This window comes from Bufo bufo, chromosome 2, assembly GCF_905171765.1.
Source record: "Bufo bufo chromosome 2, aBufBuf1.1, whole genome shotgun sequence".
Classification (NCBI taxonomy): Eukaryota; Metazoa; Chordata; class Amphibia; order Anura; family Bufonidae; genus Bufo; species Bufo bufo.
In genome coordinates, this window is record NC_053390.1 from 449,070,675 (window position 1) to 449,142,763 (window position 72,089).

The window sequence follows — 72,089 nt, forward strand, 5'->3', positions numbered from 1 at the left end:
ACAATCTATTAGGCCTGGTTCACATCGCTGTTTTGTTTCGGATTCTTTTAATCAATCAGAAGAACAGATTTTTTTTTTTAAACGGTTCCCTTATTTTGAGCATCCATTGTGCTTATGTTGCATAGTCAGTTCTGTCTGAGATCCGTTATTTTTGATGGAGGTCCTTTGTCGAAATGACAAAATTAGATACAAAATAAGCACAATGAATGCTGAAAATAAAGGATTGATTCTTTGTTTGTTTTTTATCTGTTTTTTGTATTTTTTTTTTAAATATGTGCATGCATAGCTGATCTTGCATCAACAAATCTGTTTACTTCAACACCTATAGAAAATGTTTCTGAATTCCATCCAAAGCCATGTTGTTCATACTGTAAAATCATTACCAGTTTGGATTTTATTTGTTAGACAAGTCATCTGGTTGTCTCATTGTATGCCACATCTGCACTCAGTGTGTGCTTCTGCCTTACAGGGCCTTGTAAGGGACCCTCTGATTTATTTTGCTCGCCTCCATCCTCAGCATCTAAAATATTACACATTTTTCGATCTTCTTTGTTTTGCATATCTTCGGGTTTATCAGAATGACTATGATTATTCCCCAAACGGCTTGATGCTACTACAGCTTTCATTGCTGCCTATGGAAAAAAGACAAAGGAAAGAAAAACTTACTGGTCGAATTCCGTTTATAATATTTTTTTTTTAAATGTATACTTTTTTTTTTTAAAGGCCCTAGAATTAAATGCACCTTTTCACTTGTATATATTTTATGAAGTCCTCTGCCCCATTTCCTCCAATTAGGTATCTTCTTCGCGGATGAAGGAAAGTCTGAAATTCTATTAAGCTTTTTCTAAATTTGTTTTATATTATTGACTCAAAGTGTGCCTTTACATTAGTTTTGTCACTGATGGATGTTTTTGACAAAAAAAAGGTTTAAAAAATGTATGATTTGATCATAGTTTTTGAGGTGTTTGTACCTATATAGTGTGTTTTGCATGAGTAGTGTTTTTTTGGATTTGTATGTGTCCCCTGTGATGTTCCTTGCTCTGCAGGAATAAAAAACATTGTTAAAAAAAAAGCCATGCAAACATGCTTTTGAAACTGCAAAAAACAAACAAAAAGCAATCAAATATAATGTATAGAAGAAAAAGTCCAAAACAGGCTGTGATGTAAAAAAAAAATGGCATTAACACAAAAATACACCTAAGAGTAAAAAACACCACTACCAAAAAAACACCTGTAAAATTAATATTTCCCATAGACTTCCATTCAAAGCACCAATAAAACCAAAACACCATAAAACGCCCACAAAAAAACTATGTGTAAGCCCACGCTAAAGGCGGTTTACCTTTTTTTTGTTTAAAGGAAATCTGTCACATGTGTAATCTTGTGCAATACCCCAGACCTGGGGTTACTACAATATTGTACATAGTTATTGTGTATTGTTGTATTTTGTATTGTTGTATCATGTTATGGCTGTTTGTTCCAGTAAGGAATGGTTGGCAAGGAACAGGGCTAACCACCCTGCTCCTCCCCTCTTAGAAGGGGTGGGCTGGGGCTGCTTTCTGCCAGGAAACCACAGAGGAGAGGAATCACACTGCTGAGCTCCTGGACTCCTTATCTGCAGTACTACTCCTATATCACTGCAGATAATAGTCCACAATCATGGTGACAGATTCCTTTTAAAATAATGTTTTTTGTTAGCAAAAAACACTACAGCCCAATGTTACAGGTTGGCCAATAGGAAATTATAGCAAACTAACGCCTTAAAATCACTGCATTTTGTGGTCGGTGTTTTAACATAGGGAAGGGTGATATTTGAATATATATATATATATATATATATATATATATATATATATATATTTAAAAAAATAGGCCCTGTATAGCCAGTGGACATATATGGGTCCCCTGTATGTGGGCCCAGTATGTAGATCTGTCCAGGTTGTGTGTATGTCTATGCATGTATACCTAAGTGCCCCCAGGTTGTGTGGATATATATATATATATATATTTTGATATGATCCTCAGGTTGAGTAATGTGTGTGTGTATATATATATATATATATATATATATATATATATATATATATATATAATCAGCCTAGTTCTGTTTAGGGATTTTTATTACGTAGGCGTGTGTGATGTTATGGTGTGGCATCTGGGGGAATGCTCTCATTTACACCTTGGGCAGGAAGTCCTTTGATTCCTTTGTCTGTATAGATCCTGAGCTAGTCTCAGGTGGCCAAATGGCAGTTCAAGCATTCCGTCACATGCCCACGATGATGTCATCACCCTCCTGCTGCTTTTGGGCTTATATTAGCCCTAGCCAGGACAAAGGCGCTCTGTCTCTTGGAACTGGACTACAAACAGAGACACATGGGAACAGCTCCCTGAAGGAAGAGAGGCAGAGTCCCACATGCCCCTGGAGATGGCTGAGTAACCCTTTCACTCCAGCATTGCAGTACCCCTAATACCCCTGCCCTGATTTACCCCTATTCACCCCTGGCCTGCATTGGGTTAACCCTAACCCCTGCATTTCCCTATACCACCGATAACCCCTGTTGCATAATCCCTGCATTAACCCCTGGTCCACCAACCATCCCCTAAGCCTGGCTGCTGAACTCCTGCAGTCAGTATACCCCTGCTGCTGACCTCCTGCAGCATTAACCTCAGCCCTGTCTGCCCATTGACCCTTGAGGCAACCCCTGTTACCCCTGCAGGGTATTAACCCCTCTGAACCCCTCCATACAGGAAGTGTTAACCCTTTCCTGGGTTACCCCCTGCACAGTTAACCCCTGCTCTCCCCTGCTGACCCCTGTAATACCTCCACTGGTATCCCCTGCTATATCAACCCATCATCTACCCCTGATCCCCTGGTACCCCTTGATACCCCTTCACGGCTGCCCTGCATACCCCAGCAGGGGCTGAGTGTGTATTTACCCCTCGTTACTCCCTTAGGGACAGCTTAGAGCCAGGTTGGGTGGGCTGTTAACCTGCTTTTGTATGTGTGTATGTTAGTTAAAGTTTGTGGGTGGAATTTGGGATTGTGTAGTGTAGTTAGTACTGTATTTTTAGTGCTATACGGTTAGTGTATTGTATGCGTCATTATTTAGTGTACCGTAGATATCAATAAATATTGTGCGTTATTTGTACCTACTGTGTAGCGTGTTTTATTAGCGGTAGCTAGTTCAGTAAGGCGCATGCAGCTAGTTTGGCGATTAGTGTAAGGCAAAGTAATAGTGATATCTTTATTTAAGGTATAAATAGGTGGAGTCATCAGTAGACGATTTCTCCTATTTATGAATATTAATATTTGCATAAATATTGGTAATTAATATTCCCCCTTAACACATAGCTTCCTGGCATTTTTTTATTTTATTGCAGCATACTTTTGGTGTGATTTGTTTTAGATTTTTTCCATAGATTTCTCTATAAGAAAAAAGTTTGAAAACAGCTGCAAGCAAAAAGTTATGTGACTAAAAAAATGTCATGTGTATCATGAGTCTCTGTTTGAAATACATTCTCCATGAGGTTTGTCACATTTCCATTTACTAGAGATGGGAACAAAGGTAACTCTTGACTGCTATTAAAGGGGTTCTCCGGAATTTTAATATTGATGACATATCCTCAGGAGAACCCCTCTAACTTATGATGGTTATTTAAAAAAAAAAAATGTATTGTTATTTTTCACATTAAAATCCTTGAGGATAAATGGAGTAAATTGTAGATACCTGCAGACATAATTCAACATCACATAAGAGCTGACAGACATCTTTTATGGCAGAACTTATTACTAAGGTCGCGATTGTGCATTTGGTAGCGTGTGTGTAGTACAGTATGTATACACTGTGTATTTCTACAGTGCCATCAATAGGAGTGAAAATGTGACTGAAAAACCATACCTTAAGTTTGCGCTTGGCATTAAATTCTTGAAGTTTCCTTTGTGTGCGATCCATATGGAAAAGCTTAGCAGCCCTTCCTGTTACCCATGGGTGCTGTAGAGCTTGTGAAGTTGTTAACCTTTTCCTTGGATCTAACACTATCAACTTCTGGACCTGCAAAAAAATTTTTGTTAAATTTATTGTTTGGGTACACTATTTGCAAACGTGTATATTCAGATCAAAATCTTGAAAATCCTGACTGCATGGTGGCTAGGTTTTGGGGGCGAGTCTAAAGGTGTATTTACATGTACCAAGCTTCAAATGATTGTTGGGAAAGAAGTGTTCCTTCCAGACAGTTGGTTGCTCGTTAAGTGGAGGTGAAGCTCTACATTTACATGCAGCACCTCCACAGTATGAGAACAAGGGATCGCTATTGTAAATCCACCTTTACCAAAGAAACATCTGTATGAGGTTTGTATTGTTTTTCTGTTTATGTATTGGGTTCCTCCAAAAGTACATTTGTTTATTGGCCCTTATGAGATAGAGAATATAAAATTGAGAGCCATAGTGGGGACAGGGAATGGGAATAATGACAATACAGTACGGTGCCATCTAATTTGTTGCCGCTATATAAAAAGCAAATAATTTTGCAGCCGCTAATTGATTACCATTAGTAATGGTATTTTTTGGGCCTTAGGATTTTTAGCCTATGTAGTGTGTTTTACCATCCGGTGTTTTTTAACCCCTTTCTGACATCTTCCATATATGTAGAAGTCTTTTAGAGATGGCACTCACTCAGAAGCTGAGGGGCTCCATAGCTGCTGGTTGCCTGCTGTCACACACAGCAGATACCCGGTGACAGAGTCTGTGATTGGAGACAACTTTGATCAAAGACTTTTAACTTTTAAGAACTGCCAGAATGGCTTCCCGACAACAAGATCATGGGAGCTGTCTGGTTGCTGTAGCAGCCTGTGGCTTTCTGAGGCCTGCTATAGTAAAGTTTTAAGCCCGTGGCAGGGCTTGATAGGAACGGTTGAATATGGTGGCTGTGTCCTGTCACTAAATTTGCCAATAACTTTCTGGCCTTCTAACCAAATTAAAAGAATTTAGATGTTTTATGATCTCTATGAAATCTCTGAAAAAGCTGCAAATCAAAGTTATGTTTCAATGTAACCCACTTAGATTGAGACTATTCTGTTGGAGTAGTAACAAAGGCCATATATTTTTGTCAAAGTTTTACTGTAGCCCACTGATACTTATGCCTGGCTTCTTTCTTTTTTTTTTGCTACCGTGTAAGAAATAATTTTGCCCCGTAAGACTGTCTTTGCAGTATCCCAAAATAAAGGAGGATTATCTGCATAAGGCTCATTATTATCAGAATTATCCTACCCTTTAGATGGTTAATGAACTCATCTAAAAACCCAAAGAGACACCAGAGAGAGCCACTCCCATTTGGGATGATGTCTTCAATGCACACACTCACAGGACATTGGTCAGAGACCACCTTGTCTCCCACATAAAAATCACTATATCTTTGCAAAAGAAGTCTAGTAAGAAGTAGTCTATTCGTGACCACTATTGCTGAGCATGCAAATAATCGGGGTCATTTATTATGACTCCCTACACCAGTTTTTGGCATAAAAAAGTAACAAAGCCCTGTCATGCAGTTTTTTAAACACCTGTGTGCCTAAAAATTTTTACGCTACACCTCCCTTAAAACTGGGCAGTGGTAGGGGTGTTGTGGGGAATGGGGGGATAGGACCACCAGCCCCCACAAATTCACTAACCCACTCCCACATGAGTATGTTTCTTATTCTTTAAAGAATTATGTTCTGTGGGGATATTTATCATTGTAGGTGTATCTGAGGTTTTAGATTGGAGTTGCTATGGGCACCTGCGCCAGATGCGCAAAAAACGGATGACATACGGATGTGTTCTGTATGCATTCCGTATTTTTTGCGGACCCATTGACTTGAATGGAGCCACAGAGCGTTATTTGTGGGCAATAATAGGACAAGTTCTATCTTTCAGCAGAACGCATATGGACCGCAAACGGAATCCGCAAAAACGAAACAGAAACAAAAAAAAAAAAAAATGTGCAAGAGTCCTACGACTGTCAATTTACTCCTCCTCCTGCCTCCCCTCTCCATGGACTTCAATGGGTAGCATGTAATCTGATCTGTTAGTGAGTTAACAGTCCATTAGTATCGTAGAACGTTAATCTAAAAGGGATGGGGGTGTAAAAGCTGAGAAAATCTACATATTACAAAGTTTCTTATATTGACCTGTACTATTGATTTATTTAGTTAAGTCAAAAGTTATTGACCATTTAAGTCTAACTTATTGCCATTTTAGCATCACTCACCAAGTCCTTGGCATTCAATGAAATTTCATCCCACCAGGGCGACAAGAATTTAAAGTCACAAGTCAGGATTCTGCTGTACATGTACTGATCTCCTCGTGCATCAAAGAATGGTTCAAACCCACATAGTCTGGTAAAAATAAAAGATTTTTAAGATTCATCTGTTCGTATAACTGTTACACTAACAAAATGAGATGTTGTTTAGGTGTTTTATTATAACATTTGAATGTGCACTGAAAATCTGCACTGTTCTTGGTGCATTAAAATGGGAACTTTGATAGAAAGAACTACTCGGTTGGTACTTTCAGATTTTATTCGGTTTTATTGTAACTGCTATGTGGGTTTGGTATATGTTAAATGTTGTGGTATATGGTATATGTTGTGGGTTAAAACAGAGATCTAACAATATAGGATATTGTATGAATTACTCAACATAGAATCATAAAGCTCCTGTATTTACAGAAACCACCCCCCCATGTATACTTATAAAACAAAGAGATACAGTTTCAAGACAGTCCCCTGTACAGCTATTCCCTTACAATTGCATGTTAAATTTACATGCATAGACATTAAAATAACAGTGAAAAAAGGTTCAACGTTTAAAGGCTTCCAGTGGGGCATAAAAGTGTAAAAATACAGCGGAGAGCGTCACAGCCAGGGATGTACTGATGCTATTCATTAGCATGCCAGGCAGGAAACGTGAACGGGGGCACTGCGGGCGAATGGAGCGTCGCCCAGACAAACTAGTAAGCAATATTGCACAGTGCCCTACATAACCTGCTAGTTGTTTCATAATGTCTAGACCCATGAAAGGTCCTCTTTAACCTGGCAAGGACACTTCTGAAGTTGCAGCTTAGGCTACTTTCACACTTGCGCTTCATCGGATCCGTTCTGAACGGATCCGATCATATTAATGCAGACGGAGGCTCCGTTCAGTACGGATCCGTCTGCATTAATAACTTAGAAAAATTTCTAAGTGCGAAAGTAGCCTGAGCGGATCCGTTCAGACTTTCAATGTAAAGTCAATGGGGGACGGATCCGCTTGAAGATTGAGCCATATGGTGTCATCTTCAAGCGGATCCGTTCCCATTGACTTACATTGTAAGTCTGGACGGATCCGCACGCCTCCGCACGGCCAGGCGGACACCCGAACGCTGCAAGCAGCGTTCAGCTGTCCGCCTGGCCGTGCGGAGGCGAGCGGAGCGGAGGCTGAACGCCGCCAGACTGATGCAGTCTGAGCGGATCCGCATTCATTCAGACTGCATCAGGGCTGGACGGAAGCGTTCTGCTCCGCTCGTGAGCCCCTTCAAACGGAGCTCACGAGCGGACAGCAGAACGCTAGTGTGAAAGTAGCCTTACAGAGATCATTTGGAGCTGGAAGTGACAACCTGCCATAGAGAAGGCAGATACATTTTTACCATCCCTGCATTGGTCCTAGTGATCATGGGGACAGGCAACTGCACAAGCTGCTGGTTCATTGCAGACCCAGACCAGCTCTGTATTAAGGCTCAACAGCCTTTCAGAAGCCCTGGGGACTGTTTTCCTCCTTTAACTGGGGCTAATATGTCAGCCCCAGTTACAAGAGAAATTTACGGGTAGGTTTTTGGTGCAATTTTTCTGGCAGTGTTTGCTTCTGTTTTTTGAGCCAAAGCAAGAAGTAAGTTGAAAGGGAATGAAAACTATCAAGGAAAGACACAGTTTCTTTACAGTGAATGGTGTAAAGAAACTGTCATAACCTTTTATTTAATTGCATGAGCCATGGTAATATATATATATATATATATATATATATATATATATATTTTATCACATACACACTACACCAACACATTACTGGCACCAACACATTACACCGACTTACCTTTTATTTCATCCCATACTAACTTCATAGGCATTAATATGGAGTTGCTAAAACAGCTTCTAATCTTTTGGAAAGGCTTTTTTTTCAAGATTATGGAGTGTGTCTGTGGAATTTTTGCCTATTTATCTAGAAGGGCATTTATGAGGTCAAGCACTGATGTTGGACAAATGGGCCTGGCCTGCAGTCTTCCTGCATGTCGGTGAATCAAACAATCCTCTCTACTGTTGGCCTGTCTGTATGGAGCCTGTTCTCACTCTGTGCATACTCTCGCATAACCACTGCACTTAACACCTAACAGCTAGGTCAAAACAGCTTAGATAGCGGGCAATTAGTCAAAACAACCATCCTGTTTTTCTCAGTCCAATGATGCACCCCCTCTCAAAGTCTGTTAACTGGGCATAAATGTCTTCAACTTGCATCATAGAGGCATGTCTAGCAGTCAACAATCTCTCACCAAGATGTACATTACCCAAAAGTAGCCTCTTAACGCCACTTTTCAGATGCAAGGGAGATGATAAATCTCCCCCAGTGTCTGATTAGACCACGTCTGTAATTATTCACATATCTGCCTGAGAAATAACTGCATGCCAAGTTTAGCAGCAATCTGACATTTCTATCTGGTGTGTTATTTTCTTCTTTATTTCCAGTGAGTGTGTATATGTAAACTAACCCCTGACTTAAATGTATGCTTTCTTTGTGGATCGGCATCCACACTACTTCAGAGAAGACTTGGTGGTCTTCACATATTCTGAGAGTATGGGAGAGGTTTGACCCCCCCTAGCTATCTGATGTTTAGGGATAGATGATAAATACGGTACTTTTTGTGGAATAACTGTTTTAATACTTTGTTGGACTATTTTTTGATCATACATTGGAAATTTTGGAATAGTTATGTTGAGAAGCTAGGAAACAACTCTTATATGATGTTTCCTGTACATACCTAGTAACCCTCTGCTCTGGCATTTAATAGTGGTTTATCACCACAGAATATGTTCTGAGAACACCAGTGCTTTACCCACATCCCACAGTCAAAGTTTATGTATCCTTTATGTAGTTTCTGATACCGACATACTGCACCTCAGCTCCCATTTACTTGAATGGACAGAACCTTGTGCTTCCAGCTCTGTCCACTGTATAGTTCCCTATGCCTGTGGTTGCTGGGTGTTGACCCTCGCTGATCTCATAATAATGATCTCTCCCGAGGATAGGCTATTAATATCTAAATATTGGAAAGCCCCTGTAACATACTATACCCTACTGGTTAGAATAAACTGCCCACCATCTAGTGTACGTAAAACTTTGTTTATGCTGAAGTTGCTATTAAATACTACAACTTCCTGTCGCTTCAGGCATGCTCAACCTGCGGCCCTCCAGCTGTTGCAAAACTACAACTCCCAGCATGCCTGAACAGCCCACAGCTATCAGCCTACAGCAGGGCATTGTGGGAGTTGTAGTTTTACAACAGCTGGAGGGCCGCAGGTTAAGCATGCCTGGCATTAATTGAATCTGTCCCCTCTTATTGGTTCCAGTATCTTAACTGATTATTAGAAATTGGACCTATGTCCTTTTATAGGTAGATGTAAGCAGAAACTGGGTGCCTGATACAAACTATCACTATCTGTGGAAAGGGGGCCCAGTCTTATCAAAATGACCCGGATCCCCCTCCTGCCTTATTAGATTCATATCTCTCCACTGTAGATGCCGCTCCAGTGCTTTTATCAAGTTACTATAAAGTTCTCAAAGCATTTATATGGTGTAATGGTTTTGCACAGAAATGCTCCAGCATAGTAAAGTAGATGACACTCTGGCAGTTCGCAAACTCTTGGATACACTTTCTAGCTGATCAGCTTCAGCATCTTCGGGTTTTGGGATGTTAGGGACCTTCAGTTTACTCTGTTGCAAAAATGTCTTAATACTTGTATGAGGCTTTGGTAGTAAGTAAATTTAAAGGGGTTGTCTCACTTCAACAAATGGTATTTATCATTTAGAGAAAGTTATTACAAGGCAATTACTAATGTATTGTGATTGTCCATATTGCTTCCTTTGCTGGCTTGATTATTTTTTCCATCGTATTATACACTGGTCGTTTCCATGGTTACGATCACCCTGTACTCCAGCAGCGGCGTCGGTGCTTGCACACTAAAGGAAAAAGCACTAGCCTATGCGCCCTCCCGCGATCCCAGCCAGCAGAGATGCCAGCCCCTTTTCATATAGTGCAAGCACGACCACCACTGCTTGATTTCATGGTGGTCATAACCCCTGTATACAAGTAGTGTATAATGTGACGAAAAAATGAATCAAGCCAGCAAAGGAAGCAATATAAACAATCACATGACAGGGTACTGGTTACTTACACTCGACCCCTTCTTCAGGCTGCTTTCCACCCCATCCCTCCTCTACTTCACCTCCAACCTTCCCCCAAATAACACACCGACACCTGGATGGATAAATTGGCCACAGCAGCCTTTTATTAAACAAAACATACATATATAGTTGTCACATTAACCTAACCCAGGGGGAGGTCCTTGAAGCCCGGAAACCTTGGAAACCATGCCGGGGTGGCCAACCTTACCTCCAGCCGTTGCACCTTAGCTCGGAAGCACCACGGTTGACACACCCCAACAATCCCGCCACAGCCGCCAAGCAACCATGGGAGTCCAGCCCCCACCGTGGGGCCCTCCCATCCTCGTCCTCTGATAAACCCACCGACTCCAAGGACCTCCCACCGCCAAACTAAGCCGCCGCGACAATAACCTTCCTTCTTCTTCCTTCTTCATTCTTCGCCTTTTCTTCTTCCCTTCTTTATTCTTCCCCCTTTTCCATTTTTTTTTTTTTTTTATTTAATTCTTTTTTTTTTTTTTTTTAAAGAACCCTCAATATGCAGACAGCACGCAACCCCAACCCATACCAACAGCTATTTCCAAAGGGGGGCCCAGCCCCCTCTCTCCCCCCCCCAAAACAAGGGTGGGTGGGCGGGGGTCAGTACGCACAAAATGGCCCCTGTCTCCTACCACGCGTCCCCTCTTAACCCCTTTGTTCCCCTCCCACCAACTCAAACCTACCAATCCCTAACCATGACCAGGGAGGGGTCTCCTTAAACCACCCCCTGTCATGTTCGCCTCCCCCTATGCTACGCCTTCAGTCCGGCTTCTTCTTGACAGGGTACTGGTTACTTACACTCGACCCCTTCTTCAGGCTGCTTTCCACCCCATCCCTCCTCTACTTCACCTCCAACCTTCCCCCAAATAACACACCGACACCTGGATGGATAAATTGGCCACAGCAGCCTTTTATTAAACAAAACATACATATATAGTTGTCACATTAACCTAACCCAGGGGGAGGTCCTTGAAGCCCGGAAACCTTGGAAACCATGCCGGGGTGGCCAACCTTACCTCCAGCCGTTGCACCTTAGCTCGGAAGCACCACGGTTGACACACCCCAACAATCCCGCCACAGCCGCCAAGCAACCATGGGAGTCCAGCCCCCACCGTGGGGCCCTCCCATCCTCGTCCTCTGATAAACCCACCGACTCCAAGGACCTCCCACCGCCACAGAAGCCAAGGCTTGACCTCTTAAGCCTTGGCGTCCCTCCACACCCGCACTGCAACCTCAATGCCTTCCTGCAAAGCTAAACACCACATGTCTATACCCAGCGCATTCAAATGAACCCCGTCACTGCGCCAATAGCCACCAACACCCTTCTCCAACTCATGATGCCTGACCGCCAAAGCCCCATTCCGAACCATAAACCTCCCTATTGCCCTGTTTGCCTTCACCCTCGCCCTATTCACACCCTCAACTGAGCGAGCCCCCCTCCAAACCGTACGAGGCACCATGTCTGACCAGACCGTCACCATGCCCGGGTAAAGGGACCACAATCTAAGCAGGTCAAATTTAACATCCCTCACCAACTCCCGTGAAGGACGCGCACACAAATCATTGCCCCCCACATGCAATACGAGCACATCTGGAGCCCTATCCTGCTTCACGAACTGGTGGAATTCCGGCAGCATACCCTTCCACATCATGCCCCGCCTGCCTATCCACCTTACCACTGCCACGTCCCGCGCCAAACCGAGCTGCTGGCCATCAGGCCGAACTGCCGCCCGGAGAGCTCCCCAGAAAACGTAGGAGTGCCCTAGCACCCACACCAACGCCGGACCGGAACCTGCAAAGAAACGAAAAAACATAACAGAACCAAAATCTATTGGCCGACTCCACACCTCCTAAACAACTCCCTTCACGACAAGTCACCACCCCCCAAGCCCTTCCAGGCGCACATAAGACCTGAACCGCACTGACTCCCATCTCCCGATCTTCTTGATGACCTCCTCCCCCAAACCCCACCTGGCGGCCTCTGTCGCCGCCCCTATCCGAAAAGAATGACTAGCATAACCCGCATCCCCCAGACCCAACTGAACCAAGCACCGTCTGAAAACTGCCGTGAACTGAAACCTAGACAAAAAGGCCCCATCCGCATGCACCAACAGGGGGGTGGCCACCCTACCCCTTTCACAACCGTAATCATGCCAACAGCGAACAGGACACATTTCACACTCCGGGACACTAAACAACACCAGCCGCCTGCCTCTTCCCTCCACATCAGTCTTGGACCGCCGCAAAACTATCTCCATCCGGTCCGGAAAAACATCCACATCATCACACAACAGGCCCCCCACCCTATCCGTTGCCGGGCAGACCAGCTCCCCCACTCTCAAAGCCCCGAAAAATGCCAATGAAAACGCTAAGCGAAACAAACGCACCTCCCATGGCGATGTGCACACATCCGCCAATGTCCTACCCAACTGCAACAACATCACAAACGACACTGGGCGGCGAGAATCCTTCCCCGTACCATCCCTGCGCCACCCCTTTAATGCCCTCCTCACCAAAAAAGCCTTAGTAATGTCGACCATACCCCGCAAGCGACACCCAAAAGCCACGCCCGCGATCCAACCATTCATCCTGGTGACAGACCATCCTTCCTCCCTACAATGACCAATAAACAACAACAGGGGGATCTCAAGATCCTCCCGCTCCCCCACCCCCAACTTCACCTTCCACTCTTCCCACCCCCGCCAAGCTCCAGCATACTTATCCCATGTCACAGGCGCCAAGGATGACCGAATCAAACCCATCACCGCGGTTCCAGGATTTCCCAAATCCCCGCCGGACACTCCAAGCCGACCTCCGCTGCTCCAGGAGCCAGCTGCCGAAAACGGTCCCACTGCGAACGAGAGAGGGCATCAGCAATACAGTTATCCACACCGGGCACGTGAACCGCCACGACCCACGCATTGAGTAGCAGGCATTCTAACACCAATTTTTGTAGCAGCCGCACAACCAATGGTGAAGAAGCCGACAAACTATTAATTGCTTGCACTACCCCCAAATTGTCGCAGTGGAACCGAACCGTCCTATTACGAAACAGGTCCCCCCACAACAACACCGCAACGACAATCGGAAACAGCTCTAATAACGCTAGGTTACGCACCCATCCCTTACTAACCCAACTGTCCGGCCACCTGCCCGCGCACCACTGGCCCCCCAGATAGACCCCAAAACCGCAACCCCCCGCCGCATCAGAAAACAAATCAAAATCAAACGAACTAACCTCCTCCATGAACAAAGAACGCCCATTATATTGTTCCAAAAACATACCCCAAACTCGCAAATCAGCCTTCAACTCCCGACCCAACCGTACAAAATGATGAGGGGCCTGAACCCCCCCCGTGGCCCCCGCCAACCTCCTACAGAAAATCCTCCCCATCGGCATAACCCGGCATGCAAAGTTGAGCTTCCCCAGAAGAGACTGCAAATCCCTCAATTTGATTTTTTCCAATCTCCCCGCCCTCGCCACTGCTTGCCTAAGGTCCTCCACCTTATCCAATGGCAACCTGCACTCCATCCTCCCAGAGTCTATTACTATCCCTAAGAAGCTCAATTCCGTAACCGGACCCACCGTCTTTTCCCCCGCCAACGGAACCCCAAACGCCTCAAACAACGCAAACAACGTGTTCAACAAGACTGAACACACCCGGGACTGAGCCGGACCCACACAAAGGAAATCATCCAGATAATGGATGACCGACTCGCACCCTGACGCATCCCGAACTGCCCACTCTAAAAAAGAACTAAACGCCTCAAAGTAAGCACACGATAAGGAGCACCCCATTGGTAAACAACGGTCCACGAAAAAACCCCCATTCCAAAAACACCCCAACAGATGCAAGCTATCTGGATGCACTGGCAACAGCCTAAAAGCCGCCTCAATGTCGGTCTTTGCCATTAAGGCTCCCTGCCCATACCCCCTCACCAATGCCACTGCCGCATCAAATGAAGTATAGACCACGGAACACATCGCCGGGTCAATACCATCATTGACCGACGTTCCCTTAGGGAAGGACAGATGGTGAATCAGCCTGAATTTATTAGCCTCCTTCTTTGGAACCACCCCCAATGGCGACAAACGCAGTGCCGCTAAAGGAGGCTCCAAAAAGGGTCCCGCCATCCTACCCAACCTAACCTCCTTTGCCAGTTTTTCCGTGACTACCTCCGGGTGCTCCCTAGCCGACCGCAAGTTCTTCCTAACCAAAACCGCTTCAGACGAAACAAACGGAATCCGAAAACCAAACGCAAACCCATTTTTTAACAACTCCGCCGCTCCCCTATCCGGGTACCTATCGAGGTACGGGACCATCCTTGCTAGCCGCACCGGCGTCGCCCCCTTTTCCAGAATTATCCCCTCCCCTATGCTTCCCCCCTTTAAAGCACCTCGCCGCTCCATGTGCCCCCCCGCAAGTTGAGCACTCGTGCTTGAACTTGCACTTTGCCCCGAACTTGCATCCCCCTTCATTAAACAGGAAGCACAGCCCTTTCGCGGATGCTGACGCAAAACCCGACTGGCCTCCTCCCCCCACCTCCCCTCGAAAGGACTGACCCCCCCTTACCGGCGCCGTAACCTTTAACCACAGCGCGATATCCTTGTGGTCCCACCGAATACCCTGCCGCACCGCCTTCCGCTGCCGAAACTGCTCATCGTAGCGCAGCCAGGCCAGCCCCCCATACACCCGATAGGCCTCCCCTATCGCGTCCAGATAACAAAAAAGAGCGGAACAACATTCCGGCTCCTTCTCCCCTATAACACTAGCCAATATCGCGAAAGCCTGCAACCAGTTCGCAAACGTCCGCGGTATCAACCTATGCCTCCTCTTCTCCTCCTCCTCCCTTTTCCCCTCATCCTTCCTCACCCTATCCAGGTTAAACTTCTCAAGAGGGAGCAGCGAAAAAATATCCACATACTCCCCCTTCCAGATCCGATCCCTCACCTCCTGCTTCAAATGGGCCCCCAGCGGCCCCTCAAAGCAAACATAAACTTCACCTTTTGCCCGGTCATCTAACCGAGACTCACCCCCCTCCACCACTCCACCGGCCTGCGTCTGCACTGACACGCTAGCCGCCCGCACCTCCGCAACCGTACCCCCACAACTCTGTACCCCACAGGGACCCCCCGACGCCCCCCAAACAGGCAACGGTGACAGGCCCCCAGCCCCCCAGCTAGCCGCCAGCCCCGCCAAACCCCCCAGTAACTGACCTAAACCTCTGCTCAAATCAAGGTGGGCTCCCCCACCCCCAGCCCCAGCCAAACTAGCCCCCAGCTGCACTAACGGTCCCCAAGGTGTCTCACCTGGCTGCGTGGGTGCTGTGACCCCACCAGCCGCAGGTCCTGCATCCAGAAGAGCCGGTCTCTGCGCAGATCCTCCAGGGGCATCTTCTTCCAGGCGTCGCACCCCTCCACCGGACGAAGATCCACTGCTAGAGGCAAATTCTTCAAGGAGGGCCGGCCCCTCCCCCTCTCTACTGCCGGACATCACCGCCGGGAGCCTGCTGCCTCCTGCCTCCTGGCCTGCAGCAGCTCCGCCATTCTGTCCACCTCTCCCACGCTGAGAGGCCCCAGTCACCGCTCCATGGACTGGGCCTGCCGCACCGGGTCCCGCCTCCAACCGCCGTCCATCACGCCGGGCAGGCCTGGCACAGCCTGCAGCCGAGCTCCGCCGCTTGCCAGGATTCCTCCCACGCCTGGGCGTCCGTGGAGGCACAGGCACAGACTGCCCCAGGCGTGAAGGGTCCCTTGAGGGGCTCCTTTTTCGGCGCTGAGCCCTAGGGGGCGCCATCTCTTGACTAAGGCGCGCCGGCGGTACGGACCGCCGCGGCCGGGACGTCTGAGGCAGAGGCAAAGCGGGCGCCTCTGCCACCCCCTGCAGCAACTCCTGGATCCGACCCTGCAGCCAGTCCTCGCCTTTCTCCGCTGCCGCTGCCCTAAGCTGCGATATCAGCACCTCCATTGCGCGTCTGGATGGCGGTCAGTACGCACAAAATGGCCCCTGTCTCCTACCACGCGTCCCCTCTTAACCCCTTTGTTCCCCTCCCACCAACTCAAACCTACCAATCCCTAACCATGACCAGGGAGGGGTCTCCTTAAACCACCCCCTGTCATGTTCGCCTCCCCCTATGCTACGCCTTCAGTCCGGCTTCTTCTATACGTTAGTAAATACCTTTGCCATTTGCTGAAGTGAGACAACCTTTTTAAGGTGTCTGAGCATCAGTTCCCTACACTGGTGCTCAAGCACAAGTTGTGGTGGAAAGTATGCAAGCTATAAAAGAAGCAACGCAATATACTTCATTATGAGACACCCTATGGTTGTCTAACTTGTTTCAATTGCATGAGTAGATGGAGGCAAAAGGTCTTACTAGGCTATCACATGTATTGGAAAATAATACAATGATCCCTCATGCTACAATGACCACACAATACAATATTTTCAACATACAATGGGCCATCATAACTTAAAACCAGACTCGACATACACTGCCATCAGACACTGTTGATCTGTGGTCCATGTGATTGACTGGAAGATCCAACCAATCAACATGGCCATTTCGCTGGTAAAACACCTGTACTGGCTGTCTAGTAGCTGCTCTGTACAGTACAGTGGTGGTATTACATGTTCTGTACTGCCCTTTTCTGGTGCCTTCATTTTATTTTTTCGGTACTCTGTGTGTACTGCACAGGAAACTGAAGAAGCTCCCGTCCTCTAAATTGAAAATTAATTCCAGAAGCTCTTTTTTTTACTGCTACTGTATATGTCAGGACTTTATCTGTAATAGTTTTGTCATTTTCTTTCATCTCAATTCTATATTATTTTCAGATGACATTTTGGAGCTTTGGAAACAATAACTTCTATAGAGTTATGGTCTCAAGTTACAATGGTCCACTGTATGTTGAAATCTTTTATGCTGGCAGCCTGTTTCCGTCACCTCACTCACCATGTGTCTGTCTGTCCTGTGCGTATGTGTGCATAGGAGCTCAGTTCTTGCATCTCTATTCTGTTTCACACTGCAGGGTTTACACCCTTTCTCCTTGCCCTGTGCTACTGTCCATTTGCTGACTAATGAACTCATTAACTCATTAACTCCCCTATGTATACGGGGCTCCTTGTCCTGAGCTACGGGTTTTCTCTGGTTCTGCTAGCTCTTGCAAAAAGAGCTATAATTTGTTTGTTCCTGGCTACCTACCAACTGCTGCTGGATTCTTGGACTTTAACTCTTGCTGCTTGCCCTGACCTTGGCCTGTTTCTTGACCACAAGTATCGCCGGACCCCCTGGTGCCTCACATTGGTGTCTCTGAACCCTGTAGGTCAGCAGCCGACCACTCCTCGTGGTTGGCACAGTGGATCTACAGACCGTAACAATATGCAACTCAAAAGTACTTACAGTATGATTTGCCTTTCTCTGATATTTAAAGGTATCTGCAGTTGTGCCATGCTTTTCAGGCTGATCACAACAGTAAGGCTACTTTCACATCTACGTTTTCCTTTCCGGTATTGAGATCCGTCATAGGATCTCAATACCGGAGGAAAAAGCTTCAGCACTGAACGGGATGCACCAGAATGCATTCTGTTCTGTTTGGTTGTAAGCAGTGGGATGCGGAGCAAGATGGATCTGTAATGAAAGTCAATGGTGTGGGATCCGTTTTCTCGGACACAAAAGAAAACGGCTATTTTAGAAATAATTCAACCTATCTGTTTATAATGGATGCAGCCAGTTGTATTATCATAAAGGAAGTGTTTTTGCTGATCCATGACAGATCATGCAAAAATGCAGATGTGAAAGTAGCCTAATAAGTTTATAATTAATCTGAATAAAATCATTTTCTCTATTGAGTGTTTGGAGTGTTATTTCCCTGTTAAATGTAGGATTTAGGTCTTCTGGATGAAAACCAATGGCAGCAGATATTAGAGAGGATTCCACAATTATTACTCAGTGCAGCACATGGGCTTTTGAATGTATACTTATTTAATATTATAAAACTCTTAAATTTCCATTTGATAATGGGTACAATTGTAAATGTCCCTATTGTAGGGCTGATATGGATGATATGCTTCATATGATGTGATCGTATCTGACTGCTTGATTGACAGGGGTGGACATCTTCATATAAATCAATTTGCTCATCTCTAATTGGGATATGTGGAGGACCTAATGACCCCTGAGCTGGGTAAATAGTAATTTCCAGGATGTTAGACATAGCCCAGAAATTAATTGACTAGCAATGGCTGGATAAGTGCAGCTCTACTAGGAGGAAGATGAATTGGCTGGTAAATTTAGAAAAGGGGGTATGTAGAAAAAGAGGAACAATAAATACATTTGAAAAGATAAGTGGACTGATGTTTCTGGGTTAGAATCAAGAGAACTGAGAGATACCATTTTGGTTTAAGGTATAGATTAGGCTTTTTATTTTTGCAAATGGCCATGGGCTTGATGGTCAGAGGGTTGCATCTGTCTGAAATGCCGATATGATAGGTGGCTGGGGGTCTGGGTTCGCCATGGACTCGAAGATATTGCATATATTGGACTTTTTAAGACTGGTGCAGATTTCCTGCTGATATTGAGGGGGGGGGGGGGTTACATTTTTGTGTCTTTCTTTAAGAAAATTCTATAATCTTTAACATTTTTTTACAACTAAATCTGAGATGCATTACTATCCTTTCACAATAATACAAGTAGGATAATCTTACAGAATGTATGTAATTACACCAATAGACCACAAGTCAACTTCTGGACCATATGGAGAGCCACGAAGAATTTCCGGTGCTGAAAAAATAATAAAGATAATGATTATTAATTAAAGATGTCTAAACATAGGAGATGTACCAAAACTGGTGAAAAAAAAGTGGTTGGTGGTCATTTTCCAAGGGCCTCTGAAAAATGACTGTTGGAATCTGATTGGTTGATATAGGCAATTTTTCTTTTCATCAGTTCAGATACGTCTAGCTATTGTACTTTTATTGAACATTAAAAACCATGTATAAGAGAAGTTATTTATTCCTGTATCAGTAATAAATTTGGCACATCTAGCTGTAGAAATATCTCATAAAAAAGTGCTTATCCTTGCACCACATCATCCAGCCTGAGGCACTGTGATAAATCTGGTGCAGGTATAGACAGCAATATCTATATTTATACCATTTATAGGATTTGTAAATCTGCCCCAATGAATCTAATTGTCAGAACTCAACCAAAACTAAGTAAGTTTTCATGTACTCAATTATATTTGGGATCTATCTCACATGGATCCTGAATAGGGCTGGAAAGTAGCTTAGTGGGACAATGCACACTACCAAATAAAGGCATTGAAAACACGATTGTCCATATGTTGCACAATACTGTACCATTTCTGCACCGCACTGCGTCTCAAAACACTCACAAAATTTTTTAATAAAAGGCAGCATTCGTGTTGCAGAAAAAAAAATTGAGTCTTTACTTAACATGTAGCAGTATCTAGTAGATGCATCGTGAGTGTTATCTTTTCTCAAAATTTTTGGCCTATACTAAGGAATCTTTTGAACACGACTCCTAAAAGGGCGTGCACCGAACCTCTTTATTTTTCTAATAAGGGTGCTGTATTTTTTCTATTTTTTCAAAATGCTTACTCACAGTCATGTGCATGGGACCTAACAAAGAACATACCTTGCTATACTATGAGAGCTTGATAATATAATAGTTAGAAATGACTATGCTTCATTTTTATAAAATCAACGTTAGGAATACCTCAATGCTGTTCATTATGTACTTACCACAGTAGCCTGGTGTTCCACATGCAGTCTTCATAGCTGTCTGGTCATCAATAATTTTAGACAAGCCAAAGTCAGCTTCAACAATTAAAAAAACAATTATTGCTGATTAATTAAATGGAACCTGTCACACTGAACATGGTATCTGAGCTGAAGACATCATGTTATAGAGCAGGAAGATTAATTATAGCTGTGCTCATTCTGGGCTTTGAAGTCAAGCAGGCGGTCCTATCAGTCATTGACAGCCTTCCCTCTATGACTGTGTATACAGAGATAGCTGGCAGTCACTGACTGAAGACAAGGAGACAGTCCTATCAGTGACTGACAGCCTTCCCTCTATGACTGTGTATACAGAGATAGCTGGCAGTCACTGACTGAAGACAAGGAGACAGTCCTATCAGTGACTGACAGCCTTCCCTCTATGACTGTGTATATAGAGATAGCGGTCAGTCACTGACTGAAGACAAGGAGACAGTCCTATCAGTGACTGACAGCCTTCCCTCTATGACTGTATACAGAGATAGCGGTCAGTCACTGACTGAAGACAAGGAGACGGTCCCATCAGTGACTGACAGCCTTCCCTCTATGACTGTGTATACAGAGATAGCTGGCAGTCACTGACTGAAGACAAGGAGACAGTCCTATCAGTGACTGACAGCCTTCCCTCTATGACTGTGTATACAGAGATAGCGGTCAGTCACTGACTGAAGACAAGGATGCGGTCCTATCAGTCATTCACAGCCTTCCCTCTAAGACTGTGTATATAGAGATAGCTGTCAGTCACTGACTGAAGACAAGGAGACGGTCCTATCAGTGACTGACAGCCTTCCCTCTAAGACTGTGTATATAGAGATAGCGGTCAGTCACTGACTGAAGACAAGGAGACAGTCCTATCAGTGACTGACAGCCTTCCCTCTATGACTGTATACAGAGATAGCGGTCAGTCACTGACTGAAGACAAGGAGGAGGTCCTATCAGTGACTGACAGCCTTCCCTCTATGACTGTGTATACAGAGATAGCGGTCAGTCACTGACTGAAGACAAGGAGGTGGTCCTATCAGTGACTGACAGCCTTCCCTCTATGACTGTGTATACAGAGATAGCGGTCAGTCACTGACTGAAGACAAGGATGCGGTCCTATCAGTCATTCACAGCCTTCCCTCTAAGACTGTGTATATAGAGATAGCTGTCAGTCACTGACTGAAGACAAGGAGACGGTCCTATCAGTGACTGACAGCCTTCCCTCTAAGACTGTGTATATAGAGATAGCGGTCAGTCACTGATAGGACCGCCTCCTGGACTTCAAAGCTCAGAATGAGGATATAAATTAATGAAATATACTGAATCTTTTCCCAGGGGTGCATCTCTAATTGGGCAATGTGATGCGGTGGCCTCAGGTGGAGTTGTGCTTGGACATCAAGGGGGGCGGCAATTTAGCCTCCAGTCATGCATTCTTGCACAGCCCTGCAGACATCTTTGTAGATTATTATATATTGCGGTTTTATTGCGATTTGCGGCAAAAACCACAACAAGACCGCAATGTACAATGACCCCTAGGCATAGATGTACTTATCAGACTATTAAGGACCTTTAGGATAAAGTAATGGTAGGCTAAAGGACCTTTGATGATGTCATGGTATCTCAGTATTAGTGTCCTAAATATATGGATATGAGTAATAATGCTTTTATTCTTTATATATACACACTACTAATCATATCCGAGATTTAGGACGCTGCTACTATCTCCTATATACAAAATAGGCAGATGTTGACACTGATACAAATGCACACTAACAAACACTATTATTTACTTACAGGCTGCAGGTGCTGTAAATATATATATATATATATATACACACACACACAGTACAGACCAAAAGTTTGGACACCTTCTCATTCAAAGAGTTTTCTTTATTTTCATGACTATGAAGGCATCAAAACTATGAATTAACACATGTGGAATTATATACATAACAAACAAGTTTGAAACAACTGAAAATATGTCATATTCTAGGTTCTTCAAAGTAGCCACCTTTTGCTTTGATTACTGCTTTGCACACTCTTGGCATTCTCTTGATGAGCTTCAAGAGGTAGTCCCATGAAATGGTCTTCCAACAGTCTTGAAGGAGTTCCCAGAGATGCTTAGCACTTGTTGGCCCTTTTGCCTTCACTCTGCTGTCCAGCTCACCCCAAACCATCTCGATTGGGTTCAGGTCCGGTGACTGTGGAGGCCAGGTCATCTGGCGCAGCAACACATCACTCTCCTTCATGGTCAAATAGCCCTTACTTTTAACGTTTTCCCAATTTTTCGGCTGACTGACCTTCATTTCTTAAAGTAATGATGGCCACTCGTTTTTCTTTACTTAGCTGCTTTTTTCTTGCCATAATACAAATTCTAACAGTCTATTCAGTAGGACTATCAGCTGTGTATCCACCTGACTTCTCCTCAACGCAACTGATGGTCCCAACCCCATTTATAAGGCAAGAAATCCCACTTATTAAACCTGACAGGGCACACCTGTGAAGTGAAAACCATTTCAGGGGACTACCTCTTGAAGCTCATCAAGAGAATGCCAAGAGTGTGCAAAGCAGTAATCAAAGCAAAAGGTGGCTACTTTGAAGAACCTAGAATATGACATATTTTCAGTTGTTTCACACTTGTTTGTTATGTATATAATTCCACATGTGTTAATTCATAGTTTTGATGCCTTCATAGTCATGAAAATAAAGAAAACTCTTTGAATGAGAAGGTGTGTTCAAACTTTTGGTCTGTACTGTATATAATGGGGGACATTTATCAAGACCGTTTAAGCATGGGTGGGGGGGGGGGGGGGCTGGCATGCTGGTGTCTGCAGTGTCATAAATAAATCTGATTAATTTTTGTTATATGCAGGTATACTGTATATATATCTTAGCACAATATAGAGACACACATGTTAGCACCACCTAGATAGGCAGCAAATATCATAATGGGATAAGATGACAATCTTCTGGGGTACATGGGCCCATGGTAGCAGACACATATGAAACTTAGTGCAGGGCATAGCCTTATGGGTCCCGTTTTTTTGGCGTTCCCTATGCAGTAAAACGGAAGAGCTGAACCTGGACATACCCAGAATTTCACCCAGACAGCCCCCTGTTATGAGCATCTGAGCATTTTATGTTCTAATGCTCTCCCTTGCCCTGTGCTGCACGATTCAGCGCAGGGCAAAGGAGAGCATTGGAGCATGAAATGCTCCGATGCTCATAACAAGGGGGTTGCCTGGGTGAAATTCTGGGTATGTCCAGGTTCAGCCCTGAACCCGGACAACCCCTTTAAAGAGTAACTAAACGTTTGATTACATTTTTGTTAAAATGTCCCTAATGCCATAATGCACTTTATTAAGGCTTTTTGTACTTTTAACAGACTTTACCCCCCCCCCCCCCAAAGCGCACCTTTCCCTGTGCGCTTAAAATTGACTTTTCTATACACCGCTGACTTCTCAGCAGTGTACGGAGTATGGGCTCTACAGTTTATGAATGGGGCCGCAGCGCACATTGCTGCTCCTGCCTGTGACCCCCGGAGGTTTACTAAATGCTGGTATAGCACATGGGTACCCTGTAACCATGTGCTATGCCAGGATTAGCGTAACGGGCTCCTGCCTGTGCCAGCTTCGCTAAGCTAAAAGCTGACATGCAGGACTTTTAGCTTAGCGAAGCAGGCACAGGCAGGGGCCCGCTCCGCTCAGCATTTAGTAAACCTCCGGGGGGCACAGGAATGTGCTCTTGCCCATACTCCGTGCACTGCTGCCCCATTCATAAACTGTAGAGCCCGTACTCCGAAGTCAGCAGTCTACAGAAAAGTCAATTTTAAGCGCAAAGGGAAAGTATATTACAAAAAGTGTTATTATGACATTAGGGACATTTTAACAACAATTTAATCAAAAGTTTAGTTACTTTTTAAGCAATTTGCTTGAAATAAATAGGACATGTGAAACTCCAGCAATGAACATTACCAATTTTAAGAAGGGAATTTGGAGACATATCTGCATAGAGGAGATTCTCTGGCTTGAGGTCACGGTGAACAACTCCATTTGCATGCAAATACTGGGGGGGAAAAAAAAATATAGCAGACTTTAATCATTCATCCTAAATTCATCCTAAGTCCCCCCATGGCCTTTTCTCTCCCCTTTATTCTATCCTTCAGTCCAGTGTGGATGCAGGACTTCCCCTTAGTTCTTGAAGAGTCAGCAATATTCCTTATCCATTCTTATCCAGAGGCCTTGCCCTTTAACCTCAAATTCTGACGTCAATACCTTCCTAAAAGAGGTCACGCACACAATCGCTTCTTATGGGCCACTTTTACCCTCTTAGTACCTCAATCTAGTGTTGTATGCCCCCCAATGCCCCCCTTTTAAACCTCTTTGTTAGTTTCCCTACATTATTTGCATCAGAAGAGTGTCCAAATTGGGGGCCCTTTCCTTTCACTTCCTCTTTACAGGGAAATGGTTCTACAGCCGGTGTCTTCCTTCCGATGGTTGTCTCTGCTTGCCATCTTTCTGCACTTCTCCCATCCCAGGGAGAGGTCTTGCCATGAGGACTTTTGTCTTTTACCTCTTCCTTCAAGCACTCAAATTTTCTACATCATTCCTGTTGGATGGCACAAGGGGTATCTATGTTCCGAGGCAACCATTTCTCCTGGATCTTCTCGGCAATCAATGAGGCCTACAGTGTAAAAGGACGAGATCCTATCTTCAAAATCAGTGCATACTCTTCTTGGGTTCCACACCGTCAGGCTTCTATTCCAAGTTTTCAAAGCTACTACTTAGTCTTCCATCCACACGTTCTCTAAATTTTACAGGGTGCACACTTTTGCATCAGTGTATGCAGGTCTTGGTCGTAGGGTGGTACAGTCAGTGGTAGGTCAGTCTGCCACCCGATTGTCTTCATTTTTCTTCCCACCCCAGGGACTGCTTTTGAGCGCCCCATGGCTTCTGTGCCCCCCAATGAAATAAATGAGAAAAGAGTATTACATTTACATTTATCAGTTTTGAGATTTTAGTTGTCACTTACAGTGACTGCTTCCAGGATCTGTTGCACAACACAGGCTGCATCTCTTTCACTGTAATACCCCCGCTCAACTATCCTAGGCAGAGAGAAAAAAACTAATAAAGCATTATCATAAATACGGAGCCTTATTGTAAATCCATGTGCACTATGACCCCAACAGAAAAAAAAAGCTAGAGCTCTTCTTCCTTTGAACTGAAGCACTTTTTCTAGGGGAGAAAAATTCTGTGCATACAACATAACAAACAGAGCATGAGGCCTGGTAAAGATCTGTCATAACCATGTTTCCCTCTAAATTGCAGTTCATGCTCTGGAAAAGATGATAGATTTAAAAAATCCAAGCCTTGTTAACCAATACAGCTACTGTCTTCTTTGCCTCTTTAGATACTTGTTTTAACTATTTCTTTCACACCAGAAAATTAGTCGTACAGTATATGTTTGGCTGGTATGCATTGGGATTTCACAGGAATAATTAAGATGTTGAATACAGTAGGGCATATTTACTAATCCTAAAGATGGTTTCTAGACAAGCACCTATTTATCATAGTGCTTCATGCTGGATGATAAATGTGGTGCATGGCCAGACACTTTTGTTAACTTTATACCAACTACTGGTTGCCTTAGTATGAGACAGAATTTTACACCAGAACTGTCAACCGATTTGGGCACAAAATGTTGCATATTAAGCCACACTCCTTTCTCTAAACCTAGATAGCTTAATTGTACATATTTTGGTGCAATTTAAGCCAAAAACTGGTATAAGTGTTAAGATAACGTTTTCTTTATCTGTATTTTGAAAGTACATTCAAGTGCACAATTTAGTACAAATATATATATATATAAAAATAAAATAAAAAAATGCATACATCGTTATTATGTTGGTGCTGCCATATGCCTAAGGATCAACGGGCAGGGGCCTCCTGACCTTTGCCTGAGTACCATTTGCTTTTGTTGGACACTGACTCTAGCCTACTACATTTTCTAGCCAACCTCTTTCACCCATCTTGTCTCCTGCCTCCTGCGTTATCTATTCATTCATTTTCTTCAGTATTGTCTCTCTGGTTTTGACCCATGGTCTGGACTCTTCCTCCATTGTACCCTCTACATTTGTCTTCCTGGTTGTTCTTCTGGTTTTCACCCATGACTCCTTCAATTTATTTCATGTGTAATTTTCTATGATATCCTAGCTGTATAGCCCTCTAGATAAAAGACCTATAATGTATAATATTAACCCCATGCATTCTTTTTAAAAGCATTAAATATTTACCTGTCAAACAACTCTCCTCCCGTTACCAGTTCTAAAATCAGGATAATCTGAGATGGGGTCTCAAAGATCTCTTTCAGTTTAATCTAAAGCAAAAAACAGTCACTTATTTCGATAACATTATTCTAGTTAATTTACCTTTAATGGACAAATGCAAATTTAGGATTATTTAGATAGCAGCGTCATTTTCCACAGGTCTGTACAGTGTGAAACACATGCAAAAAGAATGTAGCATAATGATCATAGGCTAATGTAATGTAGACTAACTAGGAGAGCTCATCTGATCTGGAACTACATTACCATTGAGCCAGGCAAGTTATTAAGGAGGTTCTCCATTGATACATGTGATCAATGTTTGATTGTTAGGGGTACATCCTCTGGGACAACCAACAGTACCAGGCACAGCTTGAATTGAAAACCTGTTGTGACAGTGTAAACCATGAAGGGATGAACTTACTCAATAGAAGGCACCCACTGATTAACAGTGGTGGCCTGTACTGAAAATGGTAAAATATAGTAATTATAAATATTTGAAATATTTTTATTAGTACTTTTGCATAAGAATAACAGGAAAAGGCATGACAAGATTCCATACAGCCAAACACAAGTTATCAGCCAGGGAACGTTGGGCTGATTGGTTAGTTGGTTAAGGGCCCTATACACAGACCGAGAACACTTTGCACTCGTGGGGAAAAATCGTGCATTTTCCGCAACGCACCCGCATCTTTTCCCGCACGTCACCCGCATCTTTTCCCGCACGTCACCCGCAACGCCCGTGTGAAAGAGGCCTTACCGAACACTGATGTGTGACTGAGGCATAATTACAAGAAAAGTCACTGAAGACATTCATGGTTTCACTTTATAACAGAATCATGGCAGCTATGCTGGATCTGTATTTTCACAAAAACAGGTGAATTATAACCATTTTTATAATAGAGTCAGTCAAGTTCGGTTTCTCACACTCTTCTTGTACAAAAATTTGAGAAATTTTGCCTCACTTTCAGTAACATCAGTTTGAACACAGCCTAAGGGCTTATGCACACAAACGTATTTTCTTTCCGCTTCTTATGCGGAACCATTCACTTCAATGGGTCAGCAAAAACAATAGAAGGTACTCAGTGTGCATTCCGTTTCCGTATTTCCATTCTGCAAAAAAGTAGTGCATGTCCTATTATTGTTTGCAAATCACGATGTGAGGCCCCATTTAAGTCAATGGGTCCGCAAAAAATACAGAACGCACACGAACACATCCGTATGTCATCCGTATTTTGCGGATCCATACTGTAGAAATGCTATGCCCAGCCCATATTGCTCATGTGTTTGGTGATTAATAAGTAACTGTTTCCGATCCACAAAAAACGGATCGCATAAGGAAACCATACGGATATGTTTTGTGGAATGACAGAACGGAAGAGGACTTAAATCAGAGAGAAAAAAAACCTTCAGATACGGAACAAAGGATCCGTGAAAAACGGACCGCAAAACAACAACGGTCTTGTGCATGAGCCGTAAGTGTCCGTGTTTGAACATCAGAGGGTCTGTATTGATCTTTTATGTTGAACTCATACCTATCTCACTTAACCTTCCCATAAACATGCATGCATAGCTTGGCCAAGCCTGCTTGCGTATTTTAATGAGTAGGACACAAGCTGTTTCCAGACACTTCTGGCAATGACTTATCTCTTGGCACAACAAGCAATCAGGCATGATGGTGACTGCTGTAGTATTACACTTTTCTGAAACCAAGTAGTGAGTTTGAAATACTCCCTGATGTTGGTCTGTTTGCAAGAGGATAGTATGGAAAAAAATAAATAAAAACCACTTCACATATTTGGTATCGCTGCATCTGTAATTACCTCAGATATACAATGATCAAGTAATTTATCCCATACAGAGAATACTAGTAAAAAAAAATTTTTAGGAAAAATGCTGTAAACTGTTTTTTCTTATCCACTACCCAAAAAATTGAATAAAAAGCAATAAAAAAATCTCATGTACACTAAAATGGTACTAAAGAAAAGTTTTAGATTTTGGAAAAACAGACTTTTCTAAAATTAGATTAGTGGTATACGAGTCTATCAGATTGAAACAGTTTCAATGGCGTCCAGCAGAAATGAGACTACTTAAAAGTGGCACTATTGAAGGCAACAGATAATTGCATTAGGCTTGTCAGTAAAAGCAAAAAAAGGAAGAGACCACTGTGGTACTCAGCAGAAGTGGCCAAAATCATTAAAAAAAAACAGCATTTAGTAATTATATTAAAAAAAAACTAAAAACTAGGATGACAGGCAAATTTATAAGATTAGGCAGAGAGAGGCCAAGCAAGTTATAAGAGATTCTAAAGCACAGACAGAAGAGAAATTAGCCCAGTCAGTGAAAAAAGGCGATAAGACATTCTTCAGATACATAAATGAAAAAAGGAAACTAAAACAAGGAATTACGGAATTAAAAACAAAAGAAGGAAGGTATATGGAAGAAGATAAAGAACTAGCTAACTGCCTCAATGAATACTTCTGTTCAGTTTTTACAAAGGAAAATGAAGAAAAAGAACCTCAGCTAGGAAGGAAGACTAATGAATCTTTTGATGCATGTGTCTTTACAGAGGAAGAGGTTCTAAGTCAGCTGTCTAAAATTAATACAAATAAGTCACAGGGGCCTGATGGGATACACCCAAAGCTATTAAAAGAGCTTAGCGGTGAACTAGCAAAACTATTAACAGATTTATTTAACCAATCACTGGTAACAGGAGTCGTTCCCAAAAGATTGATGTGCCCATTCATAAGAAAGGTAGTAGGGAGAAATCGGGCAACTATAGGCCAGTAAGCCTGACATCAATAGTGGGGAAATTAATGGAAACCATACTTAAGGAGAGGATTGTGGAACATCTAAAATCCCATGGATTGAAAGATGAAAAACAGCATGGGTTTACTTCAGGGAGATCATGTCAAACTAATCTTAGATTTTTTTGATTGGGTGACTAAAATAATAGATGGCGGAGGTGCAGTAGACATCGCTTATCTAGACTTTAAGGCTTTTAATACGGTCCCACATAGAAGGCTTATCAATAAATTGCAGTCTTTGTGCTTGGACTCCCATATTGTTGAATAGATTAGGCAGTGGCTGAGGGACAGACAACAGAGGGTTGTAGTCAATGGAGTATATTCAACCATGGTCTTGTTACCAGTGGGTTACCTCAGGGATCTGTTCTGGGACCCATATTGTTTAACCTCTTCAGGACACATGACGTACCGGTACGGCATGTGTATTTCCGATCACTGAGCAGGCACCTTGGCTAAATGCGCGGGGGGGAAGGGGTCAATTTAGACCTGCAGTTTGCGGCTTTACCTGCGGTTTGCGGCTGCTGGCGGCAGTGCCATCGGGTCTCCATCCGGCTGTAGGCATCGCGCTGCCTTCCGGTGACGAGCCTGTGAGATCCAGCCCCCTGGATCTCACAGGCCGGAAGCTGTATGAGTAATACTCACTGTATTACTCATACAGCCAATGCATTCCAATACAGAAGTATTGGAATGCATTGTAAAGGATTAGACCCCCAAAAGTTCAAGTCCCAAAGTGGGACAAAAAATTAAGTGAAAAAAACTTGAAAAAATAAAGTTTTCCACCCAAAAAAGTAAAAGTTTAAAGTTAAAAAAAAAAAAAAAAAAAAAAAAACACACGTCATTTTCCCCAAATAAAGTATAAAAAAATTGGGAAAAAATAGGGGAAAAAATAAAGTATACATATTAAGTATCGCTGCGTCCATATCGACCGGCTCTATAAACATATCACATGACCTAACCTCTCAGATTAACACTGTAAAAAATAAAAACTGTGCTAAATAAAAAAAAAAATTTCACCTTACATCACAAAAAGTACAACAGCAAGCGATCAAAAAGGCGTTTGCCCACCAAAATAGTACCAATCTAACGTCACATCATCCCACAAAAAATGAGCCCCTACCTGAGACAATCGACCAAAAAACAAAACAAACTATGGCTCAGAATATGGAGACACTAAAACATCATTTTTTTTGTTTCAAAAATGATATTATTGTGTAGAACTTACATAAATAAAACAAAAGTATACATATTAGGTATCGACCGGTTCTATAAAAATATCACATGACCTAACCCCTCAGATAAACACCGTAAAAAATAAAAACTGTGCTAAATAAACCATTTTTTGTCACCTTACATCACAAAAAGGGTAGTAGCAAGCGATCAAAAAGTCATATGCACCCCAAAATAGTGCCAATAAAACCGTCATCTCACCCCGCAAAAATCATACCCTACCCAAGGTAATCGCCCAAAAACTGAAAAAATTATGTCTCTTAGACTATGGAAACACTAAAACATGATTTTTTTTGCTTCAAAAATGAAATCATTGTGTAAAACTTACATAAATAAAAAGAAAGTATACATATTAGGTATCGCAGTGTCCGTAATAACTTGCTCTAAAAAATATCACATGACCTAACCCCTCAGGTGAATACCGTAAAAAAATTAAAAACGGTGTAAAAAAAGCCCTTTTTTGTCACCTTACATCACAAAAAGTGTAATAGCAAGCGATCAAAAAGTCACACGCACCCCAAAATAGTACCAATAAAACCGTCATCTCAGCCCACAAAAATCATACCCTACCCAGGGTAATCGCCCAAAAACTGAAAAAATTATGGCTCTCAGACTATGGAAAAACTAAAACATGATTTTTTTTGTTTCAAAAAAGAAATCATTGTGTAAAACTTACATAAATAAAAATAAAGTATACATATTAGGTATCGCCGCATCCGTGACAACCTAGTCTATAAAAATATCACATGATCTAATCTGTCAGATGAATGTTGTAAATAACAAAAAATAAAAACGGTGCCAAAACAGCTATTTCTTGTTACCTTGCCTCACAAAAAGTGTAATATAGAGCAACCAAAAATCATATGTACCCTAAACTAGTACCAACAATACTGCCACCCTATCCCGTAGTTTCTAAAATGAGGTCACTTTTTTGGAGTTTCTACTCTAGGGGTGCATCAGGGGGGCTTCAAATGGGACATGGTGTCAAAAAAACCAGTCCAGCAAAATCTGCCTTCCAAAAACTGTATGGCATTCCTTTCCTTCTGCGCCCTGCCGTGTGCCCGTTCAGCAGTTTACAACCACATATGGGGTGTTTCTGTAAACTACAGAATCAGGGCCATAAATATTTAGTTTGGTTTGGCTGTTAACCCTTGCTTTGTAACTGGAATTTTTTTTATTAAAATGGAAAATCTGCCAAAAAAGTGAAATTTTTAAATTGTATCTCTATATTTCATGAATTCTTGTGGAACACCTAAAGGGTTAACAAAGTTTGTAAAATCAGTTTTTAATACCTTGAGGGGTGTAGTTTCTAAAATAGGGTCATTTTTGGGTGGTTTCTATTATGTAAGCCTCGCAAAGTGACTTCAGACCTGAACGGGTCCCTAAAAATTGGGTTTTTGAAAATTTCTGAAAAATTTCAAGATTTGCTTCTAAACTTCTAAGCCTTCTAACGTCCCCAAAAAATAAAATATCATTCCCAAAATGATCCAAACATGAAGTAGACATATGGGGAATGTAAAGTAATAACTATTTTTGGAGGTTCTTACTATGTATTATAGAAGTAGAGAAATTGAAACTTCGAAATTTGCAATTTTTTACAAATTTTTTGCCATTTTACCAGTGTCATGAAGTACAATATGTGATGAAAAAACAATCTCAGAATGGCCTGGATAAGTCAAAGCGTTTTAAAGTTGTCACCACTTAAAGTGACACTGGTCAGATTTGCAAAAAATGGCCTGGTCCTAAGGTGAAATAAGGCTGTGTCCTTAAGAGGTTAATATCTTTATCAGCAAAATTGCATGCATGGGATAGGCATAAGGCCATTCTTCATATAAGATAGGGCCAGGGGCTATTCATAGTATTCAGTATATTGGGCAGACTAGATGGCTTTTATTGTCCAAAACTAGTAAAACAGTATAAATTTGATATTGCTGTAATAGTATTGACCCAAAGAATGATGTTAACCCCTTCACGACAGCTAGCACGTGTATAAACGTCATGGTAGCTCTCTAATCGCTGCAAAACTCTTGGATTAAAGCTTCTGCCCATGCACTGCCGCTGTCACGGACTGCATACAGTCCAGTAATGCCGGCAAGGGACCAATCAAAGTGGTCCCTTGCCGGAGATCTATCAAATTGGTTAGTTTGTGCAGACTAACCAATCAGATCGCGGCAGTGTAAAAGTGCCTGTTTCAGATTAGATGAGAGTATGTGCTCATCTCAGCAGAGTAGTATGTGCTCCGTACCCCCGATCTGTGGGCTGCATCTGTGCCCCCTGCATCGATCTGTGTGCGCGCCAGATCCCCCCCCCCGGTGTGCCCGGCCTCCAACCTTTTTGCCGGCCATGCGCTCTCCCTGCTGGTATCTGTGCCCGCCTGCCCCCATCCATGTCGTCTGCCCCCATGAGTGCATCCTGCCCCATCGGTGTCCCCATTCCTCACCTGTTTCCCCTTGTGAGGTCCCCCTGCTGTATGTGATGTGGCGGCTCTGTTCCTGAGCCGCCGCCATCAGCAGCGAGTGTCAGCTGTATGCTGACACTATGCTATAACCCCTTAGATGCCGTGGCAACGGCATCAATGGAGTTAATAGAGGGAGGGGGCTCCCTCTCTCAACCATCGGGCTGTCACGCTGCGATGGCAGTGGCCCGATGGTTGTCATGGAAACCGGACACTTTGCAAAGGTGTCCGGTGTTGCCATCTATCAGGAAACCTGATTGCAAAGTATAGTACATCCATCAGCCCTTCTGGATCTTCAAGATCCAAGTGGGACTTGAAAAAAAAGTGTGAAAATAATAAAAGTAAAAAAATAAATAAATGAACATGTAAATTAAAAATAAAATAAATTGCCTTTTCCTATATCCGTTCATTTATAATAGATAAAAAAATGAAATAAATAAATAAACTACACATATTAGGTATCACCGCGTTCGTAACAACCGGCTCTATAAATATATCACATGATCCACTCCGTCCGATAAACACCATAAAAAAAATTAAAAAATGTCAACTGTGTCAAAAAAAGCCATTTTTGGCACCTTACATCACAAAAAGTACAACACCAAGTGATCCCACAAAATGATACCAATAAAACCGTCACCTCATCCCACAAAGAATGAGCCCCTACATAAGAAAATCACTTAAAAAATAAAAAAAACTCTAGCTCTTAGAACATGGAGACACTAAAACATAATTTTTTTGTTTAAAATTATTGTGTAAAAGTGAAATAAATTTAAAAAAGTATACATATTTGTTATCGCTGCGTCTGTAACAACCAGCTCTATAAAAATATCACATGAGCTAAACCCTCAGCTGAACACTGTAAAAAATAAAAACAGTGCCAAAAAAAGCAATTTTTTGTTACCTTACATCACAAAAATTGCAGTACCAAGCAATCAAAAAGGCGTATGCCCCCCAAAATAGTACAAATCAAACCGGCACCTCATCCCACAAAAAAATTAACCCTACCTAAGACAATCAGTCAAAAAATAAAAAAGCTGTGGCTCTCAGACTATGAAGACACTAAAACATCATTTTTTTGTTTACAAAATTGTATTATTGTGTAAATCTTAAGTAAATAAGAAAAAGTACACATGTGGGGTGTTTCTGGAAACAGCAGAATCAGGGTAATAAAGATTGAGTTTTGTTTGGCTGTTAACCCTCGATGTGTTCAAGAAAAAATGGATTAAAATGGAAAATCTGCCAAAAAGTGAAATTTTGAAATTTCATCTCCATTTTCCTTTAATTCTTGTGGAACACCTAAAGGGTAAACAAAGTTTGTAAAATCAGTTTTGAGTAACTTGAGGGGTGTAGTTTCTGCAAAGGGGGTCATTTATGGGGGGGTTTGCACTATGTAAGCCCCACAAAGTGACTTCAGACCAAACTGGTCCTTAAAAAGTGGGTTTTGGAAATTCTTAAAAATTTAAAGAATTGCTTCTAAAATTCTAAGCGTTCTATCGTCCTAAAAAATTAAAATAACATTTACAAAATGATGCCAACATAAAGACATAATGTTAAGTAATAAATATTTTATGAGTTATCACTTTCTGTTTTTAAAGCAGAAATTTAGAAAATTGCAAATTTTTCAAAATTTTTTGGTAAATTTGGGATTTTTTCATAAATAAAGGTGAAATATATTGACTCAAATTTATGACTATATTGAAGTACAATGTGTCACGAGAAAACAATCTCAGAATGGTTTGGATAAGTAAAAGTATTTCAAAGTTAATAGCACATAAAATAGCCGCTGTCCTATCAGTACACACAAAACCTGTCCTAATCACACAGGAGGACAAGTTACTTCACCACAATGAGCCATAGTGCTACCTCATCCTCCTCTCTGCGTCTCAGGAATCATGATCCTGAATACAGGTGAATCTCTGTGGGAATGGAGATGAGGAGACATGAGAGGAGGGTGAGGTGTGGCTAATAAGCAGCAGTACTTGTATGCAGTCTCCATTACCACAGCCCCACATTACCACAGTCTGTCCTGTCAGTCTCTGTACTTCATGTCTCCTCATGAATTAAATTCCCCAGAGATTCAGCTAAAGTTCTTATCATCTGTATTCAGGATCATAATCCCTGACAAGTAGGGAGGAGGAGGAGGATGAGGCGCTCTTTACCTTAGTGTTGTAAAGTAACTTGTCCTCATATGTGATCAGGACAGGTTTTGGGTGAACTAATGGGACAACGGCCATTTTGTTTCCCCTGATGATTTCTTCCCAGACAAAACGAGCCATTATAAATAATGAAAGGTATTTGAGAATATATTTATAATAAAGTAATATTTAATTATTTTCATTTTCTTAATTCCCGGAGATCCCCTTTAATTATAGATAGGATCTATATTTGTTCAAATCAAATAATCATAAAATAAACATGAGCAAAAAAAAAAAAAGTACAAGCATGTACTCATCTGTATGAATGCTATAAACTTAATAGGTATTTGGAAAAGAAACTTACAATATTCGGGTGTGACAGGCGAAGCAACGCTCCAATTTCAGTTCTTACAATTTTTTTATCAATCTATAAAGTAAAAATATTTTCACTTTCATTTTTACACTGGTAAATATCCCATATAAACAGATTTGGTATTTTTTTTATAAATAGGCTCTAAAATGGCATCCAAGAACATACATCATTACAAACAGGATTACAATGACAGATATTACCTGTATATAGATAACACAAGATTCGCTATTCATAATAGGTGATTGCCAAAGCTTATCTATTCTTTCCTTGTACAATTAACTCCGCACAGGTCACAGAGCATGCCTAGAAAACTCCCATATAAATCAATGAGTGCCCTCCTGTTTATTGTGTCTATGGCCCATGTGGCTGCTGTAAAGTACAATATATCACTATATGCTGTTAGGAACAGCTCATGCAAAAGAGCTGCCCCAATATAGAAGTTCAGGAAATAGAATAAAAAATCTACAATCAGAGCATAAAAACATGTGTCGCTATCTGGGTTTAGCTGGAAGAAAAACAATTATAGGTGATGCATTCCCTGTAGGCCTCGTGCAAACAACTGTATGTATTTTGCAGTCCACAAAACATGGAATACGTCTGTGTTGCATCGTTTTTTTTTTCCCAGTCCCATTATTAACTTCAGTGGGTTTGGGGACGTGGGTTTGGGGACAGCATTTTGAAGCCAAGTATAAGTCATTTTCTGTCCTTTCGCGAAATGGACATATGAATGCGGAATCACAAGGATGCACAAAAACAGATGCAACACAGACATCACATGAACATTTTATTTTATATGTAATATTGGTATTTACACACGTGTACAAAATTGCTGGTACTCTTCCATTAAAAAAACCCCACACACAATAGTCACTGATGTGAAACTGAGAAAAGTAGTAATAAATAAAAAATTACTGAAAATCAGCTAATTGCTTTTAAATTGTGGTTTAACCCCTTCCCGACATCTGCAGTACATGTACGGCGCATCAGGGAGTGACTTCCGATGCTTTGCCTGCCCGATGCTTAGCCAGCGGCAGGGGTCTGGCTTTTCCTGACAGCCGAGCCCCTGCTGTATACGCTGGCATTGGTAAATACACTGATACTGGTTCTTTAACCATCTCTATGCAGCGGTCAGCACTGACCGTGGCATGTACGTGGTTTGTGGGGGGAGGGAGCTGCGGTGATGGGGACTTAATGGCTGAGAAGGAAGCCCAATGCCTTCCGCAGGCATCTGAGCCTGCCTTTTATGGAAGCCTGTAAGATTGAGCCCTCTGTGTCCTGAAGGGGTTAAAAGAATCATTTAAAAAATAAACTAATGAAACTGGCAAAAGTGATGGTACCACTAGAAAAGACTGGAAATAATTTCACCATAGAGACATGTTAAGCTAAGGCAGTGCTTCTCAATTATTTTCTGTCATGCCCCCCCTAGGAAGAAGAAAACATTTCACGCGCGACTGTAAATAGTATCATTTGTCTATAAAATTGTTATAAGTACACCTCTGCATAACACTGTATCCTTAACGTATAAGAGAATAAAAAAAAAGAAATGTGGATCGGACACACACTTATGGGGGGGATCTGTGGATGACACACACTTATGGGGGGGATCTGTGGATGACACACACTTATGGGGGGGGGATCTGTGGATGACACACACTTATGGGGGGGATCTGTGGATGACACACACTTATGGGGGGGGATCTGTGGATGACACACACTTATGGGGGGGGGATCTGTGGATGACACACACTTATGGGGGGGGGATCTGTGGATGACACACACTTATGGGGGGGGGATCTGTGGATGACACACACTTATGGGGGGGATCTGTGGATGACACACACTTATGGGGGGGATCTGTGGATGACACACACTTATGGGGGGGATCTGTGGATGACACACACTTATGGGGGGGATCTGTGGATGACACACACTTATGGGGGGGGATCTGTGGATGACACACACTTATGGGGGGGATCTGTGGATGACGGACACTTATGGGGGGGGATCTGTGGATGACGGACACTTATGGGGGGGATCTGTGGATGACGGACACTTATGGGGGGGATCTGTGGATGACGGACACTTATGGGGGGGATCTGTGGATGACGGACACTTATGGGGGGGATCTGTGGATGACGGACACTTATGGGGGGGATCTGTGGATGACGGACACTTATGGGGGGGATCTGTGGATGACGGACACTTATGGGGGGGATCTGTGGATGACGGACACTTATGGGGGTATCTGTGGATGACGGACACTTATGGGGGGATCTGTGGATGATGGACACTTATGGGGGGGGATCTGTGGCTGGCACTGTTATATATGTGCCATCCACAGACCCCCCACCCCATAACAGTGCCATCCACAGTGCCCCCCCAGCCCATAACAGTGCCATCCACAGACCCCCAGCCCTTAACTGTGCCATCCACCGATTCCGTGTGCCCGCCGCCGCCATTTAAAGTTATTATACATGCCCCCCTCACTCCTAATAGTACCGTATATCTCCTGTATAATGCCGGCAGGCGGGCCGGGCGGCGCGTCCCTCAGTGACGTCACTTGTCTGCGTCGCCTGCTTCATTCATAAAGTAGGCGGCGCAGGCACGTGACATCACTGAGGGACGCGCCTGCCTGCCGGCATTAAACAGAAGAAATTCGCACACCCCAAAGGCCGGCCCTGAACGAGCCCCCCTTCACGGAGCCTGGCGCCCGCCCCACTATTTGAGAAACACTGAGCTATGGTGTGTCCTGTTATTAGCATCACAGGTTTCTTTAAACTTGTACTCAGTCGGTCTGCCTATTTAAGCCTCATTCACACGTCAGTGTTTCACGGATGTGCGCTGTACGTGTTCTCCAAGGACAGGACACGTCTTTATTCATTTTAATGTGTGTATTCACACATCAGTGTTTTAGCACGGTCCGTGGGTGAGTGTTTTTGGCACGGATACATGCTCTATTTTGTCTGTGTTTGCAGATCCATCACGTCCATTATAGTCTAGGGTGCGTGAAAACCACGGATTCCATCCGTGTTGCATCCGTGTTGCATGGATCATTAAGAAGAGATTCTTTGAAAATTATTTTTCAGCTGTTCAGTGTCAGTGAAACACGGACAGCAAAAAACAGACACACGGACCCAACACGGGTCCTTCACGGATGCATCACTGACCACCTGGTCATGGATTTGAGCACGGACACGGATGTGTGAATGAGGCTTTAAACTAAAGGATGAAAAGTAGTCATTGTGATGTTTGGTATGATGGTGGGTACCACACTGAACATGGACAGCAGAAAGCTAAGGAGATTAGAAAGAAAATTATAGTTAAACATGGTAAAGGTAAAGGCTTTAAAACCGTCTCCAAACAGCTTGATGTTCCTGTTACTACAGTAAGGGGGGGACTCTCTGCTCTGCACTGATGAGGGGCAATCACCCCGAAACAGCTGTCTGCAGATGAGGTCCTGGCTTATATAATATCCAAGTCATGTCTCAAGGCTTATTTTAAGAGCTGAATATTGATTTATAGGATAGCTGCCATACATCTGGGGGCATTAGAGGCAGAGTTTGTTAAGAGCTCATTTGTGTTACTACAGTACTTGCACATATTATTCAGGGTCTGAAACCAACATCCCTGGATGTGACTGCAAGAGGAAATATGATGATGTATTGAAGAGACGGATAATACGAATGGTAACCTAAGAACCCAGAACAACTTCTAAAGAGATTAGAGGTGAACTCGAAGGTCAAGGTACATCACTGTCAGATTGCACCATCCATCACTATCTTAGCCAAAGTGGATTTAAAGGGGCTGTCCACGCTTTTTCTATTGATGACTTATCTTCAGGATGTACTGTGCGCACCCTCTCCTCAAACAGCTGATTGGTGGGGATGCCGGGTGTCGGACCCCTGCTGATCTGATATTGATGACCAATCCTGAGGATAGGTCATCAATAGAAAAAGCCTGGACAACCCCTTTAACCCCTTAAGGACCCATGATGTAGCTGTACGTCATGGGTCCGATCCCTAAACATGGCACCCGCTCGCGCGTGCAGCAGGCGCCTTAGCCGCGGGGTCTCTGCTATTTTAAATAGCAGAAACCCACGGCACATGTATGCGATCAGCCATAAGGCTGATCGCATACATCTTACCTTTCATATGCCATGGTCAAATGTGACCACGGCATCTGCGCAGACGGGAACCGGAAGTCGCTCGCTTCCGGTCCGCTAACAGCGTTCCCCGGCTGAGATCGGGGGACCTGTTACTACGATCTAATTGACCGAAGCCCCAAGCCAGCTTCCGAGTCAATTAGATGTATATATCAATACAGGCCACTAGGTGGCAGCCTTGTACTGATATACTGCAAATTAAAGGGTTTCTGTCACCCCATTAAACAGTTTTTTTTTTTTCATTAATAATAATCCCTATAGTGCGATCTCTTGATACATAATAAAATTAATCATTTTGATTCAGTAGATTTAGCTAAAAAACGATTTTTAAAATATGCTAATTACCTTGCTACCAGCAAGTAGGGCGGCTACTTGCTGGTAGCAGCCGCATCCTCCGTTCGTAATAACGCCCCCTCGGCATGCTGATTGACAGGGCCAGGGAAGGGACGCCGGCGTCTTCTCTTCCGGCTGTATGCGATGACGTCATCGACGCAGGCGCATTGAGGATGGAGCGGTCGAGCGAGCGGCCGCCTCTCAGTGCGCCTGCGCCGATTGAAGCCAGGTACGGCGCAGGCGCGAGATTTCGAATTCGAACAGCGCCAGCAGAGAAGGATTCCCTTCCCTGGCCCTGTCAATCAGCATGCCGAGGGGGCGTTATTACGAACGGAGGATGCGGCAGCTACCAGCAAGTAGCCGCCCTACTTGCTGGTAGCAAGGTAATTAGCATATTTTAAAAATAGTTTTTTAGCTAAATCTACTGAATCAAAATGATTAATTTTATTATGTATCAAGAGATCGCACTATAGGGATTATTATTAATGAAAAAAAAAAAAAAAAACTGTTTAATGGGGTGACAGAAACCCTTTAAGTCTTCAATGATGGCTATTTAGCCATCACTGAATACTATGGGCAATCGAATGATTGACAGTTATTGTCACCCAAGGTGACTTGTCACCCAAGTGATTTTTTGTCACTTCAACTACCCAATATTTTTTTTAATAAAAAGTGATCAAAAAGTTGCACACACTTAAAATTGGTATCACTGAAAAGAACAGATCGTCACACAAAAAAATTAGCCCTCACTCAGCCCCGTACACAAAGCTACAAAAAAGTTATAGGGGTCAGAATATGGTTATGAAAAAAAAATGTTTTTTTCCTCAAAGGTTTAAAAAAAAAAATTCTGTATTAAAACGCAAGAAAAATTATTCAAGTGTGGTATCGTTGGAACCGTACTGACCTGGAGAATGAAGATAACAGGTCAAGTTTACCTCAGTGTACAGTGTAAAAAAATTAAAATAAAAAACCTTTATTAGAATTGCGTTTTTTCCCAATTCTACCCCATTTGGAAAAAAAAAAATCCCGCTCCCTACTACATGGTATGCAACCGTGCAATGGTGCCATTAGAAAGTAGAACCTGTCTTGCAAAAAATAAGCCCTCATAAGGCTATGGGAATGGAAAAATAAAAAGGTTAGGACTATGAGAAGGCAGGGAGTGAAAAACGAAAACGCAAAAATGGAAAATCCCAGGGTCCTGAAGGGGTTAATGGAAGAGGACTGAGGAGGAAACCACTATTGAAAGAAAATCATAAAAAAACAAGACCAGAATTTGCCAAACTGCATATTGACAAGCCACAAAGCCTCTGGGAGAATGCCTTTTGGACAGATGAAACAAAAGTTGAGCTTTTAGCCAAGTGAGCTCTATGTTCACAGACATAATAATGAAGCATACAAAGAAAAGAAAATTGGAGGTAATTTATTAAGACCAGTGTTTTATACGCTGGTCTTAATATACCCTGCGCTGGATCCGCCAAAGTTATGAAGTGGTGCTGGCCTCTAAATAACTTCGACATAGCTTCCTTGCTGGCGTAGATTTAGAACATTTTCTACGCCTAAGGCCTCATGCACACGACCGTTTTTTTTTTGCGGTCGCAAAAACGGGTTCCGATTTTCCGTGATCAGTGACCGTTTTTTCGTCCATGGGTCTTCCTTGATTCTTGGAGGATCCACAGACATGAAAATAAAGTCGTTTTGGTGTCCGCCTGGCCGTGCGGAGCCAAACGGATCCGTCCTGAATTACAATGCAAGTCAATGGGGACGGATCCGTTTGACGTTGACACAATATGGTGCAATTTCAAACGGATCTGTCCCCCATTGACTTTCAATGTAAAGTCAGGAGTTAATATACCATAGGATCGGAGTTTTCTCCAATCCGATGGTATATTTTAACTTGAAGCGTCCCCATCACCATGGGAACGCCTCTATGTTAGAATATACCATCGGATTTGAGTTACATCGTGAAACTCAGATCCGACAGTATATTCTAACACAGAGGCGTTCCCATAGTGATGGGGATGCTTCTAGTTAGAATATACTACGAACTGTGTACATGTCTGCCCCTGCTGCCTGGCAGCACCCGATCTCTTACAGGGGGCTATGATATGCACAATTAACCCCTCAGGTGCAGCACCTGAGGGGTTAATTGTGCGGATCCCAGCCCCCTGTAAGAGATCGGGTGCTGCCAGGCAGCAGGGGGCAGTCATGTACACAGTTCGTAGTATATTCTAACTAGAAGCGTCCCCATCACTATGGGAACGCCTCTGTGTTAGAATATACTGTCGGATACGAGTTTTCACAAAGTGAAAACTCATCTCTGAAAAAAGTTTTTCTGCAGACGGTTCTTCGGATCAGTCTGTATGAAAGTAACCTACGGCCACGGATCACGGACGCGGATGCCAATATTGTGTGCATCAGTGTTCTTTCACGGACCCATTGACTTGAATGGGTCCGTGAATTGTTGTCCGTCAAAAAATAGGACAGGTCATATTTTTTGGACGGACAGGAAACACGGATCACGGATGCGGCTGGAAAACGGTGCATTTTCCGATTTTTCCACAGACCCATTGAAAGTCAATGGGTCCGCGAAAAAAAACGGAAAACGGCACAACGGCCACGGATGCACACAACGGTCGTGTGCATGAGGCCTAAAACAGGTGATGAATGAGACGGGTCTGCTGGTACTCCCCCTTCTCCACCAGTGACCACTGTGGGTTTTTCTTTCTTTAACAGATGGGTACCATCAATTTTGTCCACGTGTGTATACTTTATGTGTAACACCTTGCACCACTAATATATAATACACACTGGGTTGTATGGAAATAAACTGCCAGTGGCCCCAAGGCAATACCTGACCATCTGGTATCATAGGTGAATGTACTACTGGACACAAATTTGGGGCCTGTCATAGCTGGATTGCTTGATGGTGGACACCTGATGCTTGAGATATGACCCTAAAATATCCAATGAAGAAGCGCACTGCATCCCCCAATTTACATGCATCTTTATGTATTCATGTTTCAGATTTTACAGCTGCAAAACATTAATACTTACTGTCTTTTTCATTGTTTTTGCAGCATACGACTTTTGTGTTCCTTTTTCCTCACATTTAAAAACTGTAGAGGTCGCTCCACTGCACACAAAAGATGTTATATAAATAATTGTTTCATATACTATAAATTCACAGGCAAATAGTCTTATTACTCAAAAAAGAGTTTCAGGTCATAAGAGGTAAAAGAGTTTTCTGGTTACATTTCCACAAGATAGGAGATAACTATTAGATTTGTGGGTGCTCAAGTGCTGGGACTTCCGCTGATAATAACGGGGTCCCTGTACCCTGCAGGGACCCCTGAAATGAATGGAGTGTAAAGTCGAGAATGCACACTGCACAAATAGCCGAGCACTTGTACTTGGCTGTATCCGGCACTCCCCAAAAGCTGAAAGGAGCAGCAGTGCGAGGTCTCAGCATTTCCACTACTTTTAGTAGTGGTTGTGCCTGGTATTGCAGCTCAGTCTAAGACTCCATTCACACGTCCGTGGTGTGTTGCGGACCCGCAAATTGCAGATCCGCAACACACCCGCCAGGCACCCCTATAGAAATGCCTATTCTTGTCCGCAGCTGTGGACAAGAATAGGACATGTTCTATCTTTTGCGGAGCTGCGGACCGGAAGATCGGGGCCGCGCTCCGCAAATGCGGACAGCACACTGTGTGCTGTCCGCATTCATTCCGTCCCTATAGAGAATGAATGGGTCCACACCCGCACAATTTTGTGGAACGGATACGGACCCATTTGCGGACGTGTGAATGGAGCCTTAAAGAGAACCTGTCACCGGGATTTTGTGTATAGAGCTGAGGACATGGGCTGCTAGATGGCCACTAGCACATCTGCAATACCCAGCCCCCATAGCTCTATGTGCTTTTATTGTGTTAAAAAACCGTTTTGATCCATATGCAAATGAACCTGATATGAGTCCTGTATCCGGAGATGAGTCCAGCGGAAAGGAGCCCAGCACCGCCCCGCGTCCTCCGAATCTCCTCCTTGCTGGCGTCACAGAGCTGGAGCGCCAAAATGTTGCGATGCGCGAGCTAGCGCATGCGCAGTGTCGGCATCATGTTCATTCCCTGTGCTGGCATCAGCACAGGGAACGAACTACGCATGCGCTAGCTCGCGCATCGCGAGATTTCAGCGCTCCAGCTCTGTGACGTCAGCCAGCAAGGAGGAGATTCGGAGGACGCGGGGCGGTGCTGGGCTCCTTTCCGCTTGACTCATCTCCGGACACAGGACACATATCAGGTTCATTTGCATATGGATCAAAACATTTTTTTTAACACAATAAAAGCACACAGAGCTATGGGGACTGGGTACTGCAGATGTGCTAGCGGCCATCTAGCAGCCCATGTCCCCAGCTCTATGCACAAAATCCTGGTGACAGGTTCCCTTTAAGGTATAGAAAACTGCAACACCAGGCACACATGCTGTTAAAAGTATGGAACTGTGACTATTACCAGTGAATGCTGGTGATGGTGAAGGCAGCAACCCTTTCAAACCACTGATCAACAAGGAAGTCAAGAGTCAGACCGGCACTGATCTAATATTGATGGCCTCTGCTAAGGATGGGCCATTGGTTTTACTCCTGAGATAGCTCTATTTCTGACAGTCCCATAAACTGAATGGTATGGTGGTCAACCATGCATGTGCACTACTGCTCCCTTTACATGGGGAATCAGAACTCTCCATTATTGTTAACGATGAGGATTCCAGTTGTCAGACAGTCGAATCCCATGGTTAGGGGATGAGTTTTTGTGGGAGTAAACCCATGTGTCCACACTTCATGCTGCTATTGGGAGAAGATGGGTCAGGACCTTGTTCATGGCCCTGTTTTACTTAGGTAACAAAAGGGTGCTTAAGCGTTATCTGCTATATAGTTGGGCAGCAGTGGTGACAATGACATCGGAAAGCATCTTTTTTTTAAAGGGGGCCTATACCCATGAAATGCAATGTAAGCTATATGCACCATGTTATAGAGCAAGTTAAGCTGATCAGATGGATATATAGTTTTATGGGAAAAGATTCTGTAGAATTTGTAATTTATACATTTATATTCCTGCTCATTTTAGGGAAATGTGATTGACAGCCTTCCCTCTATGACCATGTATACAGAGATAGCGGTCAGTGACTGATAGGATAGTCTCCTCACAAAACTATACATCAGCTCCTCCTGATCTATAACATGCTGCCTTCAGCTCACAAACCATGTTCAAAGTGACAGGTTCTCTTTAAATATTTTTTGCCAGGACCCCTAAAAGCACCCTTAACCTAAACCCCTGATGGCAACCCTAGGAGCAATAATTTACCAAATTGCTTCAGAGGGTAACCCTCCTCTTTAACCAGGAACACTTACATTTAGTGAAGCAGCTTTGTGTACTATGTCTGACACTGCAGCCTATTTGGATCTATCCATAGAATATTGAAGAGGACCCAGAACCTCTCCTGACATGTCTCTTTTAGTAACCACTTGCATTCCTCATGTAATAACAATTCTGGAGCATCTATTCTTATGGCTCTGTCATGAACCAGTGGGTGTCAACCGAGGCAGCTGTTCCAGGCGGACCAGGAGGTATCTGAGAAAGGTATCAGAGGTACAGGCGTTGTCAGCAGGCTTGGTCGTTTCCAGGAGCAACCGTGCAGGACTGAAGGATGAGGCAGAGGTCAGATAATCCGAGTCGGCAACAGGAGAGTCAAGTCAAGCAGGCAGGGATCAAACGGCTAGCAGAATCCAGGAACACAAGTACGGGTCAGGAACACAAGCGGATATCAGGAACCTTAGCAGGACACAAGCAGCTTGACACTGAGGCATCTGGGAAGGGGGCTGAGCCACTTATATATGTGCATGAGGGCTAGGATTGGTCAGCGAGGTCACATGACCTAACCCATAAAGCCCAGGAAGTAACGCGTGCCGGCCCTTAAGGAAGTGCTGCAGGAAACAAGCAGCAAGCATGCTGTGGCCAGGGCTGAGAGGAAACTGTGGAGCGGATCCCAGAACAACAGTACCTACACAGACAGAGCCTAGGACTGCAGCAGTGAATGGGAAGCACTGGCCGCTGAACAGCCCGGGACCGCGGCTGTAAGAAGGGGAACAGTGGCGCACAGCAGCCGCTGTTACAGGCTCTTTGTTGTACCATTCATTTATTACTCCTTCTAGAATGAATTGATAGCAATTTGCAATGAAGGTCCAGTTTGGTGTAACCAGTTGGGGGTATGTCCCTACACAGTGTGACACTGGCTGCACTGATTAGTTAATGTCAGACTGCAGGGACACCCGCCCAACTGGTAACACCCATCTGAACCTTCATTGCAAACTGCTAGTAATTCATTCATAACTTCTAGCAGGAATAATAAATGAATGGTACAACATAGGTCATAAGAACAGATGCTCCAGAATTGTTATTACATGAGAAATGCAAGTGGAATAATAAATATTTGGTGCATCATAGAATCATAAGAATAGATGTTGCAGAATTGTTCTTACATTAAGGGCTCGTTCACACGACCGTTTGGATTTTTCAGTGTTTTGCGGACTGTTTTTCACTGATCCGTTGTTCCGTTTTTTGTTTCCATTGTGTTTCCGTTTCTGTTCCGTTTTTCCGTATGGCATATACGGTATACAGTAATTACATAGAAAAAATTGGGCTGGGCATAAAATTTTCAATAGATGGTTCCGCAAAAACGGAACGGATACGGAAGACATACGGATGCATTTCCGTATGTGTTCCTTTTTTTTGCGGACCCATTGACTTGAATGGAGCCAAGCACCGTGATTTGCGGACAATAATAGGACAAGACTCAAAATGTAGTGGAACGGAAATGCGGGCATACAGAAACGGAATGCTCACGGAGTACATTCCGTTTTTTTTGCGGACCCATAGAAATGAATGGTTCCGTATACGGACCGTATACGGAACGCAAAAAACGTTCGTGTGAACGAGCCCTAAGGATTTAAGAAGTTACTAAAACAGATATGTCAGGAGAGGTTACTGGTCACCATGAAAATGAAGGCAGCATGTTATAGAGCAGGAGGAATTGAGCAGAGCGATATATAATTTTATGGGAAAATATTTAGTATAACCTGTATTTCATTCATTTACATTCCTGCTCATTTTGGCCTTTAAAGTTGAGGCGGTCCTATCAGTGACTGACAACTATCTCTGTATACACAGTCATAGAGGGACAGCTGTCAATCACTGATAGGACCGCCTTTTTGACTAATTCAGAATGAGCAGGAATTTAAGTTAATGAAATTCCCATAAAACTACGCATCAGTCTGCTCAGCTCCTCCTGCTCTATAACATACTGCCTACAGCACAGACACCATGTTCACCCTGACAGGTTCCCTGTAAGAGGAGATGATCTCTGCTCAGTGGCAGATGCTGAGGGATTGAACACACAGATCTGGCAAACATGATTATTCATGTCTCTGGGGCATTCTGTCGAAACTCCAGGTCCTACAATTAATGAAGCTTTCCAGGAGTTGAAGATGAATTTTCTGTTCCATTTTATATTTGATGATTGTATCAGGCTCTTTACTACCCTGTTTCCCCGAAAATAAGACAGTGTCTTATATTAATTTTTGCTCCAAAAGATGCGCTAGGTCTTATTTTCAGGGGATGTCTTCTTTTTCCATGAAGAAAAATACGGTAGACATTTATTGTTGAAAAAAAAAAAGGAAATCAGGGTGGGGAGGGGGATCACTTAAAATGGCACAGGGTGATCAGAGAAGGGAATCAAAATGACACAGGGGTATCAGGGTGGGGAGGGGGATCACTTAAAATGACACAGGGGGATCAGAAGGGGGAATCAAAATGGTACAGGAGAATCAGAGGGGGGGGGGGGATTACTATAGCATTTTAGTACCCCCTTATAATCCTCCTGTGTCATTTTGATTCCCCCTTCTGATCCCCCTGTGTCATTTTAAATGATCCCCCTCCCCACCCTGATACCCCTGTGTCATTTTGATTCCCTTCTCTGATCACCCTGTGTCATTTTGATATCCCCCTCTGAACACCCTGTGTCATTTTAAATGATCCCCCTCCCCACCCTGATACCCCTGTGTCATTTTGATTCCCCCCTCTGACAACCCCGTGTCATTTTAATTACCGTTTTTAGTCTCCCTCCCCCATCTTCACCAGACATCCCCCACCTTCCATCAGATATTCCCCCCCTACCTGTCACCCCGTCCCCTGTGTGTCCGTGCCAGCCAAGTTGTGAAACTCCATCAGGGCAGAGCGAGCAGCGGCGGAAGAAGGCGGCAGCTTGTCCTGGCGGCGGCTGTGGCCAATCAGTGAGCTCCTTACATTCTGGGGTGGCTTGCTTTATAATCGGGGAGTCATTATGTTCGGCGGATGCTTTATAATCGGGGAGGCCTTATTTTCGGGGGGATGCTTTATTATCGGGGAGGCCTTATATTACAGCGATAGGCAAAACTAGAGGTAGGTCTTATTTTCGGGGGATGTCTTATTTTCGGGGAAACAGGGTAGATACAATCAAGTTACTTAAGACCTGTTTTTGGATAACTGAATCTCCATAATGCATGATTTATTAATACATCATATTTTATGGTGTTGCACATCATGTTACTCATCTTCTGGTGTTTTTGATGTTCCTAGTTATTAACCACACCTAGACTTCCACATAAATAGCATAATGACTTTAGTGTTGTGTTGGGTATCATATTGTTATTTGAGGCCATGTATCATGCCTATGACTGCAATGTCTGGAATATAGACTTTACATTTGTGCCTTAGTGCTAATGGTGTTTGGAATGGTATGATCAAAATACTCTGATGGGAATTGAACTAATGAGCTATATATGAAATAAACAAAAAAATATTTGAAAAGTTCTATAAGCCCGTAATCTGTATAATTGGCAGTGTGAGTTGGAAAACCGCACATCCTATTTAATAGAAGCAGATTCCTTGTTCAGGACCTTAATCTATTAGTATCTGACTTTGGATGACCCAACATGTATTACAAGGATAACACATTGATTTCAATTAGAACTGTGTAAGGCCTCATGCACACGACCGTATGTATTTTGCGGTCCGCCAAAAAACGGATCCGCAAAAAAAACGGATGACGCCTGTGTGCATTCCGTATTTTGCGGAGCGGAACAGCTGGCCCTTAATAGAACAGTCCCATCCTTGTCTGTATTTCTATTTTTTTGCGGAACGGAAATACGGACATGCGGAAATGGAATGCACAGGGAGTAACTTCCGTTTTTGAGGACCCAGTGGCCTCAGCGGTGTACAGCCAAGACTGCTAAAGCCTGATTGGTAGTCATATAGGGTATACGGCTATGTCATGGAGAAAGGAATGTCCAGAAACAGGTAGTCTTCTAAAACGTCCATTTATTGAAGTCCGTTAAAAATACAATTGATCGGTTGACACCGACAGAATGGTCTATGCGTTTTGAACCACCAGGTTTCCTACTCATGACCTGGTGGTTCGAAACGCATAGAATGTAATGGCGGTGCTTGGAACAGTGAGCGATTAACTGGTGAGTATGGAGACCTTCTAAATGTTGGCACATGTAGTTATTAGCATTATTGGGGGACTTTTGAAATAAGTTTCACAACCCCTGTACTGTTGTTTTATTTGCCCCTTTGGCGGATTCTCTGTGGGCCTCTGTAGCCCTACCACAAGTACAATGTCAGGCAAAATGATAGCATTCAGAGATGTTAAAGTGACATCATGTTGGCACAGTTACAGTACCTTCCTAGTTCTTGTTTCAGTATATAGAAGTGTCCCAGTCCATTTTCTCTCTGAGATCCCTCTATCCAGTACATATCTTCTGGTTTACAGGTTGGCATCTTCTTGACCTGGTTCCAAATAAGTAAAGGGGTTGTCTCACTTCAGCAAATGGCATTTATCATGTAGAGAAATATAATAGAAGGCACTTACTAATGTATTGTTATTCTCCATATTGCTTCCTTTGCTTGCTGGATTCATTTTTCCATCGAATTATACACAGCTTGTTTCCATGGTTAGGACCACCGTGCTTGCACGCTATCGGAAAAAGCACTAGCCTACGAGCACTACCAAGGTCCCGGCTACCAAATAGGCTGGCGCTTTTTGCTATAGTGTACAAGCACGACCACCACTGATGGATTGTAGGGTGGTGGTAACCATGGAAACAAGCAGTGTATAATGTGATCGAAAAATAAATCCAGCCAGCAAAGGAGGGAATATGGATAATAACAATACATTAGTAAGTGCCTTGTATTAACTTTCACTACATGATAAGGTCTATTCACACGTCCATATTTCTGTCTTCGCATTCGTTCCCGCAAAATGCCGGACGCACATGGCCGGTATCTGTGTGTTGTCGATCCACAATTTGTGGACTGCAAAAAACATACAGTCGTCTGAATGGACCCTAAATGCTATTTGCTGAAGTGAGACAACCTCTATAAGGTACATGAAGCTTGTGGAGATAATTTATGTACATTGACAATCTGTCTTATTAAGTCTAAGCATCATATATGAAAGGTATGGTAACTGTATTTTTTAGGATAATTTCAATCATATACACTTCCATATTAGCATGGTTGATATTTTTTATTTACAAGGCATTGCCTTTGCTTGGTTTGGAGCACAGTGGTAAATACGATAGGCCACCGGTAGGGTAGATCTTGGCATTATATGATATAATCACAACCTCTTTTCAATCAATATGGGAAAAATAAAGCAGCTTGAATACAATAAGATATACATTTGTAACCAAAGGCCCCTATATGTATATTTATTCCAGTTCTAACTGGATTGTAGATGCTTTGCGGAGATTATGTTACATAACCTGTGCAGAATGGTGGGTATATAGCTCTTCTACATGGGGGTCACTGGCTGTCCCTGTGGTATGGTCTTCTGAGCAGGGAGTACATAGCATAGATGTGTTCCTGAGCTGAGTGACACTTACCTGCTTGTCCATTTTAATTCATGGCCACATACAGCTTTTCTTAAGCCTCTTGACTCCAGCGTCCTTCATCGCCATAATGTATTGAAGACATCTAATAAGCATTTCTTCATCCTCTGTTTCATGCACATAATTTATCTGATGACTGTATTCAGCGGTGCTTCTGTCATATCCACTTGTCACGGATTCCCCAGAGCTAATGGTGTTTTCATCATACATATGCATCTCCATCCCAACGCACCCTTTAGCTGCTCCTCCCTTTACTGTGGTACATTGGATTGAAGTTTTAAAGTTAAAAATTAAACTTTGGCTCCCTCTAGTGTATGCAGTTGGTGTGGCTGCAAGAACCTGTATGAGCTGCTTCACAGATTGTACACATGAGAAAATGAAATATGAAAATATTTTTATCAGAAAATGATATTCAGTGCTACCAAACATACAGGACTATACAGCACCACTGTCACAGTGCGGTTCACGGTTACGTTTTCCGTGTAGGCTGGCTGCATGGGCCCTTGCATAATGACTGTAGGCCGAAATCCTGTGCAGGCTGGTTGCTAGGGGCTGCATGCTGGCTGCGGGGTCTGTTGTGAACTGCCTGTGTATGGTTGCTCTCCCCTTCTCTGCGGTGTCACGGGAGGTTGTTTCCCCGTGAAGCTTCTTATTGTCTGTGGTACTGGGTTGGTTGTGCTCTGGCGTACTGGCTGGGGGTGTCTCCGTGTATGCCGGTTGCCAGGGGCAACGCCCGGTTCTGTACCTGTGTCTCCTGTTGTTCTGATGTGGTTAACTCTCCCTGTCTGTTGTGACTGGGTGTGGCTTTCCAGGTGCCTAGTTACCCAGCTACATAGACCTGTGAGCTGTGGTCCTGGGGATCAGTCTTGGTCAGTCTGTCCTGTCTGTGGGTTTTCCATCTACCCTTCTGCGTGGTGTCGCCTGGTTTTGCATCAAGTGTCTGTGCTCTGGTTCATGTTCTGTTATGGTGTTTGTGTCATGTTCTGATCTGTTCCTGCCCTGTCTGATGTATCATGTTATGTCCTGATCTGTTCTGTTCTTGCTATGTATCATGTTATGTCCTGATCTGTTCCTGCCCTGTCTGATGTATCATGTTATGTCCTGATCTGTTCTGTTCTTACTATGTATCATGTTATGTCCTGATCTGTTCTGTTCTTACTATGTATCATGTTATGTCCTGATCTGTTCTTGCTATGTATCATGTTATGTCCTGATCTGTTCTGTTCTTGCTATGTATCATGTTATGTCCTGATCTGTTCTGTTCTTGCTATGTATCATGTTATGGTCTGTTTTGTTCCGTGTATCGCCTAGCAGTGCGTAACTGCATCTGTGAGCCTGGCAGTGTTTAACTGCTTCTGTTGTATCCTGTCCCATGTCTGTCCTGTAGTGCCTTTGGCTTCTGTCCTTGTTCTGTTCATGTCTGTCCATGTCCTGCCTTCGGAAGAGGGTTCCTGTGGTCCCCGGAGGGGGATTGCCCATTCTCTGTTCTGTGCAGCTCTGCCTGGGGCCGCTTAGCTTCTATTGTTGCGGCGCAGGTAACAGCTTCTGTCTCTGCTCTTGCCTGTTCTATGCCTAGTATCTCTGATCTGTGGTTCTCCGTGTATTCCGTTGCTCCTGGTTACGTCTCTGTCTGTGCCCGTTTGTTTATGCTACCTGCTGATACCTATTTCAGGTACCTCCTGGTCTGTCTGGACCAGCTGCCACTGACTCTGTTTACGCTCTGGAGTAGCCCCTGGCAACTACCTTTGGCCCAAGCCTATCCTCAAAATCTGAGGCTCTAGTGAATACCAGGGGTTGCTTAGTTACTCCCCTCCAGTGTATTGCCAGTCAGTGGCACAGTGGAGCCACACCCGCTGTTCTGTGTAGTGCGCCTGTGCATACGTCTGTATCCTTGGTCTGTTTTACCTGTAAACCAGTTATCCGATGACCCGGAGGTCTGCCTTGGACCCCTGGCACGTGACAACCACATATCTATTGCATCCAGTGCCTCACAGGTGACATCTCCAATGATGTAAATGTTCTCTTTCCTCTTCTCCATACAGCCATGATGACTTCTTCCAGCCACGTCTCATCTCTGCAGAGTTTGCCACACAGGCATCTTAGGTTTCTCACTTTTCTATTATCCTCTCTCACTCCCCAACATTGTAATCCTGCTGCTAACCCCAATACTGTGCCCACTGTGCTCCTCAATGTCCCCATGTAATATACTTCAGAGATAATAGTGCCACACAAATAGTCCCCCCATAGTAATATAAAAGTTCCACCAATAATAATAATTCTCTCCCAGATTGCTTCATTAGTGATATCCACTACAATGCCCCCAAATAATTGTGACATTCCTTTATTATTTCTACTAGAAGTTTATCAAAGAATTGCCAGCAGCTTGCAGTAAAGGTACAGATGTGTGTTACCAGTCAGGGGTGTGTCTCTGCAGTCTGAAACTAGCAGCACTGATTGGACACACCTGCTACTGGTAACACCCAGCAATACCTTTACTAAAGACTGCTGACTATTTTTTTTTTTTACTTCTAGCAGGAATAATACAAGAATGGCACAACATAGAGTCATAGAGGAATAGATGCTCCAGAATTGTTACTACATGGGGAATGCAAGTAGTTACTAAACACTAAGGGTATTTTCACACTTGCGGCAGGACGGATCCGACAGGCTGTTCACCATGTCGGATCCGTCCTGCGGCTGTTTCGCCGTGCCCCCCGGGCCGCCGCTCCGTCCCCATTGACTATAATGGGGATGGGGGCGGAGCTCCGGCGCAGCACGGCGGTGCACGGCTTAAGGCCGCCGGACTAAAATTACTGCATGTCAGGTTTTTTAGTCCGGCGGCTTTCTCCGTGCACCGCCGTGCTGCGCCGGAGCTCCGCCCCCATCCCCATTATAGTCAATGGGGACGGAGCGGGGGCACGGCGAACAGCCACAGGACGGATCCGACATGCTAAACAGCATGTCGGATCCGTCCTGCCGCAAGTGTGAAACTAGCCTAAGACATGTCTGAAGACAAGTCCTCTTTAATATGCCCCACTGTAGTGGCATTGGCTTTGTTGTCCCACTGCAATATTGTCACGGACATACCGAGACATGCGGACGTCCCAGCGACAGTTTGTGGCAGGAGATCTGTGAGACTGGCAACACGTGGTTTGATCTGACAGGTTTTCCTTGTGGATCAATAGGTGTCTGTATTGTTTCTTTTAATGGCCACACCTCATTGCCTCCAGGTGTTGCTTATGTGGTCATTTAACCTTCCTTATTTATAGTATCTTCTCCCACAATGCTGTGCGGTTTATAGCTTCTGTGCCTGTGGATTGTTTGTGGTTGGATCTCGGCTGAGTTCCTGGTGCTTCCATAGCCTCTTTGAAATTAAGTTTTTTCTTTCCCTTTTTTATTTTGTTTGGGTTCTGTGTGTTGCATTTCCCTATTGTTTGCCTGAAGTAGACTCCTGTTTGTCCTTCCTTTTGGAGGAACAGGTTGCCTCTTATAGGGCTAGATAGGACTCTAGGTATTCCTGCGTATGAACTCACCTACTTTCGGCGTCTGTTCATACTGGTAGTCAGTCAGGATTTTGGTTAGGAATTTCACTAGGAGGTGTCCATCTTCCTTCCCTAGTTCTCAGGCCTGATTCCCTGTTTCCCCCTTCCCTCCTATGCTCGGTGTGGTGTTTCCCTCCCTCCCTGAAGCGTGACAAATATTCTATATGGCTGTATTGAGGACAACAATACAGTTGAATGTGCCGCCGTCACCATGTTCAGGGTACTGGGCAACACATCCGGGGCTATAGCTGTGGATGTTTTGGGATAGCACAGCTCCTTCATCCCCTGTATATCTCTTGGAGAACAAATTTTTATATAGAGCACATAAGCAAGTGCTTACATACATGTACTCTGCTATTTGACACCATTTTAGGCACGATTTTGGTGAATTTCGAGTATGGTTTGGGTATTTTAGTATTAATGAGAAAAGGTGACCATACACAGTACAATATTTCAATAGAAAGAATTTTTTTTTATAAGTAAGTTAGACTAAAAATTGGAAGGGTTTGATATTATGTACATACAATTTTGTAAAATCTTATGTCAGCAAAAGTAAATCTAATCTATTGCTTGAAGTCTTCATTGTAGTAGTTTTTCTTTTAAAAAAGAGGTGTTAAGAACAGCTCAGGCGGAATGGCGACCCCCCATAACAATGTTCAGGAAATAGAATAAAAAAATTTGGAATCAGAAAATAAAATAAAATTGGAAAAAACGATGTGTGTTGCTATCTGATTTTAACTGGCAGATAACATGTTTAGTGACATATATTCTTTAGAGCAGGGGTGCACAACCTTTTTTGGTCTGAGGGCCGCATTGTCTCATTGCTCTATTTCAAGGGGCCGCAAATAAAAAAAAAGTTAATCAGCGCTCGTTTGCATCAGCCTATTACACAGGCCAATGTAAAGTGACTGGGGAGGAATGATCGCTATCACAGTCATTCCTCCATAATTTAGTTATATTGATTATCAGTAGCACATCCCTGATTACACAGAGAGGTGTGCGACACGATCATACCAGCCAGTTATCATGAATGAGCGCTCTCATGAACACTTGTTCCCAGTAATTGACCTGAATATCTCGCAGTGTAATAGGGGCTTAAAGGGATTTCCCAGTAAAAATGAATTTTTAACAAGTTCTTGCAGCATGGCCCCTGAAACCGAAGAGTTATACTTACCTGCTCCCCACGCTGTTTTTACTTGGCAGTGCATGGCTATGGTCACATGCACCTCTCCAGCCAATTACTGGCTTCAGCGGTGATGTGGCCACAAGCAGTATGTCCCTGCTGAAGCCAGTCATTGACTGGAGCTGCGTATGTGACCATGTCCATGCACTGACAGGTGTAAACAGTGCCAGGACCAGAAGATGGAGGCAGAGGGGGCCAGGGCGGCATGAAGCAGGTAAGTATGAAACTTCTGTTTCAGGGAACTTGTTAAAAGTCATTTTTACAGAAAAAGTGGCAACATTTCCTTCCATCTTGCCACCTATTCATAAATGAGCGATTTCCTTCACTGCAGAGGATGGCGCTCACTTGTTATTACCACCTCCTGCCAGTTACAGACGCCATGCAATAAATAGTAAGCTTTTTCCCTTACTAGTGGGGAAAACGCTTATTGGTTAACACTTTAACCAGGCCTGAACAGACACTTTTTTTTGTGATTTAGCGCACGTGGTGGTTCGAACAGTTGTAACTTTTTTATGTGTTGTGACTACCAAAATAATTTCTGCAACAATTTTTCACTTGACACGTAGGGCCTTATAAATTCTTTTTCAGTTTTATGTGAGGGAAACTGTACAAAACATTTTTAAAAAGTAGTAACTATAAAATAAAAAAATTAACTATAGCTCCTTATTCTTTAAAACTGCAAACTGACACCAAAATAAATTATTATAATTAGTTCTCTATTTTGAGTCGGTCATTTTGTTAAATAATATGTATAGTTTCACGTGAATGGGGTGATAATGGCGACAGTTTTGGTTGGTGTGGGTGTTTTTTTCTTTTATGTATTTTATTATTTTTTAAAATCTTTTTTAACTGAATTTTTAATATATTTCTGCTACAAATAATATCCCAAATTTACAAAGACCTCAGTGCACTATGGTCAAGGAGGCCGAGGTAAGGGTCACACTCCCAAATAAACCACCAATGTACTCTGTGGACCAGGTATCCTTAACAACATACAGTAAAATATAACTTTTACTAGATATGCCATAAAATTATCAATAACAAACAACAGTGAGTAAATCAACAAAAGACTGAATTTCTCTCTACACACCCAAATGCTGTCTGGTCAAAGTAATAGTATGGTTCAAGCTTAGCACCTTCAGACGTGTGGATCATGGACTAGCAGCTGGTGTGTGATTGGAGTATATCCTAAAAAGCAGTGGCCAAGGATATTGTTAACTGGTGCTCCTCACTATATCCCTACATGCCACGTTTCATCCCTGCTTTGGGACTCATCAGGGGACTTAGCCTAGTGAAGAGAATAGTAGATTACAGCGTCTCATCCCAGATAAAGGGTGGGCACAATAGGACAGTGGTGCTGATGTGTTGTGGTGTGGGGAAATGTCCTCTACGTACCGCCGCCTCACCATTTGTTTCCTTTTTATTTTTTACTTTTATTTGTATTTTATTATTATTTACCGGTAATTGTATTATCACTTATTATTTAAATATATTTTTGCCACATAATGTGTCCCCCAAGAGGTCAAAAAAAGACTGTTAGGCCCCTTTCACACAGGCGAGAATTCCACGCGGGTGCAATGCGTGAGGTGAACGCATTGCACCCGCACTGAATCTGGACCCATTCACTTCAATGGGGCTGTGCAGATAAGCGGTGATTTTTACGCACCACTTGTGCAATGCGTGAAAATTGAAGCATGTTCTATAGTCTGCGTTTTTCACGCAACGCAGGCCCCATTGAAATGAATAGGGCTCCATGGAAATCGCAAGCATCCGCAAGCAAGTGCGGATGCAGTGCGATTTTCACGCATGGTTTCTAGGAGATGATAGGGATGATCAACCCCGGACCCCATTAAAGTCTATCCACTGTATTATTTTCTCTTATAACATTGTTATAAGGGAAAATAATAGCATTCTTAATACAGAATGCTTAGTAAAATGTGCCTTGAAAAATCAACTCACCTCATCCACTTCATCACGCAGCCGGCATCGTCTTATTTCTTTTTCTTTCAGGACCTGCAAAAGGACCTTTGATGACGTAATAGAACATCCTTCTATCTTCATTCAGCAGGACCTGCGCTGACGTCATCACGCTCACCATATGGTGAGCGCGATGACGCTATCAAAGGTCCTTTTTGCAGGTCCTGAAAGAAGAAGAAAGAAGACAATGCCGGCTGCGCGATCAAGTGGATGAGGTGAGTTATGTTTTTATTATTTTTTAACCCTCTGTATTATAGAATGCTATTATTTTCCATTATAACCATGTTATATGGAAAATAATAAAATATACAGAACACCGATCCCAAATCCAAACTTCAGTGAAGAGGTTCGGGTCTGGGTACCACATTCAGTTTTTTCGGAACGCAATCACAGTCAAAACTGACTGAAATTGCGTGCCTACTCGCACGATTTTCCCTAAACGCACCTGCATCGCATCCGGCCCTCACCTGTGTGAAGGGGGCCTTAGGGGACAGAGAATACTCCTTTATTTTGCAATTTTTCCTTTTATTTTTTATTTTATTTGTATTAAATTTTAGAATTTTTTTGCCACATCATTAGTTTTTTTCTTTTATTTGTGTTTTTATTATATTTTTTGTTTTCACATTTTTTTTAAATATTTTTTTAACTTATTTTTTAATATATTTTTTCCACATAATTTGTCCCCAAGAGGTCACTTAAAGACCTTTGGGGACACAGACTTTTTTTTGTACTATTTTCACTGTAACTGGGGCATCCAAAGGAGCCCCAGTTACAGGGGAAACCAGCCTGCTGTGGGGGCATTGTACAAAGGCAGAGCTGATCTCGGTCTCCTGACCCTGTAGGTCTGCACTCCTCTGCCCCCAAGCCGGGTCCACCCTACATAGCGCTCACCTATCTGAGGAGAAGGCAGAAGCGCTGATACACTGCTTCTGCCTTCTCCTTTTGTGCTGTCAGTGACAGCCGGGGTCCTTCCAAAGTGCGGGAGCAGGAGCTGTAATGCCCCAACGTGTGGCGCTTCGGGAAGATGGCGCTGCAATCAGCTGTGTTTCTGTCCAGGAGGACGGGGGCCGCAAACGTTGACTCTGGGGTCTGCATGTGGGCCGCGGGTTGTGCACCCCTGCTATAAAGGATACTTCTAACATCTTTGTGCCAGATACCACTTGGACCCCTTCAAAGGTCTTGAAGTATGATAGCAGTATGAAGTATGATAGCAGACACTATTGCCTGTGTGCAAAAAAGTATGCCTGTACCCCAGTGCCTTCAATGACAACATAGCTACAAAAAATGCACAAACATACATGTGGCACAGAATATGCACATATATGAACATCCTGCACTGACGTCAGTCAGACAAAAGGCACACGCCGCAAAGACCAATCACACATTGGACATATACTGCACACTGGGCACTTATTAATGTTGCCAACCAAAATTTCTATTTTTTCTGTACTATTTATCCAAAAATTAAGGACAGACATTTTTTATGGACAAATTGGAAAACTATACTGAACTATAATTAATATATACACTGCCCGTGCAAAAAAAAAAAGTCCCAATCCCTTGAGTTCCCTTCGCATTGTGTGTGTGGAAATGCTCTTACTTTCACTATTAAACATAGCCCTGAGTTCTACTGTTGTTTTTCTTCGATTTGATTTCACCAAATGTTTAAGTGATCACCGATCACGATCATTCAGGATTTTTTTCCTGCCACATTTCTTCCTTGAATACGATGGGTCCCCACTATCCTTCCAGTTTTTAATAATGCGTTGGACAGTTCTTAACCTAATTTTAGTAGTTTCTGCAATCTCCTTAGATGTTTTCTCTGCTTGATGCATGCCAATTATTTGACCCTTCTCAAACAGACTAACATCTTTTCCACAACCACGAGATGTGTCTTTCGACATGGTTGTTTAAGAAATGAGAAGCAACTCATTGCACCAGTTGGGGTTAAATAACTTGTTGCCAGCTGAAAGATAATCGCCCATGCAGTAATTATCCAATAGGAGGCTCATAACTATTTGCTTAGTAAAATCCAGGTGGCGACTTTTTTTTTATGGACAGGTAGTGTATTATATAAGTAATACATGTCTATAGGTCAAATACTAATAATGAGCACATTACCAGCACTTACTGTAATCTCTAAAATGCTAAGAATTACAATTAAAATGACTTGCTCAAACACCACCTGCCTCAAAAAAAGGCAGGAAACATACAATGCACACACCAAGACATGTATGCCTAACCCTATTAAGTATAGCACACTTAAATGTGTTGTCTCGCTTATAGTAAATAAGGCATTTATTAAGGCATTTATCATGCCTATCAGTAAATAAGGCATTTATCATGCAGGTAAAGTTCGTACAAGGCACTTACTAATGTATTGTTATTATTCATATTGCCTCCTTTGCTGAATTTATTCTTTTTTTCCTTCACATTACACATGGCTCATTTCCAGGTGTTCGGACCACCCTGTAATCCACCAATGGTGGTCGTGCTGAAGTCAGACAACCCCTTTGATCATAAATGTCGGGCATGGAACTTACTAAATCTTAACCTCCACATATTGCACATAATATATATTTAAAGGTGTTGTCCTACCGTAACGGCCTATCACCTAACTACACGATAGGTGATAAGTAGCGAATTGCTGGGGGTCTGACTGCTAGAACCCTCACTAATCATGAAAACAGGGGTCCTGTTAGAAGTTTAGAAGTAAATTTTTCCATTTTTAAGAAAATTGCCAAAACCCACTTTTTTAAGGACCAGTTCAGTTATGTAGTCACTTTGTGGGACTTACATACAGTAGTAGACACCACCCATAAATGACCCTATTTTAGAAACTACAGTTATTCAAAACTGGTTTTACAAACTTTTTTAACACTTTAGGTGTTCCACAAGAATTAAAGCAAAATGGAGGGGAAATTTTTAAATGTTTAATTTTTTTTGTGTGCAGATTTTCCATTTTAATAAATTTTTCCTGTAACACAGCAAGGGTTGACAGCCAAAGAAACCTCAATATTTATTACCCTGATTCTTCAGTTTACAGAAACACCCCATATGTCGTCATAAACCGCTGTTTGGGGGCACGGCAGCATTCAGAAGGGAAGGGGCGGCATCGGGATTATCTTTTGTAATTTGCTGAAATTGTTTTAGGGGCCATAAAAAAATTTTTTTTTCACCAATGTAGCTGTGTGGGGTTTATTTTTTGCAGGACGAGGTGTAGTTTTTATTGGTATCATTTTGGGGTATATGTCTTTTTGATCACTTTTTAGAACATTTTTTTGTGGAAGTGAAGTACCGTAGGTAAAAATGGCAATTTTGTCAGTGTTTTTTATTTTTTATAGGGTTCCTCTCTTGTGGTAAATATGATAATTTTATTATGTGGGTTGATAGGTTTGGCAATACCAAATTTATATAGTTTTTTATGTTTTACTTTTTCATCATAAAATCACTTTTGTGTACAAAATAAATTATATTTTGCATCATCATATACTAAAGTCAATAACTTTATTATTCTTTCATCAATGTAGCTGTGTGGAGGCTTGGGCTTGTTTTTTTGCGGGCCGGGCTGTAGTTTTTATTGGTATCAATTTGGGGTACATATGGCTTTTTCATCACTTTTCACGTTTTTTTTTGTGGAGGTGCGGTGACAAAATCTCCGTCATTGTTTTTTTTTTTTTTTTATGGCGTTCACCTTGCGGGATTAGTAACATGATACTTTTATAAATCAGGTTGTTATGGATGCGCTAATACCAACTATGTGTAGTTTTGTAAACATTTTTTTAGTTTTTAATGACTTATAAATGAACTGATATGATATATATATATTTTTTTTTTATCAAGTCCCACTTGGAAGTTGGCCTGGAGGCATCCGGTTGCCATGGTAACCATTGGGCCACTGCCATCGCAGCAGCAGCAGCGGAGGCCCTCTCAACCCCATGGATGCCGCGGGCGGCTACTGGGGTTAAGCAGCCGAGATCAATGCTAGCACCGAATTTGGCCATTGCAGCAGAGTTTCAGCTGTAAGTTACAGCTGACACTCTCTGCTGATGGTGGCGGCTCCATTTCCGTACAGTTACGTCCAAATGCGTTAAGGGGTTAAAAGGGGATGTATTAATGGTACAGGGAATTATACATAAAAAGTTAACTATCTAATTAAGGCCTCAACCTTTCTAACATCAATAATTCTAGAGATTATGAATTCCTCCTGACCTTCAACCTCCACAGGTGGAGGAGGTTTTTTAACCGGAACCACTGGTGACACATATCTCTTAAGAAACGACTTATGAAACACATCCTGTATACGAAAGGAGTCGGGTAGCTTAAGTCTAAATGGGACACTGGGTTAACAACCTCAATAATATTGTATGGTCCAATGAAACGTGGAGAGAATTTCCTAGAACACTGTTTCAAAGCAAGATTCTTAGTCGACAACCACACCTTATCGCCGAGTACAAAATTTACCCTCTTGGAACGTCTCCTATTGGCATGTTTACACTGGGTTTCCTGGGCCTTTTCCAGGTTCGTTTGATCCTGTGCCCAGACTGGGCACAGTCTAGAGGTAAAATAATCTGCCTGCTGGTTGAGTGAGGATACAGAGGGACTAGAACAAAAGCGAGGATGCAAACCACTGTTACAAAAAAAAGGAGACACCCCCATGGAAGAATTAACTCGATTGTTAATAGCGAATTCTGCCAACGGGAGGTTTCTCACCCATAAAAGTTGATTATGTGATACATAGCACCTTAGAAAAAGCTCCACTGCCTGATTTAACCGTTCCGTCTGCCCATTGGTTTGTGGATGGAAAGCAGACGAAAAGGATAAAGAGATGTCGCATCTTTGACAAAAAGCCCTCCAGAGACGATATTCTCAGGGACACCATGCAGACGTACCACATGTTCAATGAACAAGGATGCTACATTTGATACTGCAGGATCAGAATATTATGTTAGATTATACCACGATATAATATATGGTTAACACATTGCAATCCATACTGACCAAAGTTATACACCACACCACCGCCAGACCGTGCTCCAACGTGCGTTTCGCCGTCAGCTTTTTCAAGGGGTTATATCCTTTATATTGATGAATTAATATCATCATATACCCCCAACCTATGAGATTTTAAATGTTCTTAATCATGTGAAGCCAGTTTTTTGTAATCATGTAATGTTTAATAAAAATTGTGATTATTTGAATATATACTGAGCAGTGAAATTGCTTTTTGTTCAAATTTTTATCCATATATTTTCCATTACTATTTCATAACTCAACCAATCTATTTGCGTAGTGGAGCAATATGACAATCCCCTATTGAGGAGAGAGAGTTCTGAGTCAGAAAAGGTATATGAGGATATATTTACCACCAATGTATCCATCATGGTTTGTTCAGGGCAAGGTCCTTCGGTGTGTTTACTTGTCCCACTTTTCACCTGAATTGAAGAGTGCTGTGGATTTCTCCATTTTTCCCTGAGCATTAGCTCACCAGGAAATTTCCCTGTAGGGTATATGGGCAGTCCGCCCCTGGCCCAGGGGTGCACCTAGCCTTTCTGCTGCCTGAGGTGAACATTGAATCCCCCCCCCTTCAATCCTCTTCTTAATTCAACCTCTCCCGTCAGCCCTACTGTAAAAGACAGATTTGGGTGGACATTACATACTGTACATTACATACAACACTACAAAACATACAGGAGAATACAGTAGCACATATCCAGTGATGCCTCCTCTGATATAGATGTTCTCTTTGCTCATATTTTCCATTTGTATCAGACCACCTTGATGACTTCTTTCAGCTGCATCTCATCTCTGCAGAGTTTAGCACAGAGACATCTTAGGTTTCTTACTTTTCCATCATTGCCCCTCCTGGTGCCTCAACAGTGTAATCCTGCTGCTACACCCAATACTGTGCCCACAGTGCTCCCCAATGCCAATACCACCAATAGTGATAATGCTCCATGTTCCCATCAGTGGCAATGCCCTCCATATTGTGCCCAATAATAATGCCCCCCACAGTACCCCCAGTAGTAATTATGCCCCTATAGTGCCCCAGTAGTTATAATGTCCCCATTATTTATGTGCTTTTTCATAAGTGTAAACAGTTATATCTACCTATTTTAGTTATAACGGGTATTCATTGCCTTTAAGAGCAATGTTGATTTATATTCACTGTTTTGTATGGATTTTCATGTAGGCCAAAGTAAGTCCATGAGAAGATTACTGTGCAGTTCAAAAGCTAGTGTTATAGTAACAATATATTATACATTTAGAAAGTTAGAAGATACACCGCACCTGCAGATTCTGAGGCTTCATTGTTTTTCATATCTGAACATGAATTCCACAGTGTGAGAATTGTCTAGATGTTCCTCAAAGTATACATTCATGTATCAAAGTTTGTCCCTCGGCCCTGAGACAAGGCCTCTAGACGTCAGAGGTGTAGTAGTGAAAATATCAGGCATGTATCCTTAATGGTATGATGCCTATTGCTTAGACAACAGTGCCACCTAGATATGAGCAGTTAATACTACATCAGTAGCAAAAGTGCATTCTGGGTGGTATTATGATGTCACATTCCTTATCAATGCCCACGCCCACCCAACAATGATTGGAAAGTTCCAAACTCTGGGGGCGTGTTCATCTGATAAGTTTTGGGTTAAGAAACCAGTTACCAGGAAAAAAAAGAGGAAGGAGAGAAAAAAACAAAGAAACAAAGAAACATTTGGATATAGATCTCTGGAAAATCATTTGGATTATCGGGAAAAACTCTTGAGAGCTGGCTGCCCCAAGACTCTGCACATCACTTGACCCTTGGGTAATGTATATTTTTGTTTTATGTAGTATTGATGTAAAGTAATTGGCTTGATACTTAGTCAGATACCCGCTCATTTGCGGACGTGTAACGTTAGTTGCCACATCAGTATTCTCTCTTGTTTCAGTTACGATGCATATAACTGAATAAAGGGGATAATATTGGAGAAACTTTCTGTTGGGAATCTTAGTATTTCCTAGTTTGACATCAAGCCAATAATTTATAAGTTTTGTTGCAATACTACCATTATCTGAGTTTGGTCATCAATTTTGGGCAAAGCAAGGGCTCGTATCTGTCATCTTCTTGATTGAGTTTTCCGCATAATCCATTGATTGTATATCTCTCACAAATTTAAAGCTGTATTGCATAATATTCTTGTGTTGGTTGAGTATTGTTTTGTTGGCATCATATAGTGGTGAATTCTGGGTACTGCATATCATTGTATATTATTGAAATTTATGTTGATTAATTTTTGATTGTATTGTAAACTATTGTATAATAAACCATTTATATTTTTGCATAGACGCTGTACCCTGTTTTACTGATTGCACAAAATAATCAGGTTCTTGATCGAACTCGTTTTGAGATGATTATGTCCATCTCCATCAATATCGTTTGAATAATTTTTCTTTTGATCCGCTAAATTATTATTATTTTTTTAAATCTTTATATAGAGCATTTGCTTTATATACCCGACATAAAATGGAGGCCCCGGTAGCGAGATCGAGTTAATTCTTTGATTATTTGTGCAAATAGTAAACCGTTCCATACCTTTCTTGGCTAACCAGATTATTCATAAATCTGTGTATAATTTTATTGCAAGAAAATGAGTGAAGCCGGTAGTGATGTTGCAACAGGAGATAGTCCATCTAGCCCGGAGCAGTTAATCCAGAACGTCGTTGAATATGTAAATTCACATTTAAATTTGGATCATGATGTGGCTGCATGGATAAATGAGTTGTAGGCAGAAGCCAAGAGAGAATGTGTGGATATATGGACGCCACTTGGCACAGTCAGAAGACAACTAACTTATATTGATGTGCTTAAAAATACTGCCAATAAAAACCAACACCTCTTAAAAATCTTGCCATCAATTTTGTATGCATTATTAGAGGTCAGCATTCTCTCAGAGAGTAGACATGTGCATATAACGAAAGTGCAAGCATATGTTTCCCATATGGAAGAAAGATTAGAATCTGCAAAGGCATCGATCGAGGATTTAAAATGCGAGCTCGATCACAGCCATGCTGCCTATCACAAATTAAAAAGTGAGGCAGAGGATCTACACATCCGTTATAGCAGTCTGCAGCAAACAAATGAACTAAGCCAAACTGTAGCTAATGTTCAAAGTGATCTGTCTGATCATGAGGGATCTCCAGACCCTCCAATTCTCACACCCCAAAATGTAGATATGTCATCATCACATGCTCTTAAAGCGCAATCCATCCGAGACCCTAAGCCATCCGAGGGTGATGGCATGATTAAACAGGAGGCCTTAAACCAATTAAATCAGGCGTTTCAAGCTGTAACCGCCTTACTAGGCGCTAGCGACGCAAAAGGGCACAGAAGTGCCCCTCCACATCCTCCTCTAGTGAGGAATGTTAGGGTTAAGTCACCTGTGCCAAGAGGGTCTGATGGGAGTGAGCGGAGCGTGAGTGATTGTGACAGTGATGTGGGAAAGCGTGTGATCCATTCCCTACCACGCAGGCATAAGATTGCCCATTGGGGGGATGAGAGTTTCAGACGACCAACATACGCTGAGGTGGTCTCTAGAAAGAAAATTACTCAGTGTTCAGAAAAGGATCAGAACTCCTCGAGTATCATTAAGTTTCTAAATGTCACTGTGCCCAAATTCTCTAAAAAGGGTTCTGCTGAAATTGCCAATCACTTAGAACTGTACCAGTCCACCATGGATTCTTTAAAATTGTATTCTGATGCGGACAGGATCAGATTCCTACCATGGGCATTTGATGGTAAATATCGCCACTACTTTGTTTAATTTAGGGAGAGAGGAATTCTGGATTGGCAGGATGTTTTGCATGAGGTCAAATTAGAATTTGGCCCTTACCGTACTGTGACTGCTGCAAAACGTGATATCTATAAACTCACATGTAGACCCAATCAGAGTCCCCGGGAATTCCTCCCCATCCTTAAAAATGCCTATGGGTTGGTGTATAGATCCCCAAACTGGGAGTCTGAGGAGTTCAAACAGCTGTTTTATGATGCAATGTCAATGCAAATTAAGCTTAGCTTGGCTAGAGATCTTGATCTCAAAGCTCCCTTGGACAGGTTGGTGATGGCTGCCACCTCACTGTATAACATCAGTGAATGCCATGCTACAGGTGAGAGGAGATATAAAAAGTCCCCAGAACAAAGCGTAGCAGAAGCTAAGGTAAACCCTGGCTTCAAATTTGAAACGCAGCCACGTAAGTACCCTCAGTCTACAGGACCTGTCCAACAAACCCAGCGACAACAGGTAGGACCCAAGCAAGCAAGACCTCAGAGCCCCAAGGGGCCAGAGGGGGATAACTCCAGTGCTGGGAGGTCTAACTACCGTCCCCAATATTACAATAGAGGTCCCCAAGGATACAGGCGCTGGAACAACAGGCCCAGACAACAGAAGGAAAGTAGGCCTGAATCCCCTACCTCACTTAGAGGTCGGTCACCCACTTCTAATAAGGGAACACCAGAAGTCCAAACTGTGCGCAAACCAAACAATCGTTTGGATCATTTGGCAGATCAAGTAGCCAAATTACAGGAGATCATTAGTAAAATGTCCCAGGTGTCAACTGGAAAACAGCCTGAGTCTTTTTTTAGGGGTAACTGCAGGACCCAGCTCAGCCCCATAATGCAGGCAGGGCAGGGTCAGAGCCCAGGCCGGTGCAAGGCTACTGAGATGGTTGTAACAGAATCTAATGTGATTTCTAATCCTACTTTGCCTTGCAGTGTTCTTGACCCTAAAATTGAGGCCAAGGAGGAGATGTCTAACATGTTGTCTATATTACAGTCTAATCATGATGTTTCCTGCACTAATGTGTCTTCTCCAGTGAGTGATCCTATCATCTCAGCGTCAACCTGTGAGCTGCCGTCTGTAAGCTGTGATGTGATCCAGTGTTCTCCGAAGGTGGGGGCTGCAGCTGCTGCCGCGAGCAGCAGGAATTCCAAGAATTCACCAGAGGTCGCGACGCTGCAGAAAGGTCAAATCCTTAACAAATGTCAAATAAGTGATCACCCTAATTTTTTATGTGATTTGTTTCAGATCAAAGGCCGATATTTTCTTGATTCCTATCTCCAAGATGAACTTATTGGGCCAATCAGGGGTTTACTTGACACAGGATCACAAGCCACTATATTGTCATATAGTTATTTCCAACAGGTATTGGAGGTGACAGCAAAGAAGCCGAAACTGAAATCGTTTGATGGCTCTTTGATAAGTGTCGGCGGAGACGCTTTGCAGGTAAAAGGTACATCATGGTTAAAATTCTAAATTGGAAAGAAGATAATTAGACATCCCACACTGATTGTGGACCTTCCCTATGATCGGCTGATCATAGGAATCGACCTCCTGAGAAGATTGAGTTCCATAGTAGATTTCATCAATGAAGCCGTCTGGACTGAAGGCACCCATTGCCTATGAGTACTCTTGCAATGCACAATCCCAACGTAATTGTCATGTGATTGAGGAAAGGTTTAACTCTGTTGAAGTGCATTTTAGGAACAATCAAACACCGGATGTCACGATCCTGAAAAATGGTGAGCCCGAGGAAGCCGTCAACGGTGCCGCACATACCATAACCATCCAGAAGGACAGAATTGAAAAGGTAACCCTGGATGGGGATGCATTAACTATTTCTCTTAAAGGGAGAAGTTACGAAGTCGCGGACCTGACCAGGCATACTCAATCCATGGTACGGATTGAGAAGGTTAATGATAACTTATTGATTCCCGTACAGGTGAACAATATGGCCCGGGTGAAATACGCCAAGTTGGATCTAAAATCCGAAGCCAGTTACATAAGCCTGAGTCTCTTGAAACAGATTGCTAATCCTAAAATGATTAAAGTTTCCTCTCCACAGGACCAATGGGTTCATGATCTGGATGGAGATTCACAGAGTCATAATGTGATTGCAAGATGTATTTTGTCTATTTCCATAGGAGATAAAAACACAGAACATTTATTCATTGTGTTGAATGAACCACGGTACCAGATGTACATAGGTAATGACCTTCTACACCGATTTGCCGTGCAGATTGATCTAGTCAACAATACTCTATGGTCCGGATTACCTGGGAACCCGGAGGGATTCCAGAATGAAGACCAAGCCTTGAGATGGGGACAACAGATGCCCTATACCGTGAGTATCGTGGTTGCAGATGAAGTTAAAATCCCTGAAGGCTGTAAACCATTTCTTCTTCCCATTCAAATAAAGAAGGGACAAAGACTGAAGAATGTAGACGCTTTGATCTGTTTGTCCAACCGGATGCAGCAACTCGGCCTGAAGGTAAAGACTCCTATGGTAAACATTCATCAGGGTCCATTACATATGGTAATTCATAACATGGCTCCCCATAGTATATCTCTACAAAAAGACACTATAATTGGTCTGGCTATGGATTCGGAGTATTACACTTTTGGTTTCCAAAATGATGTCATTGGACTTATTCCTGATGAATACCTGACAGAAGAACAGGTAGTGGAGCATCATTTTTCCTCAACACCTGAGGGGTTATTTAATATCCACTCTGTTTATCCTTTCAGCTCTGAAGAAGGTACATGCCACATCGAAGAGTCATCATTGGTTTTCAACCGTGAGATCGATGAAAAGGAGTACGAGTCATGCCAAACAGGAAAGGATAAGGTACGCAATACTCAAAACGATTTAACTAGTGAGCTTGAAGAAGCTTGCGAGTTAAGTCAACCTGAAATCTTTCCAGAATTTCAGGAACGGGTGGAAGAGCAAATTTCTGTGGCTGACGCATGTTCCGAGGAGTCGGAGCGTAAACAGCTAAAGAGGCTCTTCGCCGAATTCCAGGACATGTCTGCTAAGGATTCTTACAACTGTGGGGAAACTGACCTACACGTTGCAAGAATCCAAACAGATCCCAATGCACCCCCTGTATATGTTAAACAGTACCGACTTCCGCTGGCGGCATATGACTCACTATTGTAAATCGTCAAAAACTTGGAGAAGCGGGGGATCATCCGTCCAGTGCACAGCTCGTTCAACCATCCTGTGCTTGGGATTCTCAAACCCAATGGTAAATTCCGTCTCTGTTCGGACCTAAGGCAGTTAAACAAACGTGTATACATGTCCGGATGGCCCATGCCGTATATTGACCAGAGTTTGGCGCAAATACAGGGATCCAAAATTTTCACTGCTCTGGATTGTGCGCAAGGATATTGGACAATTAAAGTGGACGAGAGGGATCAATACAAACTGGCCTTTACGTTTGGAAAGCAACAATATACATGGATCCGATTACCTTTCGGGTACATAAATGCGGGTGTTCATGCATAAGGCAATGCCTGATGCCACTGAACGAGGTACCTTATCCTATGTGGATGACATCCTAATCAAAAGCACAACTTTTGAGGAGCATATTACGGAACTGAGGCATGTACTAACCCAACTGAGAAACGCTGGTGTAAAACTCTCTTTACAGAAGGCTCAATGGTGTCGTACCAAAGTCAATTTTTCAGGTCACGAAATCACTGCCGATGGAATTAACCCACAGAAGAAGAAGGTGGAAGCAGTGATCAACACAAAGTCACCTACAAATACCAAGGAGTTGAGATCCTTCCTGGGCATGATGAACTATTCACGTAAGTTCATAGATAAGTATGCCGAGATTACAAAACCTCTTTTGCAGTTGCTGAAGAAAGGAGTAAAATGGGAGTGGAGTGAGCGTCACGAGCAAGCTGTGAATGAGCTCAAAGCCAGGCTTATCCAGGCCCCATGCCTTGCCTATCCAGAAGGTGGAAAACCCTTTTACATTGAAACAGGCTTCACCGATAAAAGCGTGAGTGCAGTCCTTTTCCAAAAACAGGACAACCTAAACAAGATCATCGCCTATGCCAGCAAGTCCTTGTCACCGGTTGAGGTAAAATTCAATGACTGTGAAAAAGCATTACTGTCAACTGTGTGGGCTTTGCAATATTTCAGGAGTTTTATCCAGGGCGAAAAGATCATTGTGGAAACTGCACACCAACCCCTGCAATATTTGCAGAGTGATAGAATCAAGGATGGGAATTTATCAAACAGCAGGATAACTGCCTGGACGATGTCCTTAATGGGATGGCCATTGGAAATCAGGTACAAACAAAATAATAAGAATCCAGTTGCTCAAGGATTAGCCGAACTGCATGATTGTTCCAATTCAGGACATAAAGGTGAACCGCCACAATATGATTTCCTGGAAGAACAATATTCATCTCCATACAAGTCTTTTGAAGAGGAATACTGCAAATCCTTACCATGTGTATATGTTGATGGCTGTTCTTTCCATACCGATATAGAAACTGAATGCACATTGGTTGCAGGTATCGGAATCGTATGGAATAACACATTCCCAGACATGTCCGTCGGATATAAAATTGGTTCCAAAAGTAGCCAGTTCGCGGAGCTCACCGCTGTGTATAAAGCTGTACAAATGGCTATTGATTCTGGTCTTAAAGAGTTTGTTATAATCACAGATTCTAATTATGTTCGCAGTAGCTTCGTGGAGTACTTCCCTGGATGGAAAAGGTCTAATATGGCAAGAAGTAACAATAAGCCTGTCAAGCATGGTAAAATGTTTTGTAAGATCGATGACATGGTTACCACCCATGGTCTCACTATTTACTGGAAAAAGGTAAGAGGTCACTCAAAATCTCCAGGTATGGATAAAGAGGGGAATGATTTGGCAGATTCCCTCGCTAAACAAGCAGCCATTAATGGAGAAGTCTTGAACGTTGATGACCTCATGGGAACTATCCAAATGGATGCAATGACAAGAAGACAGGCCCAAAAGGAAACCGAAGCCAATGTGGCACAATGGAGCCAAGATTCCCCTAGTGAGGATCTCATTGCGAGTGAAAAGGGGGATCCAGTCATTGGTATGTTTTACAAACACATTGAAGATCCGCAGAACTGTCCCGTAACTATGGAAGACTGTGCAGGCAAAGAAGAGTTACTGTACGAATTTTGATGAAGGGTAAGTCCCAATTCTCGTTACAGGATGGATTGTTGGTAAGAACCTCGAAGAATGGTATCTCACAATGGGTGGTACCCACAGCATACCGAGGTTTGATGTTACAACACACCCATGACGCCCCAACGGCTGGTCATCGAGGTGAGAAGTTAACATATGAATTACTACGGGATTACGCTTATTGGCCTCATATGTTGCAAGACGTTCGCACATATTGTCAAGGATGTTTAATATGCCCTCAATTCCAGCCGCAAGCACCCACTCATCGGGCACCGCTGATGAAAAGGGGGATGTCCATGCCATGGTCAGACATCCAGATTGACTTTATTGG

General features: G+C 42.9%; 1 protein-coding gene across 2 annotated transcripts; it reads right to left on the reverse strand.

Moving 5' to 3' along the window:
• Positions 1-247: 247 nt before the first annotated feature.
• On the reverse strand, positions 248-51,226 carry LOC120989445 (calcium/calmodulin-dependent protein kinase type IV-like). Of its 2 annotated transcripts, none has more exons than XM_040417551.1 (12): positions 51,052-51,226; positions 49,848-49,954; positions 43,131-43,209; positions 35,573-35,635; positions 26,552-26,634; positions 25,291-25,363; positions 24,234-24,324; positions 20,242-20,316; positions 19,183-19,258; positions 6,244-6,370; positions 3,900-4,052; positions 248-632 (listed from the first exon to the last, which is right to left on the reverse strand). In XM_040417551.1, exons 1-12 carry the CDS (start codon positions 51,061-51,063, stop codon positions 411-413), a joined length of 1,161 nt encoding a protein of 386 aa, XP_040273485.1. In that variant the 5' UTR covers positions 51,064-51,226; the 3' UTR covers positions 248-410. The 2 variants fall into 2 exon arrangements, with proteins under 2 accessions (XP_040273485.1, XP_040273486.1); XM_040417552.1 differs by having other exon boundaries at positions 506-628.
• Positions 51,227-72,089: the final 20,863 nt, after the last annotated feature.

What these genes read in the sequence shown, in the direction of transcription:
- LOC120989445 (XM_040417551.1), bottom strand. An exon ending in GCCTGTCACACCCGAATATT is followed by an intron (nt 26,635 to 35,572) that starts GTAAGTTTCTTT and finishes TTTTTGCTTTAG; the next exon opens with ATTAAACTGAAAGAGATCTT. An exon ending in TGGAACACCAGGCTACTGTG is followed by an intron (nt 19,259 to 20,241) that starts GTAAGTACATAA and finishes TTATTTTTTCAG; the next exon opens with CACCGGAAATTCTTCGTGGC.